Source organism: Xenopus laevis, chromosome 6S (assembly GCF_017654675.1).
Source record: "Xenopus laevis strain J_2021 chromosome 6S, Xenopus_laevis_v10.1, whole genome shotgun sequence".
Taxonomy (NCBI): domain Eukaryota; kingdom Metazoa; phylum Chordata; class Amphibia; order Anura; family Pipidae; genus Xenopus; species Xenopus laevis.
This window is the reverse complement of record NC_054382.1, coordinates 75739455-75811543: the sequence shown is the minus strand read 5'-3', so window position 1 is coordinate 75811543 and position 72089 is coordinate 75739455. Positions and strand designations below refer to the sequence as shown.

The 72089-nt window shown below is 36.5% G+C and overlaps 1 protein-coding gene across 2 annotated transcripts; it reads left to right on the top strand.

The window, feature by feature from the left end:
* Positions 1–35135: 35135 nt before the first annotated feature.
* On the top strand, positions 35136–54382 carry slc35b3.S (solute carrier family 35 member B3 L homolog). 2 transcript variants are annotated; one of them, XM_041567059.1, is made up of 10 exons: positions 35136–35283; positions 42318–42579; positions 44375–44496; positions 45441–45595; positions 47524–47631; positions 50257–50354; positions 50520–50612; positions 50766–50877; positions 51912–51981; positions 53502–54133. In XM_041567059.1, exons 1-10 carry the CDS (start codon positions 35192–35194, stop codon positions 53647–53649), a joined length of 1260 nt encoding a protein of 419 aa, XP_041422993.1. In that variant the 5' UTR covers positions 35136–35191; the 3' UTR covers positions 53650–54133.
* The last annotated feature ends 17707 nt before the right edge of the window (positions 54383–72089 follow it).

Sequence of the window (72089 nt, the reverse complement as noted above, 5' to 3'; positions counted from 1 at the left end):
CATTTTAGTGAATTAGCGTTGTCCTGGCGAATTTTCACATGCCAAAGTGTGGCGATGTGAGCGAAGCCGTCGCTGGCGAATTTCCAGAGGTTAGTGAATTCTGTTATTAGAAGGTTACAGTAGTCTAGTTGGGATAAGATGAGAGCATGCATGAGCGTCGTGGCCATAGCAGGTGAAAGAAAGGGAAGGATTTTTGCAATATTGTGTAAAAAAAAGTGACAAGTTTTGGCAGTGCTTTTAATATGATCAAAGAAAGAGAAGGAGTCAGAGATTATAAATAAATCCAAGCAAAGAGAACAACCTTTATAGATCGAATTAACAAAGTATCACATTAAAGAAACAAATTAACATTTTCAGTTTTTTACAGATGACAATAAATCTTGCTTATAAAATCTATTTCTTCAGTAACAGAATGATATAATACCATTCAATTGGACTGTTCTGAATAATCCAACACCGTATTAGCTTTTCTATATACAAACAATAACATGGCAATAAATATATTAAAGAAATTTAGTAAACCTTAACAAAATACCACTCTATACTTAATAAAGGGCACGCTTCATATTTTATGTTTTTCTTTTCATTCGATGGAGCTTTGGTGTTTGTAATTGTGTTTAGAAAGCTATCAGTCTTCTGGAGCCATCCTTAGCATCGGCTCAGATCTGATCAACATCTTTATAGTTTATCAGCCTTGGGGTTCAATTTTGTTCTGGATGCTTTTATAAATGAGCACAATCACTGGTGAATCTGTTCTTCCAGATTGCAAAGAGAAAAATCGAGTGAGGAACTATAGTAGATTACTCTGTCACTGAGGATAAACTACCGGCACAAATGTACCAAAAGGAGACTAATTGATAACTATCCCCTTTCTTTTTTTCTTTTGATTGAGGTTTGTGGTCTAATTGAGTTGTATTGGACAATATTAAAGAATATTAAACAACAGTCTATAATACTATTCTTATTCACATTGTCAATCATTCTGTGTTACATGCTGCAGAATAATTTGCCTTAATGTATCAATGTTACAAAACAAATTAAAATCAATGACAGATTCCATTAACCCTTTAAATGTTGAACAGTGTAACGTTTTAAATAGCATTTTATAGGGAACATTTTTTTACCCACCTATACCTTTAGACAATAACTACCTAGAGAGTATTCCAAAGGGGTAAAAGTGCAGTGCATCATAGAATTAAATCACTGAAATAATTTATAAGCTTTCAGTTATTTCACTATGCAAAGTACTTTATGTATTGCAATGATAATTACTAATTAAGCCTCAATATACAGTAGTTTATATTTTATACTGTATTATTTGTAATATTGTCGACATCATCATGAAGAACTTGCATAATCCAGCAAATAAAAATCAATACAAGTATCTATGATCTGGAATACCGTTATAAGCTCTGAAATAATAATTTCCCATAGTGTCCTATATAAACAACTCTTTATTTTTAACTAATTTGCTTACTAGCCACTAGTATTTTACATATAAAAAAACAAAGCAAAAATCACTGGAAGTGCCTATCTGTCAAAGTCTACTGTAAGATATGCATATAAATATTCATAATATGATATGGTAAGGTTATTTTGTTTTATTATTTAACACTGAAACGTTTAATTCAGGGAAAGGAAACAGTCTTATTCGTTCCATGGCTATTTTAGCTGTCCAGTGTAAGTACTGGGGGGGCTGACAAAGAGCTCACCCCCATCCCAGTTTTCCATTTATCCTTGCCCTTTAAAACAATTTCATACTAACAAGTTTGTATAATGTAAGTAGTGTTCAAAATAATATTCTTCTTCCCTTAAGTCCATCTTTCCTTTTTTCTCTTATTGAACAATGATTATTTTGTTTCATTGCATTTCCTTGTCAGAAAACCATAGCCCACAATGTCTTCATTAGAGAAGGCAGGAAGTGAAACAACAGAGTTCATTTGTAATTAGTCACGGTCACGCTATTTAAACCACAAAACATCTGTAAGACATTAGATGCTCTGATACAGACAGTTATTCTGGATGGTCACTTCTATTAATATTGAGCTACTCAGAAGCAAATAACCAAGTAGTTCAATGCCACTGATTTTTTAATTATATTAGGCAGATTTTATTGATTTAAAAATGATCAAACAATTTTCAAATGCAGTACAAGTATAGGATCCATTTTCTGGAAACACATTATCAGGGCAGCCATCAGGGGGGGACAGGGGAGAGTTGAAGGGGGCCCCAAGGGTAAGGGGGGACCGGCCACACTTACTTGATTACCCGGGCCCCCCATCTTTCTGAGAGCTGCTGACTTCGGGAAGGCATGGACGTTTAATGGGCCCTGGCCACTAATTTTCTTATAATGTGTATGGGGGGGGGCCTGGCCACCAATTTTGGCCACCAATTTTATTCCTCATGTGGGGTCCTAGCAACCAATATTTTTTAATGGGGGGGCCCTGGCCACAATGTTTTTTTATGGGGGGCCCGGACCACCCATATCTTTTAATTTTTTATTAACATGTGGGAACCCTAGCCACCAATATTTTTTTTGTTTTTTACTGTGTGGTGGGGAGGGCAGAACTGTAGGTGGGGCTTGCAGTGGGCACAGCCCAGGGGGCCCAGGAAATTTTGTCGTATTGGGGCCCTGCGATTTCTGATGGCGGTCCTGCCCATTATACAGAAAGCTCTGAATTACAGAAAGGCAGTCTCCCTTAGGGGCAGATTCCCTAAAGGGTGAAGTGACTAACGCAACAAAAATTCGCCCGTGTGACGTAATTTCATAACTACGCCGGTTCCCTAAAGGAGATAGACACTAGCATTGCTTCGCTCTCTAACTCCAGGCGAATTTTCACTCTGGCAAACAGACGTAACTCCACAAATGCAGTAAGATGCGGATTTTACTGAACGTTACCTCTTGCGCCAGACTTACCTTCGCCAGCTCAGACCAGACGAAGTGCAATGGAGAGGATACAAACTCCTCAATTTTTGGTTGAAAAATTTTCCAAAGTCCCAAAAAATGCTGGCGTCTTTTCCTTTCTTCAGAGTGATAGCCTGCAAAAGACCATATATTTTTTTTTGGGTTCCCGGGTTCCCCCCTACATTTTCTAAACTATGGAACATAAACACCACACCTTGGGCTCATGTGTAGAGCATTATAACAACAACTATTTTATTTTATCAAGGTTTCCTGGCCTTGTGTAATGTAATGTATTTGCTGCAACATATACGTCTATTCAACTTTTACTTCCCGCCGTAAGGTAAAATTACAGAAAGATCCATTATTCAGCAAACACCAGGTTCTGAGCATTCTGGATAACAGGTCCCATATCTGTACTTTATTTTACTTCATTTATTTCACTAATGATTTATTAAACACATCACACATGCACAATAGTAATTTGAATTGGAATATAACTGTGGTGATGTGTCCTAGAAGTGTAAATAAATTGTGGTATAAGGTATACTTAATTTTTAAAGAAGAAGGAGAAGATCATTTTAAACTCATTGTGACCCTACCACAGATCACCCTTTCCAACAGGATCACCCGAATTCCTAAAAGGGCCTCTATATCTCAGGGCTCAGTGTAAATCAGCAGCTGCCAGGTTTGACTGTCCTCAAATCCTTACAAAGTGTACTACTGTGCCGTTCTGCATTGGGTCTTGAGGTACAGTATGGAGGTCAATATTAGAGTTTGGTGATGCAGTTTATAAAGGAAGCCTGTGCTAGGGCCCTATGGGTGTAATGCATGCTGTACCTTATTCATAGCTGGAAGGTATCTAAAACAAGTTAAAATCAGTACCCTGTCTCCTATATATTTTACCTTGGCATAGCAATGCTTCTGTTTTATTTGCCATTCCATAAAATATAGTCCCTTGTTTTGTCATCCAGTAACTACCTCTAGATAAATACTTTGAAGAGTGTTAGGCTTAGGTTCTCACCGATGCAAACTGAAAATTATAATCAAACTGTCATTATATATCTATGAAATTAAACTTCAAACTACAAACACCTTATTCCACTGAAAAGATGAAGAATAAATCTAAAGGACTAGTCCAAAACAATGAGGCATTTTATGTAGTTAGCCAAGAATATCTGCCCTAGTAAACATAGCTAAACTAATTGCTAAACCTAAACATTGCTAATTCCAAACTGGAATGTTCATTTTATGTATACTAGAAACAAGCACTGCAACCTCAATGCTCCCTTAATGCACAATAGTGAAATCGGTAAAAGTGGAAGACGTGGACACTAGTAATGAGCAGATTTTTGTTGTGAGCCATGGATATGTGGCGAAACTTCGCACTTCACCATCTGCAAATTTTTTCGTGAAACTGCGGGGGAAAAAAAGTCGCCCAGACAGAATTGTCCTGAGACATAAAGTTGCCATAAGAAAAAACGCCCAGTTGGACAAAAAAGTCGCTGAGACAAAAAAGTTGCCACAAGAAAAATGCTCATTGACTTAAATGCATTCGGAGCGAGAAAAAATTGTCATGCACGTAACAATATTTTTACACCTTTTGACTTCCATGCCATTCAATCATTTTTGACCTTTGCGCAAATGTTTTGTAGTTTTTACAAAAACAGGAAAGATTTGCTCATCACTAGTGGGCACAGCAGGTTTCTCCTAAGAGTGCAATTAATTTAAGCTACTTTTTTGAGTTTCAGTTTTCCATCATATCAAATGCTAACCATATAGCCTGTGAAGCCTGAAACGTGTAAATGGGTGAAATTTTTTTTACTTTGCTTAATTCATTTTCAAAAGTGTTACAGTTTATGCATGCATATGCAAGTTAAATGCTTTTATTTATGCACACGTTTGATCTCTGCTTTGGTCACAACAGAAAGTGGATCCAAATGCCCTGTGACCCAAATGTTTGGCACCTGGTCTAAATGAAAGATGTCAACACATTTAAGAATGCTGCCCAGTGAAATTTGAAGATGATTTTGATGTGTCCTATGATTCTTCCTTAGACGGTCTACTGAAGCTCTGTTCACTATAAGAGATGAGTGATGTATATTAGTTTAGTGGCACAGGATTTTACTTGATAAACTGATCATATATTTTAAAAAATGGCCTGATTATTTTACATCACAATATCATATACAGTGAAAACATGTGGCTATTTCTGGCCAATGAATAATAAAAAAACCATATTTAATCAGGAAACAGTGGTAATTGCCAACTCCAAACCAACTAATATGAGTTTAATGCTGTTAATAATATTTGAAAATCATTTTATATTCATAACTCTTATTTTTAAAATAAATTGTTAAAACTGTACTTTATTTTTAAACTATAGGTACTTTATGTTTTAACTTACAGCATCCCACTGAAACTAGCAGCATATTTTTTATTTTTAAAAGTATTTTCTAAAGAATAAAAAAATGCTAACTAAATATTTTTTACAATAAATATATAAAGCTGTCCACTTGAATTTGCTGGCATTCTTCAAACATCAAATTAAATAGAAAATATCACTTCTGAAATGTATCTTATCATGGCAGTTGTGCTTATATAGGATACCTGAGTTAATGAGCCCTGTCTATATTTTGATTAAACTGAACTGAAAAACCATAATCACGCTTACATTTTATGCTCAAATATGAGACAACTAAACATTTCTTTAGAAAAAAAAAGAAGTAGGGCTGAAAGAAATAATATAGATGAGTATATATAATATAAATATGTTCCCAAAAGAAAAAAGATGTAAATAAAAGCATGTGAAAGTAGAATCGGTAGCATTTCCACTTGAAATCAATCAAATGTTTGTCAATAATAAAGCTTTTAGGGCTCTTACACATGGATGTTTCCCTGTGGTGGAATGCCGGAGAAATGCAACCCATTCTTCTGGATGACTCTAAGATGCAGTTCCACCTGCTGCTTCCACCTGTATTTGACACTTGTATACCGAATACAGAGAGATCCAGAAAAATTGGCTGCATTTTTTACTGTGTCCTCCTGCGTTGGAATGCAGAAGAGATCCACTGCAGAAGAACATGGGCTGAAACACCCATATCTAAGAGCCCTTAAAGATTGGACCTAATGTGTTTAATAAATTTGCTTCCAAGCACCAACTATAAGTAGTCCAAAGCCTTCAAATGGCAATATGATAGCAAGCGTGCACTAATCTTCAGCAAAGCTGGTATATAATAATACTAGTAGCAGTTTTTGTGTACTAAAAAAAAAAAGTATAAGAATAGTTGAAATTAAAAGAATGAGGTATTTAATTGCACATAGTAAACAATAAGAAAATTAATAAAATGAAGGGTACATTTTTAAATATATAACCAATAATTTCTGATATAAAATAGCTAAAAGTGTGACTGTAAATAAAAAGCAAAATAAAGATGTAAAATGTATAACATATCATCCATAGTTATATGCTTTAAGGCAGTGATCCCCAACCAGTAGCTCGTGAGCAACATGTTGCTCTCCAACTCCCTGGATGTTGCTCCCAGTGGCCTCAAAGCAGGTGCTTCTTTTTGAATTCCAGGCTTGGAGGCAAGTTTTGGTTGTATAAAAACCAGGTGTACTGCCAAACAGAGCATCAATGTAGGTTGACAATCCACACAGGGGCTACCAAATGGGCAATCACAGCACTTATTTGGCACCCCAAGAACATTTTTCCTGGCCACTCTTCATGTCAGCATTACTATGGGTTATCTGCCCTGCCCCCTACTAGACAAGTCCCTCCCCAATCAAATAAAAATCCCACAGCCTCCTTACCCCCTCGTCTTTTTCTTTTTGTTCTGTTTTTTCTCTTACGGACAGCAGGGCAGCTGGCAAAATTCCATATCCAATACGTGTAAAGATTGGGGGAAAGAAGCCTGAGGGTTATTCATTCAGTAAAACTGTTGCATGAAGCCCCCTCAGATATGGGTTTTAAAAATCCCATAGAAAGGCGATTCCTGGTTGATGGTTTGGCAGATCGTCACAGGGATCTGCAGAGTATACGGCTTGTTAGCTCCAGTTCGGTCGCCAGTTTCCAAAATGGCGCTTAGACGGAGGAGCAGAATGATGATGTCATCCAGCGCGACAAAACGCCGGTAATAGTCTTGCGAATTGGCGCGTGTATTCAGTGCTGGCGACTATTCTGTTAGCAGACAGGAGAAAAGGTATGGCGACTATTTTTGCTGATGTGCTTGAGGTTCTCAGGCTGCTGAGCAGGGTCTTTTTCAGTTATGGAGGATTTTGTTAGCTTAATGCCTTTTCTAATGTTTTTTATTGCCAGAGAAAAGGTTGTTCGTTATCTCTTGCCGTGTGCTCTGCAGCCTTATTCCTGCCAGTTGCCCTTTTTTGCTTGGTATGTAATATGTTGTTTTTCAATTTAAATCGCATATTGCTATTTTTTTTTTTTGCCGCTTGATTCTCTCTCTCTTTTTTTTTCTCTCTCTTCGTTGTTCTTTCTGTGTAGCTTGCCCTGTAGAAATGACGGAAGTACAAGGCAAGAAAAGAAAATCCTCTTCTTCACTGCAGACTTGTACAGGATGTTTTGAAACTCCACTTCCTGGAAAGAAATTCTGTCGATATTGTTTTCGTCTTCTTGGGGGGAGTTCCAGTCCCTGCAGGGAGACGCCACTCAGGTCAGAGTTTTCAGTGCCGAGAGAAGAGGAGCACTCCTTTTCATCGTCGGAGGATGAGAATGCATTAGAGGCTAATGTTTCAGACATATTTTCGGATGAGGATGAAGAAGAGGGAGAATCATCATCTTTTGATCTTTCATTAGTGCATCCATTGATTAAAGCAGTAAAGTTAGTTTTGGGAGTAGAAGACTCTGAGGAGTCTCAAAAAAAATCTAAAGTTCTTCCATCTGCATCAAAGCCAAAGGAGTTTTTTCCTCTTTTTTCAGAAGTATCAGAGTTAATAACTACAGAGTGGGGAAAGGCAGCAAAGAAGATATCATTCTCCTCTTTGGCTACGAGATTTGCAAAGCTTTATCCTTTCAAAGAACAAGATATTAAAAGCTGGGATTCGGCGCCAGCAGTTGATTCGCCAGTGATACATTTGGCAAAGAAGACAATGCTGCCAATAGATGATTTGTCAGTCCTAAAGGATCCTATGGATAGAAGGATTAAGTCCGAGTTACGAAAAGCGTATCAAGTAGCTGGAGCTTCCAGTAAGCCAGCAGTAGCGCTAGTGTGTGTAGCTAAGGCAGTGTCCCTCTGGATTGATAGTTTGGATAAAGCTGTGACAGAGGGATCCGATAATGTGGAGATAAGTACAGGCTTGGCAGAATTGAAGATGGCTGTGGCATTCATGTCAGAAGCAGCTGTGGACCTCACACGTCTAGCTTCCAGGTCGATGGCGGTGTCTGTTTCGGCGAGACGGGCGCTTTGGCTTAGGTCGTGGGGTGCGGATACGGCCTCAAAAATGAGTCTCTGTAATCTACCTTATGTAGGCGGAAGCCTGTTTGGTCCGAAATTGGAAGAAGTAATTGCCAAGGCGACAGGAGGAAAAAGCTGTTTTCTTCCGCAGCAATGGAAGAAACCAAAGCAGCCATTTAAAGGTTTTCTTATTCGAGGCTCAGGAAGAGCAAGAGCTTCCTTCGGGGGCTCTAGATATTTTTTCAAAGATACAGCCAGACAGTCATGGAGAGGAAGTCAGTCTTCGGCTAGACTAGATTTAAGCAGTTGCCCTCTGTTAAGAAACCTTCCTGACAATTATCCGACCGAGAATGTAACAGTCGGGGCAAGGCTTTCGAGATTTTTTCACATTTGGGAGAGTACAATTACAGACCAGTGGGTCTTGGCAGTCTTAAGAAGGGGGTACAGAATAGAATTTCTTTCAATCCCTTCCCAAGACAGATTTTTTGTTTCACCGATTCCTCGTTGTCAAGAAAAGAGAGGGGCATTGGAGGAATACGTGCAAATGCTTCTGGAACAAGAGGTTATTGTTCCAGTTCCCTGTTTAGAGAGAGAAAGAGGAATTTACTCTCTCCTTTTTTTAGTAAGAAAGGCCTCAGGAGGATGGAGGCCAGTACTCGATCTCAAGAAGCTGAATGCCTTGGTGCGAATACAAAAGTTCAAGATGGAGTCTATAAATACAATCATTGCCGCAGTGCAGCAGGGAGATTGGCTCATGTCCATCGATTTTAAAGATGCATATCTGCACATTCCTGTGGAAAGGAGTCATCAGCGTTTTCTACGCTTTGCGGTTGGTCACAGGCATTTTCAGTTTCGGGCGTTGCCGTTCGGCCTTTCCACGTCTCCCCGAACGTTTACCAAAGTATTGGTAACTTTAATTGCCGAACTGAGGAAGCAAGGTTTGGCTATTTGGCATTATCTCGACGATATTCTTATTGCCGCCAAGTCTCCAGAACTATTGATGTTACACAAACAGAGAGCAGTTTCTTTTCTACAGTCTCACAGTTGGCTAATAAACTGGGAAAAAAGTCAACTGCAACCATCCCAATCGTTACAGTATCTGGGAGCCCTTTTCGACACAAAGAAAAATCGAGTCAGTTTGCCTTCCCAAAAGGTGGAACGCTTAGTACAGTCGGTCAACAGTTTCTGCTTGCAGGAGGTGGTGTCAGCCAGACGGTTCATGTCACTTCTAGGTCTCATGGCAGCTTCTCTTCCGATGACCAGGTGGGCGCATTTCCATATGCGGGAAGCTCAGCATCATTTTCTGGCTCACTGGAATCGTTGGAACAAGGATTGGAATCAGCAGATTCAACTGTCTACAGAGCTCAAGAACAGTCTTCAGTGGTGGAGGAACCCCAAGAATTTGAAAAAGGGCTTTCCTCTTTCCGAGATAGAATGGAAAATTCTGTCAACAGATGCTTCCTCTCAAGGCTGGGGAGCTCTTCTGGGGGGCAAGTTAGCTCAAGGCTCCTGGAAACAGAAAGATTGCAAAAAGCATGCAAATGTTTTGGAAATCAGAGCGATATATCAGGCCTTATTGATATGTGCGTCACAAATCCAGGGAGAAGCAATAAAAGTGAAAGTAGACAATGCTACAGCAGTGGCTTATGTAAAAAGGCAAGGGGGGACGAAAAGTTCTCGTCTCATGAAGGAAGTGACTCCGATTTTGCTTTGGGCAGAGGAGAATTTGGAACATCTGACAGCAGTTCATGTTCCAGGCGTTCTCAATCAACAAGCGGATTATCTCAGCAGAACCATGTTGTCAAAGCACGAGTGGAGAATTCATCCACAAGTTTTTCAACTGCTGGTGAGAAAATGGGGTCTGCCGGATGTGGATCTTATGGCATCCCCAGAAAATGCTCATCTTCCAGTCTTCTTCACAAGGAGGTTTTGTCCGGCAGCCCTAGGGGTGGATGCTCTCCTACAATCATGGCAATATCACCTTGCTTACATTTTCCCTCCGATTCCTCTTCTCCTTCGAGTTCTAAAAAAGATTATCCAGGAGCAAGTGGAAGTAATCTTAATAGCTCTGCACTGGCCGCGGCGTCCATGGTTCCCATTGTTGAGGAGACTGGCGATAGAAGAACCATGGCCACTTCCACCAAGGAAGGATTTGCTGTTGCAGGGGCCGGTATTACATCCGGATCCTTTTTCCCTTTATTTGATGGCATGGAGGCTGAGCGCGAGAAATACTTAGCGCTAGGTTTTTCCGAATCAGTGGTGACTACGTTACTAAAGGCAAGAAAACATTCTACGTCGACCACCTATTACAAGATCTGGGAAAGATTTCTGCTTTGGCAGAAACAAAAGGGAATTCATTTTCTTCCACCACCATTGTCCCAGATTCTAGATTTCCTGCAGGAAGGGTTAACGAAGGGGCTGCAGTACAGAACTCTAAAAGTTCAAGTGGCAGCTTTATCAGCTATGACAGAGATTCAGTGGGCAAAAGATCCGTTGGTAAAACGTTTCTTTACAGCAACCTTAAAGATTTGCCCTCCAAAGAGGGTTTTTTCACCTCCCTGGGATCTTCCGTTGGTGCTTAAGGCCCTTTGCCATTCCCCGTTTGAGCCTTTGGAAGAGGCATCATTGTGGATGGTGACATTAAAAACTGTTTTTCTGATAGCTATTGTTTCGGCAGCCAGAGTAAGTCTGCTTCAAGCTTTTTCAATAAAGGATCAAGACATTGCATTTTGGCCAGACAAAGTTGTTTTAAGGCCTCATGATGCCTTTATTCCTAAAGTGGCTTCACTTTTTCATTTGACACGGGAAACAGTCTTACCTGTGCTTCAAAAGGATTCTGTTGATTCTGGGGTTTCCCGAAAATTGGATCCAGTAAGGATGTTAAATCATTATCTGGCATTGACACAGTCTGTGAGAAAGACTGATAGGCTGTTTGTAATCCCAGCAGGAGCCTGAAAAGGGGAGTCGCCAGCAAAGTCTACGATTGCTAGATGGATTGTGATCCTGATTCAGAAGGCAAGCAGGCACCAGTAGGGCTTAAAGCACATTCAACAAGGGCTGTAGCAGCTTCCTGGGCAGAAGAAGGGGATGTGTCAAGGTCAATGATCTGTGACACAGCAGCTTGGGCCTCTGTGCGGACCTTCTTCAAATTCTACCAGTTGGATGTTAGGGGGGCTTCCCAGCCTACTTTTGCATCCGCAGTTTTGTGAGCTAATTCTGTTGATTAAAACTCTTTGTTTGAATCCCTCCCTGTTTGTTTTATTGCTTTGGTATGTCCCATAGTAATGCTGACATGGAGTGGCCAGGAAAAAGAGAAATTTCCTATCATACTTACCGAAAATTTCTTTTCCTGGCCACTCTTCATGTCAGCAGACCCACCCATCAGAACTGAATTATAAAGACGAGGGGCTAAGGAGGCTGTGGGATTTTTATTTGATTGGGGAGGGACTTGTCTAGTAGGGGGCAGGGCAGATAACCCATAGTAATGCTGACATGAAGAGTGGCCAGGAAAAGAAATTTTCGGTAAGTATGATAGGAAATTTCTCTTTTTCATGCTTGTGTTGCTCCCCAACCCCTTTTTCTTCTGAATGTTGCTCAAGGGTTCAAAAGGTTGGGGATCCCTGAAGGGATTCATTTCACCAATATTACAAACGCACAAAAGGCTGTTGTCTATTTAAATATGCTTTGGCAAAAATACCAGAAACAAAGGGACAACTACCTAGCCTGAAATTAAAAACAGTGACATTATTTTTGCCACAAAACATGTTTCTATAGTACAATGATCAGGTACAGAACATGTATAAAAACCTGAATACTTGGGTAAATTAATTGAAAATGTTTAAAGAAATGTAATCTCTAGGAAAGGAGAATGTTCAGCTAAATGTAATCTTTACTGTAAAGGAATAATCAGGTGAATGGATGTTTAGGTAAATGGAATATTAACAGAATTGGAATGAACAGATTAAATATTTCAGTATTGTTATGAAACATCAAATAAATGGAATATTCAGGCAAATGGAATGTTTGCTGAAAGAGGATAATCAATAGAAAGACTGGTGAGATTTGGCACATCCTAACATGCACGTGCAAGTTAGGGAACATTCTGCTTCTGTAACATTCCTGAGGTTGGTGGTAATTCCAGGGTTCCCCATGTGGCATGCTTTATTATAAGCAGCACACTTGCACCTAAAGTATAATGTACAAATGTCAATTTAAAGGCAAGTGCTGGAAATGACTCCATGCCAATTTAGATAATATTGAGCAAACATGTTTATGCTTTAATGCCACAAGATATAGGAACTTTTATTAATTCTTTCACATGAAATTAATTTCCACAATGCATTACAAGTAACATTAAACTTGAAAAACCTTATGTATTGCTGAACATTTCAATAATAACAGGTAGATCTGAAACCTGGGGTTGGTATGTCGCAATAACCAAAATGGTACGAGGCCAACCCCATAGATCCACAGGGGATATTCACTCCCTGCTCCCTACAGTACAGCCATTTAATGACAAGAGACCCTTATCAGATATTGGACCAGATTCATTATGAGAAGAAAACCTTTTTTCCTAATACAATTCCATATTTTCCCATAGATTTCAATACACTTTTAAGTGATAAACAACAATGAATTTTTACCCATAAGGGGCCAGATTTTAACGGATTAGAAAACTTTTAACCAGGTTTTTTTTTTAACAAGAAAAACATATCTTGTGGTTTATCATGTGAAAGCTCCATTGAAGTCTATAGCAAAATATGGAACTAAATAAGAAGAAAAGACATATTGAATCTGGCCCTTTGTTTCAGGGTTCATCAGACGAAAACTCATTTAAGTCTATAAGAAACACTGGAATTAATTAGAGAGATAAGTCTTTCTCATTGAATTAAATATGTCCCAGTATAGGAAAGTGTGTTTATGGATGCATATAAAAAGTGTAGTTCTGAAGTTTGTTTTATTACAATGTTTTTTTTCATATTCCTTGTGTATTTTTTCACAACTCAGGAGACCTATAAAACAATGTAAATGTCATACTGTGTCAGGGAAAACACTAGAGGGAAGGTATATATCTTCCTAAAAACTATGAGACCCGCACTATGAGCAGAATAACAGACAATAACAGTGGAGCTCTCCCACAGGAAGTAGGAAGTGTGGGTGTAACTGCAAGACTACTGCGAAACCTTGCTAAACCTTAGAGGTATGGTCTAACCCTAAATGACGATATACTTTGCTGTAAAGAGCAAGTCCTCTGTGGGCTGACAGCCAGATGAATAGGTGGTTCTGGGTAATGAACAAGAACTGTAAGTTACTGCTACTTTTGTTACACACTTTTGTTACAAGTACTATTCTACTGAAAACTCAGTTGTTGGATGGCATTGCCTTTCTGCCGTGAGAAGTTATTGCAAAGGCTACTATTTAAGTAAATTCTCACAGTAACATACACTATTTTTATTGTATGAGGGTATAAAGTGATATAACCCTTATGTATTGAACTGCGATTTATATCATTTATTTATTATATATCTCCATGACAGAATGATATCCTATGGCACTTCTATAAACTATAAATACTTGATGATAATAATGATATTGTGGCAAAACAAAGCTATTTATGTAGGCCAAAAATGTATAAATATGAAAGAGTAAAAGATGAATATTAAATCAAACACACCAGGAGTGCCCAGATTTTCATTTCTTCATCCTCCGATACTTAATTAAAATCTACTATTATTAATAGCAAGGGATATAAAGAACACTCAACTGCTTTTATTCTAGCTTATTGAAATATTTTATTTCCAGTAATACCAAATGATTTCTCTGCAAGTTTCCCTTAGAATATATGATTAATTAAACAGATTGATAAAATGGTCTCTTAACTAGGACAGTTTTATTACATCTTGTTTTTATTACAGCTATTCTCAATTATTTAACACATATTTTAAAATTAGCACCAAGGCATATTTTGCTTATGTTTCCAAGCTCAAGTTTTCATCATGTTATGAGAATGTATAGTACAATGTTTTCTTCTTCATAAATAACAACTACAACTGAGCTTAACACCAAGAGGCTCTTTATTAAGAGATCTTATAGAAAAATATTCAATGATACCATACCTGTTATATGATAAAACGTAAGGAATAAAAATATAGCTGCTTACTTTTACGATGTTAACAAAGGAAAGTAGAAAATTGTGTTTTTTTGTGTAGGCTGATGCCTCCTAATCTCATTTCTTAAGCTAAATTGGCATTGTGATTTATGTTTTCGCAATCAAAATTACTTAAATAGATAAATACATATATAATCGAGAAGTGAATGTTTTTAATTTTGAGGTGTGGATCTTTTTTTTTTTGAAAACTAAAAAAAATGTAATGTCTCCTGACTCATCAAGTGGCTTCTAAATCAATGGAATGTTGTGATTTGGGTAAATTGGTGATCGAACTCAATTTGGTTCATTCAAACCAAATTCAATTTGAGGCTGGTATTGTTATGGTATTGTTATTGTATTGTTATTGTTATTGACAATAGCTCTTTATTATGTGTGATTTAATTATCCAGACTATGTAAATTTTAATAAATGCCTCCCTATGACTTTAAATCTACCTGAATATTTGAATAATTCCACTTTTTTAACAGGCTTAGCCCACAAGGCACAAAACGCGTAAGGCCACCCTCTGAGATGTTCCTTTTTGTATATTAACACATTTTTTATTAGCATCATATTTTGGAGTGAAGTCCAGTTTTTGTGCCAGCCCACAAGTTGAATCAAAATGAATGATATTACATCCCCTTCATTATCAATGGTCAGGACAGGCAGCAAACTAGACAAAGTCAAGAACAGGCAGGGTTAACAGCAGATCAAGAACATACAAGAAATGCATCCCTGAACTATGAAATAGACTTTACATTGGCCAGTGAGAATTGGCGCAAGGCCCTTTTAAAATTTTCAAATTTTTCGACAAAACGCGATGACGTCACATGCACCGGTGCACAAACCCAGAAGTGAGGATGTGTGGCAAGTCTACAGAACACGCATAGGCACGCAGGAGGAAGGGCGTGGCAGGCGAACCCCCACTAGACCACCAGGTAAACCTCTCACATTACCCCCCCCCCCCTCTAGAGGGGGCCACTGGGCCCCTAGGCTTGTCAGGAAACCTAGCATTATGAAATATTTGAAGTCCAGCACCACAAATGTTGAAAGATAAAAATGCCTTTATTAGGAACATTTGGCAGAACCTGGATAAGCGATGTTTCAGGCTACAATCAGCCTTTTATCAAGCTTACCAAACAATAAACAATCAAATCCTTTTATAGACACACATATTGTGCCATCTACTGGCATTATCTTTAAAAACTTGTTACAATTTCCACAAAGAATTGTTACAATGTCACAAGGTGTTTCATTGTGACCAATGAATTTAGGTCCTAACTTGGCGTAAGGAACTTTCAATGGGATGTTCCTAAAGGATAGCCAGAAACTATCACCCACCTGATGCTCAGGTGACTCTTTTCTATGTCTATAAGTAGTTCTTTTTTAAACAGCCACCGCAGATGATAAAGAATTTTGAACTCTTTGCCAAATCTAATCAAGGTGATCAACCAATGAGTTTACAGTAGGCACATCAGAGGACTGGTCTGAAAATAAAAAGAAGTAAAAATGGAGATTCTCCAGTGGAAGAGTGAGTGGCATTATTAAAAGCAAACTCTGCCCATGGAAGGAAATCTGCCCAGAGTAAAGGAGTACTTGGATACTGTTCCAAAGACTGATTCGTTCTTTATGTCTAGCCGTTGGTCTGAGGATGATATGCACACGGGAAGAGAAATCAGTCCCCACGAGAGAACAAAAAGACTGCCAAAACTTAGACCCAAACTCAAACTCAAATCAGAAACAATGTTCAATGGGGCCTCATGAAATTTAAATATATTATATAAAAAGAGTCCAGCAAGAGACTTGGCAGAGGGGAGGGTGGTAAGGGGAATAAAATGAGACGTTTTACTAAAACAATCCACTACCACCCAAATTACAGTATTCCCACTAGATGGAGGTAATTCTACATTGAAATCCATGGATATATGGGTCCACAGCTTTCCAGGAATAGGAAGTGACTGTAGCAGCCCTGACATAAAGACCTGGAAAGTTTAGAACGTTGGCAAACCGGGCATGACTCAATATATTTACAAACATCCTGTCTCAAAGTTGGCCACCACAATGAGCGTGACAGAAGGGAGTAGCTTTTACTGCAGCCTGGGTGTCTGGCTACCTTGTGAGTTTCCAACAAAACTGCCTCACGAAGATTTTCTGGAACAAAAAGTTTACCAGGAGGCACATTAGATGGCAAATTAATCTGGACTTTTGACAAGGAAGAACACAGATCTGGACTGCTACAATCACCTCCCAAGAAACAATAGGATCAGGTACAGATTCTTCCTTAGGACTGAAGACAAAACTTCTAGAAAGGGCATCTGCTTTAAAGGAACAGTAACATCAAAAATTTTTATTTAGGAAAAATGTAAAAATACCTACACTCCATTCAAATAAAAAATAAGGCCACGGGGAAACAGGATCTCCACAGCGTGCGCATCTCTGAACCTGAAGTCAAGAAACCAGAGCCAGCATCGAGGTAAGCTGTGCGGTAGGGGGTGAGGCAGTGAGCGCTGACCGACTGCTGCTCTGGAGAAAAGGTCCGCAGCTGGGAGACAAAGGAACTCTACAGCCTGGGGTAGGGAGGAATGCTACAGAGGAACGCTACTAGGGTTGCCACCTTTTCTGGAAACAAATACTGGCCTTCCAATATTTTTGTGTTTTTTTTCCTATTAATAACATTGGCATGAAGCATCATTTTTACAAGCCAGGCTGGTAAAAAAATGCTCTGTGTGGGGAAAGGCTGTGGGGGTGAATCATCTGTGGGCAAAGGCTGTGGGGGTGAAGGCGCTGTGGGGGTGAAGGCGCTGTGTGGGGAAAGGCTGTGGAGGTGAAGGCGCTGTGTGGGGAAAGGCTGTGGGGGTGAATGCTCTGTTTGGGGAGCGGCTGTGAGGGTGAATCATCTGTGGGGAAAGGCTGTGGGGTGAAGGCGCTGTGTGGCGACAGGCTGTGGGGGTGAATGCTCTGTGGGGGGTGAATGCTCTGTGGGGTGAATGCTCTGTTGGGTGAATGCGCTGTGGGGGTGAATGCTCTGTGGGGAAAGGCTGTGGGGGTGAATCATCTGTGGGGTAAGGCTGTGGGGTCGAAGGCGCTGTGTGGGGAAAGCCTGTGGGGGTGAAGACGCTATACTTGTTATATAACAATCCCACGGGCAAATTGACCCAACATGTTTTGGCAATGAGCCTGTGCGAGACAGACCCAGTGACCGTCGTCCTAATCAAAGAACTGAGTCTATGCATTGGGACAATTGTGTGGTGTAGATGCGGCAATTGCGGCAAAAGAAATATCTACAAGATGGCTGCATCTGCCATTGCAGAAAATTTTACCGAAAGTGTATCCGTAAATCACACCTAGAATATATACAGATATTTTGGAATATGCAACGCCCCACAGATGGATTTAGCAGTCACAACAGGCAAGTTCATCTCATTACCTATCGAAGGGACGGGGGGTCCCTTAGGTGTGATGGCTAGTGCAGAACAAATTTTTGTGCAGATCACTAATTTTCTTCTACAGAAAATTACGACAGACTGTGTATCGTTCGCTCATCGCCTGGGTTTTTGGCTACTTAGGGCGCAGGAATAGGAAGCCTATTCCATCATTTGTTGTTCAAAAAGTGCGCAGCTCTTACCCAGACCCCAAAGGCCATTACAGGGGATATCTACAGCCCTTCGATTTAAATGCCTTTGATATGGCTATGGATTGATACATTTGTGATTGTTTGTTTTGCATTTTTAATTATTTTTTTACTATTTATTTATTTTTTAAATAAACAAAACACATACAACCATTAGTTTGTTTTTTGATTGTAATCAAATACATTTCACAGTAGTCATATATACATACATACAATTTTCTGAAAACGCAGTGGAATACAGTAGCTCAGTAACCAAAAATGATATTTGTCAGAGGTGGGGTGAGGGAGGTCAACTGTTACTGTTGGCGCATAGACCTGTGGCCCCCCGCTATATGTACCAATAATAAAAACAGACCCCAGACCATGTGGCCCCCTGCATTATGTACCAATGATAAAAACAGAACCCCAAACCCTGTGGCCCCCGCTATATGTACCAATAATAAAAACAGACTCCAGACCATGTGGCCCCTACTATATGTACCAATAATAAAAACAGACCCCAGACCATGTGCCCCCCCCACATTAAGTACCAATAATAAAGCAGACCCCCAAAACCTGTGCCCCCCCCCAGCTATACAGCTATAGGTAAAAACAGACCCCAGACCTGTGGCCGAGTATATTAGAGAGGCATTAATGGTGGAGCTCACCCGCAAACAGAGCCTCACCTCGTCCATAGCAGCTATAGCAGGATGTCAGTTACTTCGTCCGATACTTTGTGTACACAAAAATGTTACCCGCTTGCAGCGCTGACAGACTTATCCACGTGAGGCCAAAGTGATGATTTCGAACAACTGCTTTAATGAAACAAAACACGGTGGTAAAGTTGTAGTGGGTGTGCAGCAAACTAACGCGTTTCGTGCCCCAAACACCGGGCACTTCCTCAGAGTTCAAATGTGAGTGACAGACAATTGCATTTAAATACACCTACAAATGTCCATCATTAATTAATTAACTTTACAGGTGTAGCATACAATAAATTAGTTAAAAGTGTAAATATATCAAATTGAAAATATATAAATATGTAAAGACTGTATATCTATTTAAAAGTGCAAAACATTTCTGTATACAGAAATTTTGTAAACTACTACAACCTAAGGAAATATCTTCTAATTCGTATGCATAGTGCTAAAAAATTAATTACAAAATATATATGTATATGTAAAAAATATTAGAAAAGTTACACAATCAGTGATCTAGTAATCAAAGTGGATATAAGTAGTGACTTAGTGCTAACATGTAAGATAAAATAAATATTAAAATCAATTTGTTTCTTTATATACACTATAGATAAGTTAAGAGGTCATCCCAGCACTATCATATTCAGAGTTATCCTTTCTTAAGCACGTAAATACTTCATTTTGAATATACAGTACATATGGTTTATTGATGGGGATATAAATATCTGTGTCCACTATCAAATTTATTTGAAGATTAATGATAGATGGTATATTAGATGGTATAATAATGGGGGCAGGAAGGACTAAGTCCACTATCAAATTTATTTAAAAATTAGAATTTAAAACCAAACATCAAATTTCACAATAATCAATTTAAATTAAATTAATTTAATTTAAGGATCCAAAGGGGGCACTCATATCTATGTGACAGCATAAATATATCACAATAATCTGTATTTTTTTATATTTAATTTTCAATCTGTAATCTTTAATTTTATATCTGTTGTTTTTTGTAAACTATGTGTGATCAGAGGGACTGGAAATGGCCAATTAGTCTATGTAAAACTTAGGGGCACATTTACTAAGCTCGAGTGAATTTTCGAAGTCCAAATGTTCAAGTAATTTTTTGGATACTTCGACCATCAAATAGGACACTACGACTTCAAATTTACTTCGACTTCGTTTCAACGTAAAAATCGTTTGAATATTCAACCATTCTATAGTCGAAGTACTGTCTCTTTAAAAATCCTTCAATTTCAATACTTCGCCAAATTAAAGCTACCGAATGGCTATATTAGCCTATGGGGACCTTCCCGTGCATTTTTTAAAGTTTTTGGCATCGAATAAAAATCCTTTGATTGATCGCTAAAAATCGGTCGAATTGTTTGATTCGGAGGATTTAATCGGTCCATCGAATGATTTTTATCCGATTCGATATTATAATTCAAAGGATTTCAATTCGATGATAAATCTGCCCCTAAATGTCATACTCCTTATTTAACCCCTGCGGTGTGACTGTTTCTAGTACAGACATCCACTTGATCTCTTTTTTAGACAACAGTTTATCAATGTCTCCTTTTCTTTTTCCCACTCTCACATTTTCAATAACCTGAAATGAGACAAAATGTTCATTAGCCCCATGTTCTTCAATTATATGTTCTGCAATAGCTGAAGATATATCCTTCCTTTTAATACATGCAAGGTGTTCCAAGACTGTCCTTAAGCTTTCTAGTAGTCTTCCCAACATATTGTTTGCCACACCTACAGGTGGCCAAATAGATAACAATAATTGTCCGGCAGTTAGCATAGGTCCAATTCTCATATACTTTCCCATTAGTGGTGCTTTGTATTTCTTGAGATGTTTTTATAAACTTGCAACATTTGCAAATGTTGGACCACATATGTATGTACCTACAGTATATAACCATTTTCTTCTTTCTTTTCTTTCAGGCAACATACTGGGTGATATCCTATATCTTAGGTTATACCCCCTCCTATAGATGAACTGTGGTTTTCCAAGATCAAGCTGTAAGAGAACTGGGTCCGACCTCAAAATCTGCCAATGTCTATTGATTATCTGTTTAATCTTTCTGGCTTCAAGATTATATGTCGAAATAAATCTCATTCTATTAGTTGTTTGAGTCTGGCGTCTATTTCTATGTTTATCGTACCACCGTGTATTGTTTCAAAATCATCACTTTGGCCTCCCGTGGATAAGTCTGTCAGCGTTGTGAGCGGGTAATAAAAACAGACCCCAGACCATGTGGCCCCCACTATATGTACCAATAATAAAAACAGACCCCAGACCATGTGGCCCCCGCATTATGTACCAATAATAAAAAACGAAACCCCCAAACCCTGTGCCCCCGCTATATGTACCAATAATAAAAACAGACCCCAGACCATGTGTCCCCCACTATATGTACCAATAATAAAAACAGACCCCAGACCATGTGGCCCCCCGCATTATGTACCAATAATAAAAACAGACCCCAGACCATGTGGCCCCCCGCTATATGTACCAATAATAAAAACAGACCCCAGACCATGTGGCCCCCCGCTATATGTACCAATAATAAAAACAGACCCCAGACCATGTGGCCCCCCACTATATGTACCAATAATAAAAACAAACCCCAGACCTGTGGCCCCCCACTATATGTGTCAATAATAAAAGCAGACCCCAGACCATGTGGCCCCCCGCTATATGTACCAATAATAAAAACAGACCCCAGATCCTGTGGCCCCTACTATATGTACCAATAATAAAAGCAGACCCCAGACCATGTGGCCCCTCCATTATGTACCAATAATAAAAACAGACCCCAGACCTGTGACCCCCCGCTTTTTGTGGAACCAAAACAACAGACCTCAGATCAGGAGTAACCAAAAGTAAAGCAGAGTTCCTGTTAGCATGAAGATTCATAGCAGAGCATCCAAAACAAGCATCCGTTCCCTTGGAGATGAAGCTAGAATCTCAAGCCACAGTGCTGATGCAGTCCTGATGAATCGGTTGCTATGTGACGTCACTTCCGGAAGTGACATCCCGAACCAGGAAGTCGGGTCCCAGAAGAGAGACACAGCAGCGCATATGTAGAGAAGAAGGATAACAAGCAAGAGGATGGCGGAGACCCATTGGACGCCGTGGGACAGTGCCGGTTTGAGTTTTCTCCGACATCTTACCCAAACAGCAGGAAAGATTAGCATATTGGAGGTCGGTAATGTATATGCATTTGTTTTTTTGAAGAATTAAAAATTGTGTTACTGTTCCTTTAACATTATTTTCCCCGGCCTGTATGTGATAACAAAATTTCAATGGGTAAAGAGCAATGCCCACCTGGCCTGTCTGGGGTTTAGGTGATCTTCTAGTGCTCCTCTAGAAGATGTCTCCATTTCTCGAAGGCCCATTTAATGGCCAATAATTCCCTGTTACCAATGTCATAGTTCATTTCGGAGGGGAAAAACTTTTTAGAGAAGAAAGCACAAGGATGGACCTTATCGGTAACAGGGACAAAACCGCCTCTGCACCAATCTCAGAAGCATCCACCTCCACCAAGAAAGGTAGTGTAGAGTCTGGATGCAAAGGCCCTCATTGCCTCTTCAGACAACATACTAGGATCAGTCTCCTTCTAAGTAAGGGCAGTGATGGGAGCCAGGTGAACCCTAAAAACCTTTGAATGGCACGTAAGGACAAGGATTGTGCCCAATCCAAGATGGCCTGGACTTTGGCTGGCTCCATCTCTAACCCCTTTTTAGACAAAATATACACCAAAAAGTGTACAGAGGGAACCTTGAATACACATTTCTCAAGTTTGGCATAAAGCTAGTTCTTCCTTAGCCTACGTGACACCTACCATGAGATAAGTTTTTCACAATTGAATTGCATGTCAAATTGAATCCCATCCATAAGTTTTAATGTGATAAAGCTTTTTCTCACTAAATTGAATCTGGCCCATTGTTGGAAAGTTGTCCTAAAGAAATTATGTCTAGTTTTCTAGGTAAACCAACAATGCCTCCATGCAAATGGCCCAACAGAGAAAGCAAAAAACTTATGGCAAATTAAATTCAAAATTCTGCTGGTACCTAAAGGTTAAACTTTGATGCCGTAAGTAAAATTTCAACAATAGACATTTTACCCCTTTTTTTAACATGTAGGTCTAAATCTACAGTAGTAATCTCTGTGTGTATTTGTGCCCTTTGGCTGTCCCCTAAAAGCCAAACATATATCAAATGTACACAATATTTGTTATGCAATTTGGCATAAGCAAAAACACTGGCCAGTAGGATAAAGTGCATTTTTAGGCACAAAACACATTTGACAGTTGATGTCCTAATAAAAGTTTTTACTTTTTACCTTACTGTCTGCCATCCTGTATGCTTTTTATGAAGTATCATCTATTTTTGCGATGGCTGAGGGCATGAGGTGATATACTTCCAGGTACTACCTTTTATTTTTTTTGATTTCTGTCAACATTTTTCCATATTTACTTGATAGGTTTAAGAACGCTGTATAAATCATCCTTATCCAATGGGATTCCAAATCAAGGTTAAAGATAGGTTTGATGTTATTGTGATCTTATATGGCTAACTACCGAATCCCTTTGGAGAAATCTATTGTTGTTAAGAATCAAGCAAGATGTAACCTATCAATAAACCTGTCTATCTGATAAACAGGGTAGGATGCAATACGAATTCTTGGACTTTGTTTGTTAAATGAAAGTAATGGCAGAATCACACTCACTACACAATTATTTTATTACCTATAAACAGTTGTGTTTTTAATAATTTTCTGCAATTACATTAAAATGATATGCTTGACAACAGTATTATAGCTGAAACATTCACTTTATGGCTTTCATAAATTCACTCCTTTATCCCATGTGATATATATCACAGCTTAGGTACTGTACATGTTGTTTCAGCACCAACATTTTGTTCTTTACTTGATTCCAGAAATGCAGACCTGACCTTGCGGCTTATTAAAATGGAGCAGGCCAAATCTGTAAAGGTTATTTATAAGCAGGAAGACAGTGTACAAAGAAGCAGTATAAATTTCTTGCACATCGCCTTCTGTCTTTTAAAAATTGTTGGAGGTAAGTAAATAACCTCTTAAGGTGGCCATACACGGGCCGATAAAAGCTGCTGACAGACCGTGTCGGCAGCTTATTAGCCCGTGTATGGGGCCCCCCGACAGGCTTCACCGATGGAGATCTGGCCGAAAGTCGGCCAGATCTCGATCGGATGGGACAGAAAATCCCGTCGGATCGGGGCCGCATCTATTCATTGATGCGTCCCGCGATCCGACCGCCCGTTTGGGCATCGTTAGGATCCGATCGTTGGGCCCTAGGGCATATCGGAGGGAGATCCACTCGTTTGGCGACATCGCCAAACGAGCGGATCTCTCCATGTATGGCCACCTTTATACAGGAAACACTTGTATACTATTGTGGACCCAATTAACACAACAAGCATTTACAATGCATATACTTTTTTACACTCATACACTAGCCTAATGTAAGGTAAGAAACACACATTCATACATAAGATAAGAAGGGAAATGTGTAGAGCTAAAAAATAAAAAGGGAGGAAATATAAAAATATAAGGATGGGCACAAAAAAAACCAAATATGTACATTCAGAAGCAACAAAAAAAATCATTAGTTCGCTTATCTGTAATGATTTTAAAAACAAAGAGTGATGTGTAACATCCATATAAAAGCTGTAGAAAAAGAAGGAAGATAAAAACACATATTAAAATACAATAACTTATCTTAAAATTGTGGACAGATCAAACTCATGTTGGGGAGAGATCATACAAATGTTTAAACCATTGGGACAAGACTGTCAAGTTTTCGGATCCACCATGCCTCTCTATACAAAAGTTTTTCTTTTTGTATAGATGGTCTGTCCTCAATTATATGATCAAACTTTATGTCAAGTTGACCACAAATCTGTTAAAACACCAAAGCCCAAAATCATATTGAACTTTTATGTAACAACCATTTTCCTTTATGGATATTCCACCTGTATGTGAAACTGCACATATGTGCCCCACACAAAATTAATTTGTTGCTTCGCTGCTTTGCATTCGCCCTCTAAACAACTCAAGTTGAATACGTTTTCAGATGTCAGATAAATGTTAGTATTCATCTGTTCCTATTATCTGAACAGCATATTTACTATTTTTGAGTGATATAACATTCATAGCAATCATTTTCAATGAGGTAGAAAAACTTGTATGTAATAAGAAACTGGGGAAATAAATAAAGTTCTTACAGACAATTCTCATTGACTTCTATAAAGTCTGTCAAAAACTGCTACAGACAGCAGCCAACATTGTCCTGTGTATGGCCAGCTTTAAATAAAGATTAATCTTGCACTAATCTTTTCTTTGTAAACCCTTAAAGGGAAACTCCAGCTTCCAAACCAAAATTTGATATAGAGGCCCACATAACACAGAAACCCCTAATATATCCATCACAGTTACCTCTCTTTCTGCATCATTGGAAATCCTGTCAGGGAAGGTGGGACTAAACACCAATGTTACAAATTGTAACAACTTCTCCACATCTTACAGACAGCATGCAGGAACTACATAGCCCACAATGCATTGTACTGTGATGTTCCGTTCCTGATTGAAATCAAGTGTGCAGGGAATTGTGGGGTCTGGAGGATGCAGGCTCAGGACAGATGGCTGCTGATACAGAGTAGGTAAGAGTAGTCGGCCAGCTCAGCAAAGTAGTCAGACAGATCAGCAGGAGAGCAGTGGGCTAGTGTTAGGGAACTGTTCCAAACCATTAAATATCATGAAAAGCATGCATATTGATTAATTGATGTATATTGCAAAGTTGTTTGAAAATATTTGTACTTTTCAAAAAGATTAAATTATGTTTTTGTGGAGTTCCACTTTAAACAGATTAAGAAGTGGAATGGTTAAAAAACACAACCTCAATCCTTTTGAAACTAAAGATACATAAACCTGTTTCAGCATTTTTTTCCAGCATGTGAAATGCGTTTTTATATGCATCATTCACTGCTTGACACAAACACCAGAGAAACTGGAATATTTTAACTTGCTTTTCCTTCTTTAGAATATGTATTACTTATCCTTCATGCTCTTAAATTTATAAAAGAAATCATATTTCTATTGTTTAGCCTGACTTTCTCTGTATTTTCCTATCTCTTGCTAGATTAATGTTTTCAGACAGCCCATACCAAAATCAATCTGGGAAAAAAAAAACATGCTGCCACCATTACTCACTAATAGCACAATTATAATCATTAGTTTTATTGATGATCACAGCAGCTACTGTATTAATCTACGACTATTCGGTAGCTTTGCTTGCCTGTGGTAATGTTTAATATTATTTCTCCATGTTGCTGCAGGGATTAGTATGCTAGGTTTTCTCTCTTTGTAATTTCTATCAAACATATTGATCTTCCTGTGATGATCATGTGAATCTACAACATGCTGTCTAGTAAAATCCCAAAAGGAATAACTAAAGATTTCAGTTTTCTTCACAAACAAATGTGAGTTTCTGTTGATATGAGGTCCTATATATTAAATAAAACACCTTTAAAAGGAAAGCCCTGGAATGTCAATTAGCTACTGCTTCTCCTAATTAAATTAGGAGTCAAAACAGCTTTTTTCCCAAAGTTTTCTGTGTGGATGCTCTATTGTTTTCTTTATGTTAAGGCCAGAGGCACAATCAACATGTGCTGATAAGGACCTTCTAATGCCATCATCATTCCTTGCTGGATATGGAACTGGAGGGAGAAAAAAAAGTTGATTTCACAGTAATTTGCATTCAACATCATCTCTTGCCAGGTGATAAATATGTTATTTTCAAATTAGTTTTGAATTGTGCTCTAGTGAAATGTATTAGATAATGATCTATAGCAGGAAAGTAATTTTCACAAGTGACACTAAACTATAACTTGAAAATTAAAATCTACCTCAGTGCATAACATTCGGTGTGTTTAGGATAATTCAAAGTACTGTAAGTTTCTGTTGCTATGAAAACGTATAAAACATTATTAAGGGTCAAATTGAAAATTCTAATTAGAATTTTCAGATTTTTTTTATGGTCAAAACTCTCAAATTCAAATTGTGAATTATATAAACTCAATTCGAGTTTTAATTCGAATTCGAATTTTCGAGATTTCTCACACTCTGGCCCTTTAAAAACTAGAATTTGACTATTCTCCACCTAAAACCTGCCGAGTTCATGTTTAACTCAATGGGAGAAGTCCAGGGACCAATTTGGCCGTTAGTAGCCTTCCTCACATTCAAGTTTTTTTTTTTTCGGATAAAAAACTTGAATCGTGTTTGGTCAAATTAGATTTGAGTTATCGAGTTGGTAAAATTTGTGCAAGTTTAAGATGTTCGATTTCTTTATTAAATAAACCCCCAATCGAATTTTGAGTATATTCAAATTTAATAGAGTTAGAATAAACTCACATGAATTCACATTCAACCTTTAATAAATGTGCCTCCCCAAGTATAAAATGAATTGCGGCATTACAGCACAAACTCATAGAGTCTGATGTAGTTAGTACTAATCAAAACAAGATATGATAAGGATAACATTTTTCAAGGTAAATGTCCACGGTTTTAGTAAACAGGAACACTCCAAGCCCTGATTTTGTATTTTTTTAAAACATTTTTACATTTCCAGTTTGAGGATTCCAGTAGCGACCATGCGGGATACAGTATATAGAGAATTTCGTAGGCAAAACTATGTGTTTTCTGCCTTTGGAAAGTGTTTAACATCTTTGAGGTTGCAAGTATCTGCTAATCTACATAGAAATACACTATTATTCTTTATAATTATTACAGGTTTGGACTACTCTAAGAAAATCATTCTTATTTGTACAGGAAATACATCCTCTGTAGATTAGTTGTTAAGCCTGGCAACTCAATATTCTCCGGAAAAAAAGACCATGTGCTTTTTACTGTATCTCAGATTCTACTGGTCATGAGATGAGCATGAGAGGATGTTGTTTGCAATGTTATCTCCGCAATACTAACAAAAGAGAACTCAGTCACATTTTACATTAACTGGCATGTAATTCATATATATTAACACATCAGTGAGTTTTATAATTATGCATATAATGAATCTAATGGATTTTTTATTTACAAAAAAAACAATGTATCTGAAATAATACACATGTAGAAAAATCTGGCCAGGTAAATTCTTTAAACAGTGATATACTTTTTAGAATAAACAATTCTCAAACATCCTTATAAACACATGAAATATACTGTATATTATCCAGTATAAGATGGAAATATGTACTGGAATGTTCTTGCTCCCTATTAAATTAGCTTATTCAAAATATAAACACTTGCACTGCAAAATGCATGGCTTGTTAATGACTCCACAGTGAAGTTACCTGCCTAGCCTAGTACAAAGGGCATTGATTCCAAACCAGAACTTCAGCAGTTCCGTGACTGTACAAATCCATGCCTCTGAAAATGTTCTCAGCGGCTTACCATATTTTAATTCTGGTAGTGCAATTCCTATAAATGCCATTACCTTTGGGCAGTGTACAAAGTGCAATTTTGGTTGCAATCGCCATGTTTTTCCCCCCAAAAATGCAGCATTTTTTCCCCAGAATTCTAGCGCCATTGCAGGAGCAACAGGACAATTCTCATCGCGCAAATCGTGTCGCATCTAAAGAAATTTCATGTGATTCACCAAAATAAGACAGACACTATCACAAATTGGGTTTGGTTGTGCCAAATGTTTTCAAAGTCTTCAAAAGTGAATTTGCATCCTTTAAAAAACTAGAGCTAGAGATTAGAGATTTAGAGTATAATCTTAGCTTGATTATTTAACATGAAAAATTAAAGACCAGAGGTGTCCTGTGAACTTCAACCATGGTCTGGATAGTTATAAAATGTAATTTCTTCATACAGTAGATCACTGGAAAATTAATTGTGACAACAACTTCAAAAGTAATTATCAGCTATTGCACTCAACAATCTTATTACCAAAGAATGGTCTTCTGATTATAACAGTACATTTTCTAATAAGCAAAATTGTTCATTGTACTTAAATATCTTTGCACAACAATATTAATCATAAGAATAATGCATTTTATTCAGTTTGCCTCGCTTTCTAAATTTATATATATTTCTTTATACTTGAGTCTCATTGAATTTTTGTGTGTTGGAACCTGCATAGCTGTAAATGACAACTTAATTCATTCAAGGAAGATCACTTCTTTTCTAGAAAAGTCCAGTCAACTTCACAGTTCATTGAATAAACTAAATGCATCCAAAAGACTCTCTGTTGTGCTAAATGTCTATCTAATGGAAGAGTGCTTATTAGAATTTAATGTCTTGTTATATTATCATAGATGAGTGAGAGTAGATCTATGCATGCAAAATTAATGTTCAGTAACTATTTCATGGATAGAAAAATGCACACATAAGGTAGAATAAGATCATGTAAATTCATTTTAAATAGTTTGTGAATATCAAATAATAATACAATTTCACAAAGAAATAAAGCCAGGGGATTTTTATGAAAATCTTTTCCTGATTTGTATACAGGCTCTTGTTTTTAGTACCAAACAAGTCATAAAACGTTTAAAATACTGTCTCTGCGAATGCAAAATTTATGAATTCACACTTCTCTGCTTGATTTATGTGAAATAATAATGCACTATTTAATGCTTAAACATGGCTAGGAGCAATGCTGGGCTATCAAGATGTACGATGGAATAATAGATTTATAAGATGGATAGCCTTCCTGTCTAGAAAAGCTTGTTTAAAGGTGTTGTACAGATATATTAAGCTATATGTAATTTTATACTAACTTAATGCTGTAGGCTTTCCCAGAAAACAATGAATTATTGTTGCTGCATTTTCAAGACCAATATTCAAGCCATTAATATGAAAGCAAGAACACAACAAAAAGTAATAATATAAATAGTTGGACTTTATTTTTCTTGTTGTGTATCACTATTTATTTTGCCCAACATTGACTTAGCATGCAATGTTGTAGATACCAATTAATTGTTATTTTCTGTTTGGCTTAAAGTAGACATGCCTAAGATCACAAGGATCTTGAAAAGTTTCACTTTTTATTCATACAATTACTCAAGTATAATTTCTTAAATAAGAAGTCTCACCAAAAATACATTGTAATACTTGCACTGTATATCCTGTCCCCACATTTTCAGGCTTATCTCAAAAGTTACCAAACTGAAAACACCAGTGCATTTACAATAATTTATTACTACAGGAATGGGACCTGCTATCTAGAATGCTTGGGGTTTTCCAGATAAGGGATCTTTCCGTAATATGGATCTTCATACATTAAGGGGCAGATTTATTAAGGGTCAAAGTGAAAATTTTAATTTTCAAATTTTTTTTTTGGGCAAAACTCTCAAATTCGAATTGTGACTTGAGGTTTGACAAAGGGCCACAGTAGCCTGAAACATTGCCTTAAGGCACTTTTAGTAACGTTTTTCACTTTTTCAATAATACCGGAGTGCTGCTTAAATTCGAATTGTGAATTATGCAAACTCGATTTGAGTTTTAATTAGAATTCCGAGATGTATAATACTCTGGCCTTTTAGAACTGGAATTAGACTATGCAACACCTAAAACCTGCTAAATTACTGTATAAGTCAATGGGAGAGGTCCAGGGATCAATTTGGTGATGTTTGCAGCCTTCCTGACATTCAAGTTTTTTTCAGAGAAAAAACCCTAATCACATTTTTTTAAATTCGAATCAGGTTTTTCTAATTAAATTCAATGCAAGTTTTACGATCGATTCAATTCGTCCTAGCTGAGAAAATTAAATTTTATTAATAAATTTCATTTGGTCTAATTTCATATTTATAGGAGTTTTAAAAAACTCAAATGAATTCAAAATCTGACCCTTGATAAATGTGCCTCTTAGTCTACAAAAAAATCATGTAAATATTAAATAAACCCAATAGGCTTATTTGCTTCCAATAAGGATTATTTATATATTAGTTGGGATCAAGTACAAGATACTGTTTTTATATCAATAAATTTTTATTGTTTTACAACATTGATATACAAGACAATTTGTGACAATAAACATCTTGAAAACAAAATCGTGTCTAGTTGCAATATTGAGTACATATCTGTTATTATACAAACAAACAGAATCCTTTGCAAACAGCTTATCATCACATAATATTTCAGTAGACAAAATTAAGCTAAGTTACAAGATACTGTTTTATTATCATGGAGCAAAAGGATTATATGATTTTAATGGTGTCTATGGGAGACAGCTTTCTGGATAACAGGTTTCTGGATAATGGATCCCATACCTGTATAAGCAATTGGTGAAAAGTTTTATTGTAATACACATCTAAAAAAAAGCTTTATAACATATTTCTGGCACCACAGTGGCTCAGATGAGCATCAACGGCCTGTATTCAATTTCAACCTGCATATCAATGAACTTAAACAAATGTGAATCTCAACCACCATCACTTTTTTTAATACATGTCACTGTGGGGGGGGGTTTAAATAATGGATAGTAGGCCAGAGTAGGCTACTAATGCATCTAAACTATCAATAAGCTGTTCTTATATTTAGAAATATGAAGCAATCTTAAATAAACAAGTTAAGAAATTTAAATGTGTATATTTTTTGAAAGGAGCATAACTATAGTTGTAATAATGCCTGGCTATCACTGATAATACATTCACTTTCAAACTGCCTGGGAATAATTGGAGGTTAAAGGCCAATTATAAACACAAAGTTGCTGTTCAGACAGTTTCTTGATGATATCTAAAATTGAAATCCCTGGTTTTTTTTCCAAGTGCTTTCCAAACATCAGCTTGGCAATTTATTAAATCCAGACCAATATTGGTCTCAAAAGTGTTATCTCAAAAGAGAAAAATAAATAAAAGCTTAATTCAGAAATCTGTATTGAATTTATCGGACTATGCAGGTCTACCATTATTCTGAAAAATATAGCACTGGTTTTTTTTTTTGAGGGCATGGAAATGTATCAACACCAAGGGGCCCATTTACTAAGGGTCGAAGTGAATTTTCGAATCAAAAATCTTCGAATTTCAAAGTAATTTTTGGGTACTTCGAAGATCGAATAGGCCAAATTCGATTTCGACTTAGATTCTAATTGAAAATACTTCACAAATTCGACCAAGTACTGTCTCTTTAAAAAACTTCGACTTCGACACTTCACCACCTTAAACCTGCCGAATTGCTATGTTAGCCTATGGGGACCTCCTAGAACCTATAGCCAGTATTTGGCTACGTTTTGAGAAGTCGAAAGGATTTTTTTGAATCGTATGATTCGAAGTACGATCGTACTTCGAATGTCAGACTACCCTATTCGATGGTCAAATTTGAAGTTTTGTTTCACTTCGAAATTCGACCCTTGATAAATCTGCCCCCAGGAAAAGACACTGAAGTTTATTTGTTTACTCTGCAGTGTACATTCAAATCAGATATTTTTTCTGTTATAAATCATGTATTTTGAAAATAAAGGATATTCGGTTGTAAGAATATCAAGTTAAACAAATAAACAAATACGAATTATTGGTTTAAACTTCATAGGGCAATGTAGCTGCAGAATGACACTTTTTAAAGAAAAACCTCTGGTTTAAAGCTGCTTGAAAACACCAGACTGCTTACAGGGCACTTCATATAAAACGAGTCTCTAATTTTAGTATCTTTGATTTGTTGTTCTAGTCCAGAGATCCTGAGTCCAGAAACACATGACAATTCAGTAAAGTCAGAGCTCAAGCTTTTGTATTCTGCCTTCCACTTTGTAAATAACCCCCAGTATTTTTATACATTATAGGTAAATTAACCACATGAAAAAAATGGTTCTGCAAAAAGACAATTATCTTTCAGCCCAAGGTGCATTTAATGATAAAGCCAATGTAAGAACCCTGGATCTGTCTCCACCATTGCTGTAGCTTCTGGATTCCCCATTGTCAATAGTCACATTAGTTATCAAACGTGGCAGGTTGGGGGCAATGGCACTCAGTGCAACTGTGCAGATATGTAAGGAGCTTGTTTGGATGCAAGTATCTTAAATGAATTGCGTCAATATGTGCAACATTTGTTACCTATGTGACTGCCCTGCAGAAATGCAAGCAGCCCTGCTTAATGCAGGCAGCACTGTATTCATCTTGTGTACGTGGATCTCGGTAATCATTAGTATAACATTACAATGCGCTAAAGAAAAATAAATCACACAAAGGATTATTTTTCCATAATACAGGTAGCATGGGGCAAGAATCAATGTGATGTAAAAAAAAACTTATCTCATGTCATGTTGTATGAAAATTCAGTTGAAGTCTATAGAAAAATCAATTAGGAAATACGTTTTTCTCAAATTACATTACCCTTGTTGCCCAGTTGCATTACATGTAGTACATTACAATGCATGTCTTCAGCAAAATATTTGTCTCTAATCTTACAGGGCTTTGTAATGCTTATTATCTGGAAGTGAGTATGTAATATTAATAACAAAGAATAATGCTGCTGCACCAATATTAATAACGGCTACTATGGCACACGTTTTTTTTTAGTGATGGGCAGATTTGTATTCTCTACCTGCCATTGGTAGAGCTTTTCCCATGCTTTACTATTAGTAATGTAACATCTGTTATAGAACTTTGTATCCTGTAACTTAGGTAAGGTGTTAATATGGAAAACCCAAAATACTAAATGCCAGTTTATGCAGATCCTAGTACATAAGCCCTGGGTCTAAATTATGCATATTAGCAAAAGTCACTACAGCACAATTATGTTTTCTGCAAATTGTTCACAGATGATAACTGGTTAAATTTTTTTTAAAAAAATATCTATATAAAGGATATTTTCAAATTAATAGCGGTACCCCCAAAAAATTTTGAATTTGATGAATCCCTTTTATATTGCATTCACAGAAGTCAACTACTGCTCTCTTCTGGTTAAAGGTGTATGTGTATTGTAGGCTAGTTATACCAATACTAGCTAGCCAACCACAATTTAATATTTTTATAGAGTTTTATGTACAGTGTGTATACAGTGAAATCCAATTTTTACATACCCCCACAGTACCTCTACACGAAAATGTACATAATCTTCGTTGCATGTAAGTTCTATTAATTCCATCTCGCATTTTCCATTTTTCACAGATACATAGAAGTGTGGTTCCACTGTATTTATTATTTATATAAAGAACTGGGGGATGGATGAAGCAAATCCCTGATCCTTAGGTTTACAATCGGAAAAGGGGGGATAATTTACAGGAAAATAGGCGGGCAATTGTGATACAATTCACAAAGTGCCAAGACTGATTTAGAATGTGAAAGCCAGATTTGCTGCTGTTATTTTACACTGCTTCAGATCTTTGGAAGTAAATTTTGGTGCTCAAAGAAAAAGTGTGTAAAAAATTACACCACTTTTATGCCACTTTTTACACCAGTTTTTACACCACATAATAAATCTGCCCCTTAGTGTTGCGCAAATGTTAATAGATGGGTTTTGTCAATTTTGCTTTGCTAAATGGGGAGCCAAAATAAAGATTTTAACACTAATAGAGCATTATGGGAAATATAGTAGTTTTGGTTAGAAGTTTGAGAGACCAGTAAGTTATAGGTTGTGATACCCTATAGCATAAGGGCATGAAGTGGCATAAGTGTTTTAGTACTTGCTTCTGAATGTTAGGGACCTGGGGTTTTCATTATACGAGATATTTCACTATACCTTAAGTCTACTAAAAACCATTGAAATATGAAATATGTTTTGCCACCAATATGGATACATGCACCTTAATTACGATCAAGTAAAAAAAAAAAGGAAATATTTTTAAAAATTTAGAAATAATTGCTTAAAATAGAGTCTATAGGAGATGACCTTCCTGTAATTTGTAGTTTTCTGTATTACAGGTTTTCCGATAAGGGATCCCATACCTGTATTCAAATGTTGGGTGGTATTGTCAAGGTTGATCTGTCAACACTCTACTTACCAGGAAATGATACTGGAACACACTATATGTTAAAATTCCTGCTAGCAATTACTCTGAATGAAGGAAAATGCAGCTTGAATATATAGACTCACAAAATTACACAAGCCTGTGTTTGTTCAGTTCCACAAGGAAAATGCTATTGAGAAGTGACATTTGTGATCTTTATCAGAACAGATATGCATAAGACGTATTCTTTGTCAAACCTGGATCACTGCCTCTCTCTCTCACAATCGCAGATTCCTGTACCTGCAGGTTTAGTGCTCTGAGAGTCTGGCTTTTGAAACACCGGGAAACAGGATGTATATCAGATTATTTTAGGTAAACATTTCCTTGTCAGCTGATCTGTACAGTGTCAAGAAGAGAACAAGGAAGTACAAATAAATTCCAAGCTTCGGATAGCCTCTGTTTGGTTACTTCTTACGGGCTTTTTCAGGAAATGTCTTCTAGCAATACAAAACAATCTTCTGAAAGGAATCAGCAAATCTGTAATTACCAGAACACTGGCCAGGCCACCATCACACCTATAAGGTACATATGAATTCCACAACAAGCAACATACGCAATCTGCACATTACATAGCATATTCCCTGCTTGGATTTTAAATGTAAAAATTCACATTATCAAACAAGTATAAAAACAGCATTTTCTGAGGGTGCTTAATTTTATTTATACTGTATACTGGTCTTACAGGCCCCCATAGCATCACCCATGTCATAATGTTGGCATAAAACATATATTAATAAATGTACAACTTATAACAATGGATTTACTGATCTTTCCTTTCTGCTAACCTTACTATTTAGTTACCCATATTTTCACATCACACCTGCTATTCAGATTGTGGACAGAATACTCACACTGTTGTTAACTGAAACAATAGCATGAAAAGTGTGATATTGTGTTGCAGTATTTGTTTTTCCTCTCTTCTAGATGTAGAAAACATTGGATGTTTTGTTGTCCTCACATTTTATTGAAACACAACAATTGTGTTCTTTAAGATATTTTTATTTCAAAGCCCTGAAACTCGAATTTAGTTTTATGTTAGAAAAAGAAATAATAACAAAAAAAATAAAATATACTGTTTGCAAAAAGCCATCTTTTATTGTAATAACAACTTTAGGTACTTAGTACAGTGCAGGATACAAATGGCAAAAAAAAACAGCCTTTATGTTTTATGGCAGATAGTCCCTATAACAAATGGGATATGTTTTGTGCCTTCATGATTCTTGAGAGTTTCAGGCTACTTGATGCAGGTTTTCATTCAATAATTAGATACATTTGAGTTGTCCAGACGACAATTCGATAAAGTTGAGTTTTCCAGGCGACAATTGTCGCAACTTTATTGGCAAATAAAAGTTGGTCGAATATTCAAACTATTTTTAATTTGAATCGAATTCTAAGTAAATTCGAAGTCATAGTATCCTATTCAATGGTCGAAGTATCCAAAAATTACTTCGAATTTCTAATTTTTGTACTTCGAAAATTCCCTCGAATTCACTTCGACCCTTGATAAATCTGCCCCTAGGTACTAGACTATGTCGCATGAGAAAATGGCATGGAATAAAGCAACTGAATTTATTTTAAAGGTTTTAATATGCCTTTGTATATCTATCAGCAAAATATAGGATGTAGAGGCTTGCTAACGAGGATTTGATTGTGTGAATAAGCTGTTTACATTTAGGGGCATATTTATAAAGGGTTGAATTTCGAATAGAAAAAACTTCAAAATTTGAATTTTAAAAAGACCAACCAAAATTAAGTTGAAGGTTTTTTTTGGTCGAATAGGTCAATTTTCAATCAAATAGGTCCGTATTTGGCCAAATTCTAATCGAAAGGAATATCGCAATCAATCTAATTCGATTCCATGTTTTTCCCAAAAAAACTTTGATTTTTCAAAGTCCACCAATTGACTCCAAATAGGTTCTAGGAGGTCCCCCATAGGATAAAACAGCAATTCGGCAGGTTTTAGATGGCGAATAGTCAAAGTTGAATTTTTAAAAAGACTTTACATGATAAATTTCGATATTTGAATTTCTGAATTTTTTTCAAATGTGAATCGAATTTGGACTATTCTCTAGTTGTACACAAAAGTGCACAAAACCATACAAAAAATTCACCTCGACCTCTGATAAATCTGCCCCTTAGCATGAGCAAGCTTTTTTGCCAAGTTTTGCCGTGAAAATGACACCCATAGACTCCAATGGGTGAAAAAAATTGTCATGCGCCCCTTAGACTTTAATGCATTCTGCCAAATTTTCGCATTTCACAATTCATGGGTGAATCAAAACAGGTCAGATTCGCCCATCACTATATCATGTTTTTTAGTGTTTCTTTTCATTTTGCATCACCGTAAATAGACTAATCCTGCTCTGTCTTGGAGACTTATAACAACAAGGCTGGCTGTGCCGCAGCCAAATGTTTATCTGTTAAGCGAGTAGATTACCTTTATAGATGTACTGTATAGGATCTGTATCCAGAAACCCAGTATCTAGAAAGCTCAGAATTACAGGAAGGCTATCTCTATTACACTCTATTTTAATCTAATAATTCAACATTTTGTACATGATTTCCTTTTTCTCTGTAATAATATAATAGTACCATATCTTGTACTTGAGTCAAACTAAGAAAGAATTCATCCTTTTTGGAAGCGAAACAATCCTATTTGATTTGTTTGATTAATTTTTTTAGTAGACTGGTAAGGAGATCCAAATTACTCAAATATCCCTGGATAACAGGTCCCATACCTCTAATAACTTTGAGTACTGTGCGGACAATTTCCAAGAAAAACTTTTTTTATTCTTGTTTTTGTGGCTGTTTTTGGATTATCTACAATTGTATCTGTTGCACCATTTATGGCTTGGAATTTACAGTAAACTCCATTTCTTTGCACATCACTCCTGCCTTTATCTTCCTACCATTTTTCTTTATAGCCTTGCGCTTTTTTAATTTACTCATATAGAACTATATATCCCTATGTGGAGGATCAAAATAGAAGTTTGTGAACTTGAAGCCTTAGACCAGTTAAACCAGTCTAGGATAGGTGGGTTGGGTGTTGTCACTAGAATGGAACAACAGTTAACAATGTATATAACATGAAAATGTAGAGCAGCTTCAGTGAGAAGGGTTCACTTTCTATGTGAAATAAGGAGAAAAAGGCTGTCGTTGGTTATATTTCAATACAATTGCAAAGCCTTGGATATTTTTTATGTCTGATTGCGGTTTACCCTAAAAGGACCCAAAGTCATACAATAGTTTTTACTGTTGAATAAAAAAACAGTAATTACCAACTTATGCTCACTTCAATGTCCCTTAGCAAAAAAAGTGTCTGTTGTTAGAAAAAAAGCATTAATTAAATATTTCCTTAAATTTGACACGTTCTTTCATCACCTGGATACAAACCACATACAAAGTAGTAACAGATTAATTGCTTTGGGTATGCAATTATATACACAAACCTTACTCTTTACCTGTACCCCTAGAGTATTTGTTTTCTCTAATTAGACGCTCATTAGAGAAAGGGGAGCACTTCTGAAATAAGTCAGTTTAAAGCACTTGGTGATACCCCTCATTTTGAGTTAACGTATTGCACTATGTTGGTTCCTAATTTCTGTTGCCACAGGGGCTGATCCCTTTGCATATATTTCCCTGGAAATATATATATTCGTTTGGATTTTTTCACATACAAAGTACTCCAAAATGGCTTCTAAAAAGGAGTTGTTGATCAGGCTGGAACCCTAAGTATGACACAGCATCGGTCTGTAAATTAGGTGTTATTGTTTTGAAGTTTTATTGAATATGCAGATAAAATGGGGCTGATGTGTTCCTCATGTAACGTGCCTCCATTTAAAGGAAGGTGTCCTCTTTGCAGCAGGGATAAATTGTGTGCAGGACAGATGCCTCTTTGTCTGTATTGGCCTTGGATTCTCAGTCTCCACCATGAATTAAAAATGTCTGTGAACAGGTGAAACAGATGTGCGTTCAGTGATGGATTAATGACATGTGGGTCCCCTAGGCAACATCCACACAGGCCCCCCCATCTGGGCTACTCACGGGTGTTTCAGGGGGTCCTTGGAGGCTCACATGCACCAGAGCTCTCTAATCTGGGTCACTGTCACTGGATCAGTACGCAGCTAGGCTAATGCATGTACCAGGCCTGTCTTCTTCTCCCAGCAGGTGTGCCTAGGGTTGCCACCTGTTCGGTTTTGACCCAAACAGTTCGGTTTTTGTAAGGCCTGTTCGGGTCTAAACTTTCTGTTTGGTTTTCAGCCTTATGAAACCCAAACAATGATCAGGCCAATACTGTACATGAAAATAATTTAAATACTAAGATGCTCACATCAACATGGCTTAGTTACTATCAAGTACAATCATTTCTTATTATTACAGATACAAAAAACAACAAATCAATCAAAAATAAGAATGTTTTTTTTCTAAATTAGCATTGCTGTATTTCAGAGCTTTCTAGATAACTGATTTCTGTATAATAGATCCCATACCTGTAATTAAACGATTGGGCTTACACGTCAAGCAGACTATAGCAAGAGATAAGGTTGCCACCTGTGTGGTTTTGAACTGGGCATAAACAGTGAATACAAATCCAGCCAGTTGCATGTAAGTGATGCAATAACCTTGCCCTTGGTGTCATAATTCCACCAACATCATTGTGCCCTCCTCTGATGTCATCATGTCTGTTCCTACATCAATACCCCACCCCCAATGTTATCTGCCTGCCCCAGTGTTCGGGTTTAGCCATCAGCAAAGGTGGCACCCCTAGGGGGCACATTTACTATTGGTCAAATATCGAGGGTTAACTCGATATTCGACCCTCAAAGTAAAATCCTTCGACTTCGTAAATCGAAGTCGAAGGATTTACCGCATATGCTTCGTGCGAACGATCGAAGGAGAAATCGTTCGATTAAATCCTTCAAATCGAACAATTCGAAGGATTTTAATCCATCAATCGAAGGATTTTCCTTCGATCAAAAAAACCTTAGAAAGCTTATGGGGACCTTTCCCATAGGCTAACATTGGTGCTCGGTAGGTTTTAGGTGGCGAAGTAGGTGGTCGCAGTTTTTTTTAAAGAGACAGTACTTCGACTATCGAATGGTCGAACGATTTTTAGTTCGAATCGTTCGATTCGAAGTCGTAGTCGAAGTAGCCAATTCGATGGTCGAAGTAGCCAAAAAAATAATTCGAAATTCAAAGTATTTTTCATTCTAATCCTTCACTCGAGCTTCACTCTAAGTTTCACTCTAAGTAAATGTGCCCCCTTGTGTGCCCAACAGTGCAAATAAGAATAAATAAAATAGAATAGATTGAATAAAAAAGCTCCATGAGCCCCTGATCACATTGGGCCCCAACAGGCTATAGACTAGGGAAGCAATAATCAGTGCACAACCAGAGTGATGGCAATGAGAGAGCTGATCACCGTGTATGATTGCAGAACACTTTCTTTCGGGGACACTGATTTTTTGGTGGGCTTTCTGATAATCACACATTCTGGGGACACAATATGGTTTTTGAAGTAGATTCATATCAGCTTCCGGAAACAAGAACCGGCACAGGTGAGACGTGTAACCAGCCCTGAAGTCCTGCATAGCAACTTGTCCAGCCTCATGAGTCTGACCGCTCACATTACACACTCCTAAAACTCATACATAATAAACCACACGCTTTTTTCAAACAAATCTTAATTTGAAAGCGACTAATCGCGGTTATTCTGTAAAACACACACTAACAAAACGTAACATAAGTAGCTGCCAACCCAGCGGCGCGGCCACGCCCCCTTCCCCCTCCAGCCCTGTGACGCAAACACGTCTACGCAGCCTAAAGTCACCAACGCGGAAATGGTTGTCAGCCTTAGTGTTCCATAGGTAGAATCAGCACTGTGTCTTCCCTTTGCGCTGCATAGTGGCCGGGCTGTTACTGCTCCTGCTTTCCCGAGGCCCCGGAACAGCTGCACCCATGGGTGGCACTGACAGCGGCGGGCTGGTTTAGAGATGCGCTTCCAATGCTGAAAGATAAACAGAGAGTGTGAGTGAGGGATGGGATCCAGCCAACCGGCTTCTTACTCTGTGCAACATCATCAACTGTGTGCTACCATTTTTGTTTTGTAATGCTTTAGGGGTATCCTAATGGTGAACCCTATATTTGTTAGACTCTGGAATTTCCAGTATACACACCTGTTCTTGTTCATTGATCATATCCATTGGCACAATCTCATACCTCATGATTCCTATTGACACATGCAGCACTTCTCATGTAGGCTGTGAATGGCAAGCTCTTGTGCCAGCTCCCCAACTCAGCTCTAAGGAGGCAACAAATCTGTTGTCACAATACATGATAATGTATGCACTTGCCAATTTATGCATGCGCTTGCCAATTTGTGCATGCAAATGCCAACTATCAATTCTAGCATTGAATACAGGGCTACAACCAGAAGTTATGGCTTTTTGGATCCCCCCCAAATAACAGGGGCCTCCCTAGCTACATATTTTATTTATTTATTATGTAGCAACCCAAATGCATCTTCTGTTATATAGCTTCTGTTATACAGCATATATATTTTTGTGAAGGCATGATTGTTCCCTGCAAATTATTATAATCAAGTTTATCTTTCTATTTACAATTTTTTTTGTAGAGTCCATATAAATATCACAAATGAGATTGCATGCAAAGGGACCTGTGAATAAGAATGTTGTTGGGACAATGCAAATTGCTCCACATATAGATGGCCCTTTTGGTGCATGGTACAGTTGGTTATGTATAAATGTGGATATTGGTTCTTGTTTTGAGAGTTGCATTTTGCACAGAGCTGATGTCAGTGAATGTGGCATAAGTCTTGAATGCATCGTTATACCTAAATTATCTTTCTGTTTGAAGGCTATGTTGACAAAAATGTTTCACTAATATAAATCTAATCATTTGCTCTACAGCATCTGAATTTTTTGGCCTTGTGTTTGTGAGGGCCTTAAATTTATCAGCTGCTGTGTATCAGTACACTGTTGTACATACAGCTGTCATAGACCTACCTAGCAGTGAGAGCTTTCCGCCTACTTCTTAATTAAAATGACTGGATATAATAAAACCTTTCTTGCTGTTTTAATTGGGTAAGAGTTAGGGCCAGTTACAATCCCATGATTACTGCATTTTTCCCCTAAGACAGAATAGTTTCTTTAATTGCAAACATTTTCTAATGTTACCATCTTGTGGGTCACCTGACTGATGTTTAAATAATAATGTTTCCCAAGAATCACTGATAAAAACAAAAACAAAAAAAAACAACTGGCTAAAGTTTAGTGATTTTACACAGATCATATCCTAATTAATCTACAAAAGTGCTACATTATTTATTATACTACTCAGGTTTCAGTCCATTATCTCATACACCTGACAACATATGGCACTGATTTTAACTAATAACATCACCAAGAACTGTTCTATTTTTAATATACTTTTTTTAATACTGTTTTATAGATCTTGATGAGAAATCATTGCAACTATAAAGCTTTACTAGATCTGTAATACTGGTTCCACTAATATATTTTACCTTTTTTTCCCAGAGCCTCAGAGGGGCAGGAGGCAATAGATCTGAAAGGATCTGATACCACCCAATCTGAAACCATGGACCTGAAATTCAGCAACTCAAGAAAATATATATCCATCAGCATCCCTTCAAAATCTGACACAATGTCACCGCATATTAAATCTGTAGATGATATCCGGGTGCTTGGAATCAATCTCAGCCAGTTTCAAAAGACTGTGCAATTTTTTATTTGTGTTTCCGGAGTTTTTGTTTTTTATTTAATATATGGATATTTACAGGTAAGGCATTATTTCTCTCTTTCTCTGGATTTGTGTTTGACATAAATGTATTGTAAACTGGCTGTAGTGTTTGACTACGCAATGTGATGCATTTTTTAATCAGGTTATTCATGACCTTGTTTTTTGTTGTTTTGCACAAGAAGAGTATAACATTTTTAAATACAAAAAAGGATGACAATTTTAAACATAGTTATTGTTGGGTATTGTGTATTTACCCAGGCAAAAAAATTGCCTTTCCAGAAACCCTTAGTATTTGTATGTTATTCTAGGAACACTAGGTTGCAGGTGTTAATACATATTCCATTACGTTTCAACAGCAACTGTAAGTATTCTGTAATAAAATAGAGAAAATAGCAATAATCGACGTAGGCAAATGCACATTTCCCTTAAGCATCCCTTCATGTCTTTCTGATAAGTTCTGTCACACTGTGTCTCACAAGCTGGAAACTGATCAGATAAGTGTTAAGAGATGCTTCCTTTTTTGGGGATTGGCGTATTTGCCATTATGCCCATTAGTTGCCAATGCAGGTTGTGCTCCGGTTATGTTTCATGATATTATGAGTGCAAGAACTACTTATATAAAATCGAAAAAAAAAAAACTTATAAAAGAGCAATATTACATTAATTTATGTTTGATATATGTCCCCTTTTGCTAAATAAAAGTATACATACTGTGTATATTAATTTGAAGCATAATACCTTTAAAAATGACGGTAGCAGTGATTGAATCTTCGCTACCTTCCATATATCACTTCCCATTACAGATATGTGGGTTTCCCAAAAGTGTCACTGGAAAATATGCTGCTATTGAATGCTAAACTGGGAAACCAAAGCATCACATTTTCTTGTCCAAATCCCATATGATATTTAGGTCATATGGCTATAATACACTAGTAAGATCTAATAAGATTATTACGGATCTGATGAGATTTTTACCTAGAATAGAATATATGCCTCCATCTTTAAACTTGTTTTTGCTTAGTTCTCCTGCTTTTTGGTGAGTTGTGTTTTCTGTTCAGTATGTCAAAAGTTTGAAGTGCCTAATCCCACCCCTCATCCTGCAGATATAAAATAAAAATGCCTTGTTCATCAAAATACACTTTACTCACTTTACTGTGTGCTATTGCAATACTTTTATTATAGAAATATAGTCATTGTTTTCTGTTTATAAAGTATGAAAAAATGTGTGTTATGCATAATGAAAGAAACGTAAATCTAAGAATCTTTTTAATATACACCTATCAACAATTTTTTGTGTTTTTTAAGTTGTAGGTTGATATTCTTTAAAGTACTGGTTCTAATTCCTGAAACAGTGTAACAGAAGCCAAATTATTAAAAAACCTAGAGGAAAATTGAAATAACCAGAATATGGTATTTTTTTTTCAATAACAATTACATTTACAAATAGCATTACATTCTTTAATGTATATTGGACAGTTATTATTATTATTCATAAAAAGAACAGGGTAATGTTTATTCAGTAAGGGGTAGGCAATCCACATTGAATTAAGTTGTTTTTTTTTTCCCTGGGCCTGTCCACTTCTTCAAGAATAGAATATAACAGTGTCACACCATTATCCTTTTGCCATCACATTTTAAGCATGGCACAATTCTGGCGGGCACTTGAAAGTGATGTATGTGCAACTGGGCACATGGCTAACAATTCATATGAGAGTTACAAACATGTAATGTAGCTTTGGTTTCAGTGTACTGTATATAATACTTAGTAAAGGGAAGTCTTTGCTCCAGGCTTTTAGTTCTAACATGTCTTATAATGCTCATGTTTCTTATTTAGGAGCTGATCTTTTCAGTGGAAGGATTTAAACCCTTTGGATGGTACTTGACATTAGTGCAATTTGGATATTACTCCGCCTTTGGCTTAGTAGAACTTCAACTGACGCAGGATAAACGAAGAAGGTATCTCAATCAACAATGTCACGTCTATCAGTTATATTTAAAGGGATGGTTCACCTTTAAGTTAACTTTTAATGTGTTATAGAATAGCTAATTCTAAGTAACTTTTCATTTGGTCGTCATTTTTTCTTTTGTATAGTTCTTGAATTATTTGCCTTCTCTTTTTCTCTTTACAGCTTTCAAATGAGGGTCACTGACCTCATCTAAAGAACAAATGCTCTGTAAGGCTACAAATGTATTGTTATTGCTACTTATTACTACTCATCTCTGTATTCAGGCCCTCTCCTATTAATATTGCAGTCTTTTATTCAAATCCATGCATAGTTGCTAGGGTAATTTGGACCCTTGCGAGCAGATTGCTGGAATTGCAAACTGGAGAGCTGCTGTATAAAAAGCTAAATTTGCAAAATGTCTCAGAATATCACGCTCTACCTCATACTAAAAGTTCATGTAAAGGTGAACAATCCCTTTAAGTTCCTGTTTACAGAGAGTGTTGGCTGCAATTCTCTCCACCTGTGTTTTTTAGGCAGGCGAAGAGGAGCAGATCTGCTCTCTTTCACAGCTCTGTATAGCTGCAGTGTCAGGCACAGCTTCCGTCTGTGATCATATATGTGCAAAGTAGATTGTGCACAAAATTTGAAAGGCATTTTCAAGTCAATTTTTGCTAGTGTATTTGCACTCAGGTGGATGCTGTGCCTGTCAGTGCAGCTATATGGAGCTGTGTAAGTGAGTGGATCTGCTTCTCTCCACCTGTCTATATGTAAATATAAGCAGAGAAAAGTGGAGCCAATGCTCTGTGCAACCAGGGCCTAATTACCAATATAATTAGCTGACATTACATACCTTTAGTATAAGACTATCTTTTCTGATAATATATATTGCTTAGAACAAATGTTGAAGTGCATTTGTCATCTTTTTTGAGATTTTATTTCTTTCCATTTTTACAGAATACCTGCAAAAACCTACATGATTATAGCTTTCCTAACTGTGGCTACAATGGGTCTGTCAAACACTTCCCTGGGATATCTCAATTATCCTACTCAGGTTATTTTCAAATGCTGTAAACTGATCCCTGTCATGATTGGAGGGATATTTATTCAAGGTAGGTATATTTCTTGAATTTAAAGGAGAACTAACCCCTGCTAGTAACAACAGCCCCCATTAACTGCCTGCCATTGTCCCCCTCCGCTCTCACACTGTGCATTAGTCAAAAAGAAGCCCCTGGAAAAAAACCTGACCCTAAAATGCAGAGAAGTGCAGGGGAGTTCATCTTCTGCCCATTCACATTCTCTTGTGGTCTCAACACTGGAGTATGCGCATTTGAATCCAATTCCTGACTAGGCCCCATTGTGCATGCTCCCGCAGGCTTTCGGTCATGTCGGCACATTTCATTGGCAAAATGAAAATGTGTTAACGTAGATACATATTTTTACATACTTTTATTATGTTGTCAATAAACAGTAATTCATATTGCTGCATACAGTTGTATCTAATGAATATACAGTTGTGTTCAGAATAATAGCAGTGTGTTTAAAATAGTAAATAAAGCTCAAAATCCATATAATAGCTTTTATTTCTACACACGCAAATGCATTGTGAACACTGCACATTCTATTCCAAATCAAAGGGAATATTAGGCTGTTCTAAAAAATTGCAGTATCTGCATTCTTCTTTACAAACTCAAACATTTTTCAGTTTATGCAGTGAATGTTTGAGATTTTGCTTTCCTTTCCATGATGGTTGTGCCACCACGCTTCCCTGTCTTCACTGTGTACTGTGGCTTGAATTCAGGGCCCAAAAAGTACAATCCTGCTTTCATCAGTCCACAAAATATTGTACCATTTCTCCTTAGGCCAGCCAATGGTTTTTTTTTTGGCAAATTGTAACCTCTTCAGCACATGTCTTTGCGGGGCTTCTTTCCAATACATTGGCTTCACATAGGCATCTTCTAATTGTAACAGTACTTACAGGTAACTTAAATCTTCCTGGAGCTGATCATTGGCCAAGTCAATCATTTGGCTGTTCTTCTATACATTCGCGATTGGTAGTTTTCTTCCACATCTTTCAGGTTTTGTTTGCCATTTTAAACCATTTGAGATCATTTTAGCTGAGCAGCCTATAATTTTTTGCACTTCTTTATATGTTTTCCCCTCTCCAATCAAAGTTTTAATCAAAGGACGCTGTTCTTCTGAACAATGTTTGGAACAACCCATTTTTACTTTCCGAGATAAATGCACTATAACCAGCATGCACAACATTTGCTACCTTCCTTCTTAAAATAAGGGCCGTCATTTTCTGATTCTGTTTTTTCACAGAATGATGACCTCACTGCTATTATTTGCACATGGTACATAACTGTTCAGTGAGTTTGCAATTGATCCCCAGCATGCAGCTCAAATTAAAAAGCAATCAGTGGAAAACATGAGAGCTGCAAAGTGGGAAGTAGACTTCTGACTGTTATGTTAGACATCCGCTCACTCCAGCCTTAATCGATTACATAAACATTTTTTATTTTGCACCGCCTATCTATTTGCCCAGTTTTTATTTTTATACTGAACAATTCCTTTAATTATTCAATTTCACAGAATCAGCAGCATGACTGTTCGGTCTTTTGGTTTTCTATTACTCTACTATACCTACTATAGTAAATTATTTGCCATGTAGCAATATAATTTCTACCAAAAACAGCGATTGATCCAGTTATTGATTTCAGACTGCTATTATTCTGAACACACCTGTATTGGTGGTGCAGTGTTTGGTTATAGCATAAAATTTGAAAGGCTTAAGATACAGATCTATTTGCCTTAGTTCCTGAGGACCACAGACACTTAAACACTTATACTTCAATGTTATTACCTTAGCAACCAGGAAGCAGTTTGAAATTTAGAATGTCAGGGGGACAATAGAGCATCTAAATAGAAATACTTAATAAAAAAAGATTAAATTTAAAAAAAATATTACAGTCTCTTTGATTTGAATCTTCAGTGTTCTACCATCTACTAATGTGTCCTTTCTTTGTATCTTAAACAGGAAAGCGCTATAATGTAGCAGATGTGGCTGCAGCTGTCTGTATGAGTGCTGGACTTATATGGTTTACACTAGCTGATAGCACAGTTGCACCCAATTTCAACTTAACAGGTATGTAGGTACATTTACATGTACAAACAAGTATGAATCTGAATAACAAAGTACTGTACAGAATACAAAATGTGCAAAAAAAAACAATTTTCCTAACTAGAATGGCTTCATGAGAGGTATGAGATATTTTATCCGGAAACCCTTTATCCAGAAAGTCCTGAATTATGGAAAGGCCATCTCCCATAGATTCCATTTTTTCAAAGTAACCCAAATTTTAAAAATTATTTCCTTTTTCTCTGTAATAATAAAACAGTACCTTGTACTTGATCCCAACTAAGATATAATTAATCCTTATTGGAAGCAAAACCAGCCTATTGGGTTTATTTAATGTTTACATGATTTTCTAGTAGACTTAAGGTATGAAAATCCAAAATAGGGAAAGATCCGTCATCCGGAAAACCCCAGGTTCCAAGCAATCTGGATAACAGGTCCCATACCTGAACTTATATCTGCAGCATTAAGGGGGAGATTCGTAACCTTTAAATATGTTTGTGGCACACATAATATTTTGTCTCGTCGGGTGGGGGGAGAGCAACACAACTCCAACAAATGTCTTAAATCACTTCCCTATATACATTTCGGAATCATGGTGCTTATGTATTTCTCCTTAAAATATGGACCACTTTGTATTTGAATGGTAGCTGCTCGTCTGTGCCATAAGGCTAATAGATAACCATAATGAATAAGTGAATTGGGCTAGTGTGTGGCATTTTGGCCACAAAAAGTGGTCTATTGCTTATAGTTTCACATGTAAAACTGATTTCCTTGGTTGATTAACTCAAATATTTATAAGCCTTGCTGTAGAGAAGCTGTAATTCTATGCTCATGTTAGCATAGCAAATATGTAATTGGCCATGTAGAATAGTTATCGTTTGCATAGGAGAACACAAGGGAAAATATGCTTAGCTATTTCCATATCATTGTCTGAAAAAAGCCATGGCATTATTATACCGTAATACACTAAAATATTATTATTATTGTACTAATGTGATGCATAGGGATGGCCATATTCTGCCCCGCAGCTTTTGTATAACTATAATTCACATTATTCCTTTGCAACATTGGAAATACTGGCAGTTATAGGTCAGTTACCTCCATAATACTGTATCCAAGCCTTTGTTTATTACTGCACCAGGACAATCCTTCCTTTTGGATAATTACATGTTCTATAATATACAGGGGTGCCTGAAAGTTTTTGAACCCTTTCAAATTGAATATTTTGTTTTAGATCACGTAAAAATGATCTAAAACAAATTGTGTTTTTCAAATAAGTTCTAAAACTAAATAATGAGAACCCAGTTAAACAAATGAGTCAAAAACATAATTCTTATTCATTTATTTTTTGGAGGGATTCAAAAGTGATCACAAACGTTCAAGCTCCCCTATATATAGAAGGTGTAATAGAATAAATTAATATGATTCCTTTATGTTTTTCCACCATTTCTGATGGTTTCATTGATGTACTATGGAAAGTAATGAATGGAAATTGCAGTTTGACCCTGTATAAGACATTTGTCAGAATACATATCACTATATAGATAGATAGATAGATAGACAGACAGACAGACAGATATAGATATATACATTGTGTAATGTTTAACCATATTAACTCTATTCCTATTAATTAATATGGAACGTGACAATGACATTAAGCCAAAGCAGCCCAAATTCTGTCTTTATTGCCACATTTTTCTTTTCCGAGGCGGCATGTAAGGTAACATATGCTAAATGAATATTGACACTAGCATATGCATGGGTAAATGCATAAACCAGCGAAAAGTCTTCCAGGCACTGAGGCTTTCAGAATACATGGGACTTTCTCTGTTTTATATTAACTTTCAAATGAAAAATTCTTAAGGATTCTGTTGCCTACGGGTAGCAGTTTGGATGCTAGTTACTAAATGCCAAATTGACTTCACTTGACTTTTACTCATAAATTTCTCAGAAACATTGATACATAAACTAGTCTGATTTCAGCTGAAGCGCTACTTACATAATTTAATCAGATTCCTTTGAACAATGTGAGGGACAAATCTATTCAGATGACATTTTTGCCTAAAGGAAGCAGAAGTATTCAGCAAGTATAAACAAAACATAATCTTATGTTGTCTCAGCCAAGTATTCTTATCATAAAAATCAAGTTGAATTGTTTTTTATTCACAGAGCATATTCCTTATTCTGCACTTGGGCAAGTGCTCCCATCTTAAAGAGGAATGGTCATTTTATATATATATATATATATATATATATATATATATATATATATATATATATATATATATATATATATATATATATATATATATATATATATATATATATATATATATATATATATATGTACCCCTTCGTCAGGTGATCCGTACTACCTACCATTTTGGATTTCTGCTGAATCCCAAATCTGAACCCTAATTTTCATATAAAAATTAGTGTGCAAAAGGGGAAAAAAAGTGATTTAGCCAAGTCCAAGAGCCTTGCCGAACCAAATCCAAAACCTTAATCAAGTACATAAATTCAAGTGGTCTTAAGGGGATCGAAAAATGTTTTGTCCAATTCAGTAATACAGTAAATATAGCCATAATAATAAATTATGCAGATCATGTGACACCATTTTTTTTTCTGAAGGTGTATTGCTAATATCACTGGCGCTTTGTGCTGATGCTGTTATTGGAAATGTTCAAGAAAAGGCAATGAAACTGCACAATGGATCCAATTCAGAAATGGTAAACGAATATGATGTTTTTTTACTCCTATATAAAATTAAATGCTTATATGTTACTTCTACACAGCCACATATCTGCTAAAATGTGAGCAGATATTATCCTTATTATAACAGGGTCCATTTTCCATATTCAATGTAACATGATCTGTATTACTATTGGTTTCAGGTCCTGTACTCCTATTCTATAGGATTTGTTTACATTTTGCTAGGATTGAGCATTACTAGTGGACTTGGTTCTGCAACAGCATTCTGCTCTATGGTATGTATAAAAATGCACATACTGTACATTTATACAAGTTTAGGAAAACTCTAACCATCATATTATTGGTTATTTATTTCTTGTTTGTTAAAAGAAGGATTAGGCAAAAGATTGCATTTAGTACTCCAGTAATCCTACCTTCCTGTTTTTCAGCATCCATTCCAAACCTACGGATATGCATTCTTTTTCTCTTTAACTGGCTATTTTGGAATCTCCTTTGTACTTGCTTTGATTAAGATTTTTGGTGCTCTCGTTGCAGTCACAGGTATGGGTCTTGGACAAATTATATCAACCACATAATTACTGTAACATAATGTGACATATAAAGTAAGCTCACCAATTTACCCTGGGGATTATTTTGTTGTCCCTGCTTCTTATGTGATTTCAGGCACAAATATTAAACCAAATAGTGTGGGCCAAAGTTGTCATTTCTACAGTAGGTCTTTACATCAAAATGTTGTGAACGATGCTGAGTAAAACTAGTAGGTAGTGTTACAGGGAAATACCAGTTTTTTTTTTTAATGCACTAAAGTTGAAGTGCAAACAATCAATTTGGCATGCTTTTTAGCCTTTTGCAACATTTTCTCGCAGAAATACAGCCTAAATGCAATGGTTTCACTAGTTCAGTTATTTGTACACAGATGAGCACCTTTGGAGGAAGAGTCAACAGACAGGTGGCAAATGGACATGTACTTGCACACCCTTTGATTAAGTACAGTGCAACTAATGCAACACTGAGCACCTACAAGTGCATCATTTGGAGAGCCCTGTACTTACTGCCTGATAAATTTAGTAAGGTGTTAAGAACATGACTCTCTTAATCTGGCCATACACCAGCCAATAAAAGCTGCAGACAGACCGAGCCAGCAGCTTATTGGCCCGTATATGGGGCCCTCCGATGGGCTGCCCCAATCGATATCTGGACGAAAGTCGGCAGATGTTAATCGGGCAGGGGTAAAAATCTCGTTGGATCTGTTCGTTGATGCAGTTTTGCGATCTGACCGCCCATATACCTGTCGTTATGATCCGATTGTTGGGTGTATCAGGGAGAGATGGTCACCTTAAGAGTGCCTCATGGCACAACTGGCAAATGCATGCTAATACAGAGTAGTTCAAGTTGGTGCAAGCACATTATAAGAGTTGCAGCTCTGAGCCCATTTTTGTGCTTCTTGATACTAAATGAGCCAAGTAATGAGTAATGGTATTGTCAACTGAAAATTTCTGTAACTTAAAATGTTTATTTTATTATTGTTTCTCATAGCTCCCATTTTTAATTTGCTATTTGTTGTTTTCCTACAGTAACCACTGGAAGAAAAGCTATGACAATTGTTCTCTCCTTCATGTTTTTTGCTAAACCATTTACTTTTCAGTAAGTTATTTCTCTTTGGTTTCAAATGCCTCAGATTTGAAATGTATTTATGTGTGTATATGTGTTATCTGTGAATGTATTTTTGTATAGATCTCATCAGCACAATATCCAGCCAAATAAATAGCCTCCCCACCTATTATAAAATATAATGATATTATGTCACCTTGGAGTTCCATGACCCTATAAGGTAATGGAACCTACAGTTCATGGATCTCTAAGGTGACATGTCATTTATGTATATTTTAATCATTTGTAATGTAAAAATGTAATTTGTAATAAGATGTCAAAATCACACAAGTTTTGAGACCTTTATAAAAAAACTTACCCTCACTGTTTATGCTTTTATATAGTCATAGACCTTCTTGGTGATTTCTTATATCTTTTTAAAATGCAGTTGGATTTACAATATCCATTTTGCATGAGAGAGTGACATACAGTATCTAAGCTGCAGATCCTCAGTGTCTTCATCTCACCAGTCAACCTTCCTTGCTGAGCTGCCACCTTTGCAAAAATCCTGCAATAAGCAGTGCATCATAAGCTCCTACTGCTCACAATTGGTGTGGTTCAACCTAACTGTAATAAAACTTAACCACATTGTCAACCAACAGTCATTTTGCAGCTTAAATTCAAATGACAAAACCGAATAATTACGGTGCAAGTATGGGATCCGTTATCCGGAAACCCGTTATCCCGAAAGTTCACATAGACTCCATTATCATCAAATAATTAAGTTTTTGTTTTTTAAATAATTTCCTTTTCTCTGTAAAAATAAAACAGTAGCTTGTACTTGATCCTAACTAGAATATAATTAATCCTTACCGGAGGCAAAACAAGCCTTTTGGGTTTAATTCATGTTGATATTATCATTGGTAGACTTAAGGTCTAAATTACGGAAAGACTCCTTATCCGGAAAACCCCAGGTCCCGAGCATTATGGATGACAAGTCCCATACCTCTCAGACTGGTAGTTGATTCATGTTCTCCTACAAAATCGATGTACCACCTTCCTCCCTCCTCCCACACAAGATCTTGAGCCAGCTTTCCCTCTCACCCAGAGTTCATGTGCCAGCTCTCCCTTTATATTCTCTACCTCCATATTCAAATGCTAGCTTTCCCTTCTTTATAAATTCCATGTGCCAGCTACTTCTTTAAAGAATAATGTCCCAGGGTCCCACCAAAACTACACGTCTTCTCTCCCCAAAATTACATATGCCATTTCTCTCCTCAAGGATAATGTCCCAGGGTCCCACCACCTTTTTATTTACTAGCTGTGATAAATCTGAAAGCATCTTGACCAGGAGTATCTGACATCCGCCTGGGCACTATCAGTGTTTTTTAGCCAGTCCAATGTGCAGTGAGGCCTTCATAGAAGTTTACCCATTACTCTTTCCATCTTCCCTCTTTTTTATCAGTGAAGTATTTGCTGGCTGTGTTTTATACTACAAACTGTGCTTGTGAACTGCTTTTGAACAAGATTATAACACAGACTAATGTTTGCTATACTACACTTTGCTTTTTCAGGTATGTGTGGTCTGGCTTGTTGGTTGTGCTTGGAATATTTTTAAATGTCTACAGCAAGAACATGGATAAGATGAAACTTCCCCAAATTCTCGCCCTTTTGAAGAAAGGTCCTGAAGGAAAAACAAGGACGTTCTCACAAACTGTATAAATATTTTGGGTTTTATATATTTTTTTTAAAGCTTCTTTTTAATATTATTACAAAAATCATTAAATGATTATATTTTTCCAAGGGGAATATGGATAATCTATAGAGATGTTGAAGGCACATTGCCTGACTGTTACTGCTAATGAGTACAAACTGTTCTTTCAGGGCAAAAGGAGCCATTCTACCCCTCCTCTGACTTTGGACAGTTTGCTTATTGTGATATCTTGTGGACTTCTTTACTGCAGGCATCTGTACTCTCTCTATGTAGAGGTACACACAGAAGGGACCATTACATTTTATTACATTTTTTAAATGATTTTAATATTTCACCCAAAGTCTAAAATCATTGTTTCAAGGCTGTATATTTTGAATGGAGAAATTGCATATAGATATATTAAAATGTGGACCTTCAAGTACATTCAACAGGCACTGTATGTAAGTTTGCATCATATTTGTTTTACAAAGAAAAGTTTCTCAGCCAACTGCATTCAAATTGTGCATTACTTTTTATTACACTGAGTGTTGCCATTTTTTACATAACACGTAGGAAGTTTGTTAATACAGGTATTGGATTTGTTATCCAGAAACCCTATTTCCAGAAGGCTCCAAATTACAGGAAGGCCAGCTCCCACAGACTCCATGTTAATAAAATCACATTTTTAAAAATGATTTCCTTTTTTTCTATAATATTAAAACAGTACCTTGTACTTGATCAAAACTAAGATATAATTAGTCCTTATTGGGGGCAAAATAAATCTATTAGGTTATTTAATGTTTAAAATATTTTTAGACTTAAGGCATGGAGATCTAAATTACAGAAAGATCCCTTTTCTGGGAAAACACCAGGTCCCGAGCATTCTGGATAAAGGTCCCATACCTGTAGAGTACAGTAAAAATATATCAAATGAAATCTATGATGTCTTAAAGGAATTTGTGGTTAATTTAAAGTCCTTTCAAACCAGCCATGAGCAGATCTCTTAGTGGTTGTATGGATTGGCTGAATGTATAATACAGAGGCAATAGCTTCTATTGGAGCAAGGGTTTTTTGGTAGTCCTACTACACTGATGTTTCTCTATCTGTGAATCTGATTTGGCTGATGGCTATTTATAAACACTGGGAAAGTTTGATTTTCATAATTTGACCTACAGCTGGCTAAAAAATTAAATTACTGGTTACTGGGGGTTCCTGCCCATGTGCAAATATGCTCATTGTTTATTAAATGAGCCTGGTAGTTTGCAATACGGTGGGATGTTTAATGATTTAGTCTTTTTGCCGAATGGCCAAACTACAGAAATGTAATGTATAATTATTTGTTTAAGATTGTGTGTGTCTGTGTGCATTGTTTTAGATTCATTTTTGTAAGGCAGAATTTATACCATTGTTGCTTTTTTATGTGTACATCATCTCTAAAATGGCAAACTGTAACTATGCTGTGAATGGTCTGATATTATTTTATTAGATTTTATTAGGCATTGTATTTTCATTTCACTGCATATGCTATGATTTGATCACAAGCTCAAATGCATTTGTTAAGTCTGTAGTCTTTCTCATATGCAACTTTCTGGCCTAAATATTCTTGTGACCAGTACTGATTCTTGTGGGAAGTCGTCTAATAAGGTGAGGCTTGAGAAGTGTCTTCCAAAATATGGGACTCTAGTGGGATGGCAAATCAGCAGCAAGGGTTCCCACCCTGAAGGCTGTTAAGGAAGAGGACAGATATTTATAATGGCCCAGTTGAAGTGAGATTTAGGGTAATGGCAGAATCATTGGAAGTGTGTGCTAAAATAACAGTGTTTTAATATGTCTGTAATTGTATCAGCTAAGGGGGTCCCTGATAAAATGCAACATAGTAGCCTAATTATATAAAATAGTCTGAGAGCTTTTGACACTGCATGGTTAAAAGCGCATTTGGGTACATGTATTAAGTGTGACTTTCACAAATCTAGTAACCCATAGCAACCAATAAATTGTTTGTTTTCAAACAACTAAGCACTTACTGATTGGCTGCTATGGGTTACTAGAAAGGGAACAAAATTAAAGGGGATGTAAAATCTTCCTCTTAAGTTAAGAGATTCTGATACAATCCCTAAAAACAAACAACTTTGCAACATACATTTACTTTAACCTTACTGTTGTGAAGATAAAGGACCAGCCCTACTTCAGCTGTTCTAGAAATGTAGGCAGTCGCCGGCCATCCCTTTATCTCACTGCAGCCAGAGCCAGTTGGAACAGAGAATACACATGCTTGCTTGGCTTCGATTGGCTCCTGCTACGCACATGGGACCGAGCAGTCGGAGAGTGATCGAGTTACAGCAGAAACGAAGCAAGGCACTGACTGAGGAAAATGGACTGATTTCAACAAACGTAAGAATAAAATAAATGTATAATTCATCTAATTCATCTACTAGGAACGGAAGCCCCCCTATTAGATATATTGGATCTAACTGTCAATAACTATCTGATACCCAACTGCTGCATGAAGAGATAATGAAGAGAAACAGATGCTGAGAGAGGGCTAGTGAACATAAACTTATTTCAGAAATGATGCAGAATATTTAATTGTATTTACAAAGTTTTCTTATTTCAGTATGCTGAATTAATTTTCACGATAGTTCCCCTTTAACTTATTAGGAAGACTTTACATTCACTTTAAGACATTTAAATTGGCAAGCGCCAATGTGAAATTGACAGAACCCACATTAACTGTTCTTTCTTTGTATCATCCGATGCCACAATCAGTACCATCAATGTATGCCTAAAAGATAGTCTATTACTTGAATGGAACTCAGTCAGGAAGAAACTCCTCTACCCACTGATAATTAATTGAATTTAGATGCTTAGGTGTCTATATTTGAAGTTTATTCCTTGTACTACTTTATGTTCTCTGTTTGTATGAAACTACTGTAAAGAAAGGATATCTTACTAAGCATTATGCAAGAGAACCAGTCAAATAATTGTCCATGAATTTAGATGACCTAATTGCAATGAGCAGATGTTGGCCAATCAAACAGATCACTCAGCAGAAATGTGGGGTTCATGTCAGGGGTTTCCACTGATCTAATACATACAACACATTGGGTGTCCAACAGTTCAAACATCTAATATCTTTGCTGCTGGTACTTGTATTAACCAAAACTGATTCCTATTTTCAGTTATCCCTATAGATACAAGACATGTCCATTAGTTTAATTCATGATACGTGAATACCTTTATACATATATTTTTGCTTAAAAAAATCTGACAGTTTTTAGTATACAGGCTTGGAAGCTGAGCATTCTATTCCACATCTGGCATATTAACATCTCTTTGCAACTATCTCCTCAGCCTTCATAGATATAATGATTTGCTCTACTAACAATCTATCTAGATTTTCATCTTGCCCTGGGGCATATAGATTGTGCCTGTTTGAAAAATATCCTTCTCCCCAGTTTCAACAGTTAACCAGATGCTCTCAGTCTCATCCTCCATGCCTGGATTAATGTAGTTTTATTTGATTTTAACTACTAGAGCAAATCTACCTGCTTTCTTTTCTGCATTTTTTGTGTTCAACAACATAACCAGTTTATGGGGGGGTTTTTTCCCACTAAAACCATGACCTAAACCTTCCTTAGACTCATCTTGAATATAAGGATCTTATTATCTAAACAATGGACATTTGACCACTATACAGTTAGAGGAAGACCCATGTCCAATAAAGGATAAACTGTATGTCAGGAAAACATGGTGCATTGTTTGTAGGAAATGCCTACACACCTTGTGTGAGACAACTTTAAATACATATATAATCATCATGAATACCATCAGTCACCACAATCCAGGGTGTTTTCCATTAAAGTCAATAGTCAGAAATACTAGAGGCACTCACGAGCTTAAAGAGAAGTGATTTTATTAGAGCTTCATATAATCCCCCACATCAAAGGGTTTCGATTTATCTTGACGACGGTTCCAATAAATTCACTTCTCTTTACAAACTCAAACATTCACTGTATAACTGAAAAATGTTTCAAGATTTTGCTTTCCTTTGAATCACCGAACTAATATTAAGTATCCACTATCTTGGATTCGGTCAAACCCTCGAATCCTTTGTGAACGATTTGGCCGAATCCGAGGGAGGGGGAAAAAAGAAACTTGTGTGGCAAAAAAAATTTTTACTTCCTTGTTTTGTGACAAAAAGTCACGTGATCTTAAGGATTCGGTTGGCCAGGCTCAAAGATTTGGCCAAATCCTGCTGAAAAAGGCAGAATACCGAAAGAGCTGGCCACTCCATAACGTCAATCTTGTTAGTGTGGAACCAAAATGTTGCTCATTTAATTGTGTGTTTGGGGTCATTGTCTTGTTGAAACACTTATTTCAAGGGCATTTCCTCTGGCATAAGGCAACATGAGGCAACTCTTCAAGTATTTTGATGTATTGAAACTGATCCATGATCCCTGTATGTGATAAACAGGCCCAACAGCATAGTGTGAGACACACCCCCATATCATGGTACTTGCTCCACTATGCTTCACTGTCTTCACAGTGTACTGTAGCTTTATTTTGTTTTTGTGGATCATCTGACATATTTTCTGCCTCCCCAAGACCCAAAAAGAACAATCTTGCTTTCATCGGTCAACAAAATTTTTCACCATTTTTCTGTAGGCCAGTCAGTGTGTTCTTTGGCAAATTGTAACCTCAACAATGGGACTTTGCGGGGGCTTCTTGCCGATAGCTTGGTTTCACTTTGGCGGCTCTTAATTGTAACAGTACTCACAGGTAACTTTAGATCTTCTTTGATCTTCCTGGAACTGATCATTGGCTGAGTCTTTGCTTTTTTAGCTATTCTTCTATCCATTCAAATGGTAGTTAATGTTTTCTTTTATGTCGGTTTTGGTTGCCATTTTTAAGCTTATGAGATCCTTTTAGCTGTACAGCCTATCATTTTCTGCACTGCTTTATATGTTTTCCCCTCTCCAATTGACTTTTTAATCAAAAGTATGCTGTTTTTCTAAAAAAATGTCAGGAACAACCTATTGTACTTTTGAGAGGGAAATGCACTATAACCAGTATGCACAACATTTGCTGCCTTCCTTATACAGTTGTGTTCAGAATAATAGTAGTTCGACATCACTAACCTGATCAATCACTGTTTTTCTTAGAAATTATATTTCTGCATGGTAAATAATTTACTAGAAGTTGTAGTAGAGTAATAGAAAACCAACAGACCCAATAATCATGACATGCATGCTGCAGTTTCTCTGTAATTGAATCATTAATTGAGGCTTGTTCAAAATAATAATAGCTTGTTCCAAATAATAGCAGTGTGGAGTTTAATTAGAGAGGTCATTCATTCTGTGAGAAAACAGGTGTCATTTACAGCCCTTATTTAAGGAAAGAAGGCAGCAAATGTTGGTTATAGTGCATTTTGCTCTGAATAAAATGGGTTGTTCCAGACCACAGCATACTTTGATTAAAAAGTTGATTGGAGAGGGTAAAACATATAAAGAAATGCAGAAAATGATAGGCTGCTCGGCTAAAATGATCTCAAATGTGTTAAAATGGCAAAAAACCTGAAAGAAAACTGAAAACTACCATTCGAATGGTAGTACAGAAGAACAGCAACCACCCGTGATTGTGACTTACACCTTCAATTGTTCTGCTGTAGCTTAACTTTTAATGAAAATAAATTAAGCACCTTTATCACAAATGAGCAGATGCAAACACCTGTATCCCCAAGTTTATTTTAGTTTTATTTTTTGAGAAGTATACACACCACTCTATGGAGCTTAGAAAAGTGACAAAAGGCAGGAGTTATTGTGCATTGCTGATTTATAAGTGTGATCTAATTTGTCAGATTTTATGTTGGCCTGTCCAAACTGTAACACACTTACATATAAATACAGTATTACAGTACATCTATAGAAAATAAAGCTATCTAAGGGGTTTAAACAGATGGTTCAGTATGTAATTTATCATTGTACTGCAGATAGGAACATGTGTGTACATGAAATAGAAGTGAATATAAAAGGGGACTTTGAGGTCTTTGTTACACTGCTATGATCTCATTTAGCAGGAATGGTGACCTTTGCTACTCATCCTCTAACTTGTATAATAAATAATCTGAAATGTCTGAAGCTCATCTGAACAGCAAATAGTGCTGTATATAAAATATCAACCTCTAAAAATTGGCACAGCAGGAAGTTCTGGAAGCCAATATATTACCTTATTCAGGCTAAATCACATTTGTCCTTGGCCTAGCTTAAATTGCAAACAATAAATGACAATTTACAGATATGACTGCGTGAAGTGTCTGGTTTGCTAAACCAAGAAACCAATCAGCAAATTAGCTGCTTTATCTAAAGGTAGAGAAGGGTATTTTTCTAAGCAAAGAATTCAAGGTAGATTTCTATGTCATTACTGAAATGGGTGCGTTTCGTGTTTTTGGGGTCCTTGTATGTAATCTTTGCTTACATGTTTTTCTCCATTTCAGATCACTAATTTTTAACACAAAACTGATATTGAATGTCAAAGCCTCCTGCGAAGAAAAGAAATGAGTGAAAAAAAAATAGCCAGCAATTTAGACCCCGAACTGACTAATCCTGTGTACCAAGAAGATTAGGAACACAAAGTAAGCAATATAAAACAGCATATTCACTCCAAGTGCCTCAAAGGTATTACCATGCCATAGAAATATAAAGGTGCCAAACATTCTCTGAAACCTTGCATGAGTTCCTTAACTCATGTTGGGTTTCCTTCATGATTGCTGGCACTTTATATTCAATAACTGACACTTTACAGGAGAATTATATTTGTTGTCACACCTGCAGAACTGATCTGAAACAGGACTACTACTGTATGTTTGTTTTGAATATTATACATCCAGAACAGACTTTATAAGGAAAGTTCCCTAAATGCATAAGGTGATATTATTGAGATCAACTACTATTTACATCTTGTACCAAGAGATTAATGGGACGTATACATATGATATACATATTATATGTTAATATATATGGGATAAACGTTATCCAGAAAGCTTCAAATTACAGAAAGTCTTCCTTAAACTCAATTTTATCCAATTTTATCCAGATAAAACAAATTTTTAAAAAGTATTTGCTTTTTCTCTTTAATAATAAAGCATTACCTTGTACTTGATCCCTACTAAAATGTTATTAATCCTTACTGGAAGCAAAACCAGCCTATTGGGTTTATTTAATGTTTACATGATTTTCTAGTAGTCTTAAGGTATAAAGATCCAAATTACAGAAAGATCCATTATCCAGAAAACACCAGGTCCCGAGCATTCTGAATAACAGGTCCCATACCTGAATTCTAATTTACAAGCATTACATGCGACTGAATACATTTTGTCTTGTAATTATGTATGGGGGACACATATTAAAGGGCGGTCTGGGGCCTATTTAATAACACCTATTTTTTTCACTAATCAAATTGTTGCTCTAAAAATCTGGGTTTTTTTTCTCCAAATTCTCCAAAAAAGTTTAAAAACTATAAAAAACCTCAAATACAAAATCTAAGCAATACCTCGCCCCCCTCCCCCGGCAGCCACAGTTTTGGTCTTTAATGTGAATAAACATGAGTTAGCCTATTGTAAAATGTCTTTTTTTTTTTTTTCTCTCTATAAGTCTATAAAAGTTCTTGTTGCACTCAAATTACTTTCTCTTTTTAAAGTGTTTTACTTCTAATTATCTATTTAATCCTGTAATGCACATTAAATGGCATTAAAATGTTTATTTTTATCAACTTATGACCAACCTGTTGCTTTCCATGTGTTTCAGAAACTCCTTGCTGCTGAGGGATTTTGCGAGTTTTGCTTTATTGACAGTTGGAGGCAGCATGTTTGATGTCCCCAGGCAAACATGTAGCCACCACTCACTGTTACACACACACGTGTTCATACACGCATACATACACACGCACACTACTGCATGTGCTTCTTTCATGTCAGAACTCAACAGCTTGAGCAGTGGAAATATTCTGCAGTTACTCATGTAAAGAAATTTTTAATAATAAATATCTAATAATTAATGGGCTGGTAGCTGCAGTTTTCCTGAGGGCATAATATCTAATTTCCTACCAATGTCTCATATCTGTACTTTTCACGCTGCAACAGTCTATCATTAAAACCAAATGCAGGTTTCTATCACTTTTATTTATTTTTCAAATCAACTTATAAATCAGTGCCAGGCCTTGTTACAGATGAATTCCAATAAATTATTTCTGTGAACAAATTCTGAATGCTAAACAATCCTACTTTCCCTGTACTCTATATAGCCCCCTGGCCACAGCTGTTGCTTTGTGCATAGGGGAGGGAAGCTGTTGCCGTTAGAGGTGTGACTGCAAGCTGTACAAAGAAACTGCACAAAACGTAGCCAATTTATAAAGGCAATAGGTAATTTGCTTAAAATATTGTTTTTTTTTTTTTTCCTGTGTTGGAAGGTTTCCATTTCTTTCCATTACTTTATTATTTTATTTTCTTATTTATTTTTAATAATAATGTTATTAGAGAGCTATATAGTGGAAAGGGCATTTCTTCCACTTTGCCTGTATATGTAGCTGTTTGAAACAGGTTGCTATTCTATAGTGACAGTTTGCTGTTATGCCCCAACAGGACTCAATTCAATTAAGGCATCCCCAAACTCTCAAAATCCTCTTCTGTACCACATAACACATGTAGCCTCACATTCTTTATCTTTCATGTCTGACATTTTTTTTTTTTTTTTTTTTTGCTTTGAGAAAGGATAAAAAAACATGATGAAATATATGAAACAACCCTGACGATTGATCTGCCTTTTTCCCCATACTATGTTATGTTTCATTTCATTCATGTTTTAGTGCTACACACATTTGCGAGGTATATGATTATGAGCAATGTTTTTTTTTAGGTGGGGGGACCTAAATGAAGCAGTCGAATCAGCAGTAGTATAGTTGGGCTTGGGTTCCTGTCATGTTGTGTGACAATTTGTTGACTTTGTTAATGAATCTGTTTATAGCTGAAGTTAGGGTCCCAGCCCCAAACAGTCCTAGAGGAATAATGCATCTATTTAGTTACAGTATACTGTATTGGTAGAGCCATAGATAGCCGTTGCCTATTATTTTTGCCACTTACTGTACATCTCAATTAATAAGCTAGTAATACACAGTTTCAGAAGATTTTAGTGATGTTGGAGAGGATTGAATTGTATTTATGTTAAAACATGAATCCCTACTGCACGTCATCTTCACAAGAGAACCTTTAATATTGCTATTCTCCAAGGCAAAATCACAGCTACCTTGGTAGCATTTGATTTGACCAAGATGCAAATTTCAACCATAGAGTCAGTTGCATAATTACCAAGTGGACTGTTCAAGATGAATTTAGACATGACAATGAGGAGTTCTGATGTACTTCCTGAGCAAATTGTAATGGGGTAGATGAATGTCCCTTTCTCTCTTTATCTATGGACTCAGTCTGAAAGGAATATTCACGGTAAGATATCAATGGAGGTTGAGATCATTATAGAAAATGATATAAATTGTCACTGCTTTCCAATCTACAGAAAAGGTAGTCATTCCTATAAGCCTTCCACGAGGCTATCTATGCCTAAATACACAATACATGTCCCATGGTCTTCATAAAATGATAAATGAATAATGACAACTAGGAGAGAAACACAATATGGAATCTTGAATATATTAAACTTAATTGTGTTTCTAAGCATGCATTCCTACCGCATACATGAGTACAAGGTTAATGGGTTTGTGTAGGGGGATATACTTCTGAACGGCTGTATTATATACAGTATATATTAAGGGGGCTTGGTAAATCTACTGTAGTGTGTTAATGGTTGGAAGACTTTACGCTAATCTATTCTGAAATGTAAAGTATTAAAATATATATTGCTTTACTGGTAAAACCAGGGTACTCACACCTCTAAGAAGTTAGCACCCCCCCTAGAGGGAACAAAATGCATTCAGAAGATCAGTTAGGATGGATTTAAGCTTATCTGCTGTTGTGGATATCACAGGAACTATAGGAGAGTCAATGTTACTACCATGTTTTCATTTATACAGTATGTGGATAAGGGCACTAAACAATAATTTGACAGTAAATGGGGCCTCCGAAGCCAAAACCTTGGCTGCTTTTTGTAATTTACCACCACAGGCCACATGTTTCAATTATGGAACATTGTGATTAAATGTAACAGTTTGCTCTAATGAGGAACATATCCCAGTCATACAAATAAACCAATTAGATGAATAAGGTGGTATGGACAAAAAACCCTTATATGTTCCTCCTTAAACTGAATTGAATAAATATCTGATGAGATTTTTAGCATATCTTCAATCTCTTCTGGCCAACGGGGTGTAGATGTTTTGTTTTTAATGGACCCACACTAAGCCTAGGTTTGTTGATTCTCCTTTTTCCATAATACGCCTTGTGAGCGAATGGCAAAAATCACTAGCACGGAGCAGTTATATTAATCTGATCTGATTTTCATTTTTTTACAAATACATTACTGTATTCTGAAATGGTATCTTTTTTTTTTTCTTTGTATGCAGTAGAAATAAGCATTGTTTCTTCACAGCTCGTCGAGCAAGGTTCTTAAAGCACCAGTTATCATATACAGGCATCAAAAAAATAAAGCAGAAAGCAATTTAACGCACCAGTGGAAGTTGCCTATTAATCGGGCTCAGGAAAAGGTAGCCTGGGAGATGGTGGGCAAGCAAGGGAAACGTAGTGCAGTAATGTATGACAAGCAAAGAAAACACACAACAGCAGTGTAGTTATTTTCTAATTACACAGCTATTTCATAATCTGTAAATGCTTACATGGGAGAATTAAATCACAGCAATTTAATTAATAAAACGGTTTAGACACTTAAGCCCAAATGTTCATGTCCTGAGGGCTCCATATCAATAAATGCAGCTACTAGGCATATTTCAGAATTTGTAAGCATTTACTTGGAGCGCTTGTAGCAATAAAATCACTACACACAGTAAGTTTACACTTGAATTCTAAAAAAAAGAAAGGAAAACAAAATCATCTACTGCAGAATATATTGTGGCATGCAGTACTGTTTGCTTTGTGCACACTGAGTAAAGTCAGATATAGGAAAGGAATAAACACATTTCCATAAAAGAAAACATACTGTGCCCACACATCAGCTCAGTAGCTCAGTTTAGCGAAACAGTTTACCACCTGATTCTTAACCCCTCCCACATTGCCCCATATAGAGTATATGAGTGATTTACACTGCTTTTTTCCCTCTTGCTAGTAAAAGATCTCATTTTTGTAGTGGCCATTGGGTCAACTTAAGGTCCCAAGAGCAGTCACAGCAAGTATAGTCTTTCTTCCCCCCCCCCCCAGAGAGAATACTCTCTTTTTTTTTTTTACTTAGTTATGACTGACAGATGGACACTGCTTTGACGGGACTCATCAGCTTATGCATACTTTGTACAAATCATGTAACTAAAAGTGTATCTTTTTACAAAATGCATTTTCACTTCAATATGTGCAAAATTAGGTTCTGGCTTTCTCTTAAGGCTATATAATGAAGTGCTGGGGTAATGTGATACAAGCCATACGTACGTGCACCGGCTTGTTTTAAATTGAAATTTTTGTTTTTGTATTTTATATATGATGAGGTGGCTCTTTCCTGGATGCTTGCTCTCCCAACCCCCACCCCTTTAAGGTTAGTCCTCACTCCTGCAGTTAACAGGGTAAAATGTGAATGGCTTCTTTGGAAGAGGTCATGGCAAATATAGAGAAAAGCAGATATGGTCTTTCTCCCCCCCCCCCCAAAAGATAAAATACTCTCTTTTTTCACGTAGGACTGACGCAACGACACTGCAGAGACGAGGCACGCCAGCTTACGCATACTTTGTGCAAATCTTATAACTAAAAGTGTCTCTTTTTACTAAATGTAGGCATTTTCCCTTCAATGTTTGCAAAATTAGGTTCTGGTTTTCTCTTAGGGCTATATAATGGAGTAAGTGGAGTATATATATATATATATATATATATATATAGATATATAGATATATATATATACACACATATACATACACTACCAGGAAGGCCAGCACTCTCGTATAAAGTGTTCATATGCCTGAAGCCGAAAAACGTTAGTCTTATGCTGTTCTACAAATAAACTTACTTGACATTTTTAAGTTCTGTGATCCTTTTGGAATGGATATATATATATATATATATAGGTGGGTGGGTGTGTGTGTGTGTGTTAGGTCCATAAATTATTTGGACAGAGACAACTTTTTTTCTAATTTTGGTTCTGTACATTACCACAATGAATTTTAAATAAAACAACTCAGATGCAGTTGAACTGCAGTCTTTCAGCTTTAATTCAGTGGGCTGAACAAAAAGATTGCATAAAAACGTGAGGAACTAAAGCCTTTTTGTTTTTTAACACAATCACTATATTTGAGGGGCTCAAAAGTAATTGAACAAATTAAAAAACTGAAAATAAAATGTTCATTTCTAATACTTGGTTGAAAACCCTTTGCTGGCAATGACAGCCTGAAGTCTTGAACTCATGGACATCACCAGATTCTGGGTTTCCTCCTTTTTAATGCTCTGCCAGGCCTTTACTGTAGTGGCTTTCAGTGGCTGTTTGTTTGTGGGCCTTTCTGTACGAAGTTTAGTCTTCAACAAGTGAAATGCATGCTCAATTGGGTTCAGATCAGGTGACTGACTTGGCCATTCAAGAATATTTCACTTCTTTGCTTTAATAATCTCCTGTGTTGCTTTGGCTGTATGTTTTGGGTCATTGACCATCTGTATTATGAAACACCTCCCAATCAATTTGACTTCATTTAGCTGGAGCAGAACTTGGCTCTGAATACATCAGAATTCATTCGTCTGCTTCTGTCCTGTGTCACATCATGGATAAACACTAGTGTCTCAGTGCCACTGGCAGCCATGCAAGCCCAAGCCATCACACTGCCTCCGCCATGTTTTATAGATGACGTGGTATGCTTTGGATCATGAGCTGTTCCATGCCTTCTCCATACTTTTTTCTTGCCATCATTCTGGTAGAGGTTGATCTATATTTCATCTGTCCAAAGAATGTTTTTTTCCAGAACTGAGCTGGCTTAATTAGATATTTTTTTTTAGCAAAGTCTAATCTAGCCTTTCTACATGCTTATGAGTGGCTTGCAGCTTTCAGTGCACCCTCTGTATTTACTTTCATGCAGTCTTCTCTTTATGGTAGACTTAGATATGGATACACCTACCTCCTGGAGAGTGTTGTTCACTTGTTTGGCTGTTGTGAAGCGGTGTCTCTTCACCATGGAAATGATTCTGCGATCATACAACACTGTTGTCTTCCGTGGACGTCCAGGTCTTTTTGCGTTGCTGAGTTCACCATTACTTTCTTTCTTTTTCAGGATGTACCAACTATAGTTTCTGCCACTTCTAATATTGTTGCAATTTCTCTGTTTTTTTTCTGTTTTTGCAGCTTAAGGATGGCTTGTTTCACCTGCATGGAGAGCTCCTTTGACCTCATGTCTGATCACAGCAAAATCTTCCACACACAAGCACCCCCCTCAAATCAACTCCAGGGCTTTTATCTGCTTCATTGATAATGACATAACAAAGGCATTACCCACACCTGCCCATGAAATAGCCTTTGAGTCAATTGTGCAATTACTTTTGAGCCCCTGAAATGTGTTAAAAAAGCCTTTAGTTCCTCACTTTTTATGCAGTGTTTTTGTTCAACACACTGAATTAAAGCTGAAAGTCTGCAGTTCAACTGCATCTGAGTTGTTTCATTTAAAATTTGTTGTGGTAATGTCCAGAACCAAAATTAGAAAAAAAGTTGTCACTGTCCAAATATTAATGGACCTAACTATATATGTGGCATATATATCATATATAATCAGCCTATTTCAAATATCAGAATATTATTCACGAAAATTCAATTTAATTAAATCTAATTTAGCATAGCCTAAAATTATTTTTTAACAAGGCACTGGCCATGCATTCTGGATGTTGTACAATTCATTGCACCTTCATTTGTTCTGATGGGATTAAAGGAGTCATATCTGTTAATTAGCTATTTTCAAGTTCTCCCTGTGAATAAATTAGCATGAAAAATGAAGAATGAATGGAAATATATTGTGTTAAATATTCCGAAATTCTCACCATTTGCCTAGAAGCACATTCCCTGAGCTCAGTCCTGCAGCCCATTGAAATTCACCATTTCCAGTTGTTTAACTAGACAAGACTACATAAGGGAGGTTTGGACATTGAGATCATTAAAGAACAATTTGGTTATTAGCATACACCCTTTCCGCAATATGATTTTGAGTCTCATTATATTTTAACTATTCCCTTGATAATGGAACAAGTCAGCTTCTCATTTCATAGACTAAAGTTCAGACGTTGAAAAAAGACAAAAGCCACCAAAATGAGTGCTACATTTATTTCTGGTTCATTGTCATCTTTCAGATTAGAGTGGAATACATGTGTCTGTACACAATTATATTTGTTAAATCCCTAGAAACAGAACACATTTTTATAAACTACAAAGTAATAGCATGTTACATTGCCAGTGATTGCAGCAAATTTAAAACATTGCATACTGGATGAATGAGAAAATATGCCAACCGCAGGTGGTAAATTGATCAGCATGAGTCAGCTACCAAGGCTGGACAGTTGCCTAAGATTGTTCCAACTTTGACTTCAAGCATAGTCGTTCTTCTCAGGGCCATATTCTGGAACATAAACCTTCTCATACTTTTCATTATTTTAAACGTTCCCTGGTCATTTCATCTTGTCAAGCCGAAACTGGATCTAAATGTCATTATTTTACCTCAATCCAATTACTTTGATCACTTTTCATTTGCATCTGACACCCCTGGAAATGAGAAAATGTGTTATTCTATGAGGCAATCCATCGATCCAATGGGATTTTAAAACCTGCCCGATCAATATCTGGCCTATTTTCAGCCAAATATCAGTTGTGTAATCTAGTCAGATAGCACCATACACTAACCAATAAGCTGCTGACTGTTGGCAGCTTTTATCGACCCATGTTTGACCACCTTTACATTAGTTTATGAGCCACCTCTCAATTGAAGTCTACCGATCAGTAACTAGTTTATTTTAATCATATTCATTATTCCATATAGGCACCTAAAGTACTTGTATTACTAAAAGTAGAACTACCAGTCAATCCAGTCTGTAGTCTGTCTCTGAAGCATGAAAAAATTCTTACAGACTCAAAAATCAGACAACCAACAGGACCAATTGTAACCTTTACTAACTAAGCCTGCTGAAAACAAGAAAAACCTATTGTACTGTAGCTAGCTCACTATCCTAGATCCTTGTCCATAAATAATTAAAATTGCTTTATCTAATAATGTTAAAATTACTGTGCAAGTTTTACGCATATACCCCTGCAAAGATGCCATATATTATTTGGATTCTCTTGCTTTTCAATTTTATATTCTCTTGCTTTTTCTTCTTTTCTTTTTTTTTGAATGGGGGAGAAATATTAGCGTACCCAAAGGAAATATACAAAGTCCATGCAGCTACTGCATGGATCAGAACTGGATTTCACAAGCTCAATATAGACATTTTCTAACAGTAATTCCAGGGATGAAAATATACCAGGCTGTAACCAGTACTAAAGATAATTATAGAAAGATTGATTATGATTTTTCATTTGAAAATATCTCATTGATCAAATTTGAATTCTAATTCTGATGTATCACCAACGAAATGTTGTCTATGATGCATATTGGTCAATATCGATGTTGATGAAATGAGCAAGGTTGGATTGTTCAGAAAAATATCAGATTTGGGGTTTTGATGTTAAATACCTGTAGACTTTAAAATGTTAAATAATTATTTTGATTGAATTGGTGGAATTTGATTATAGAGTTGCTTGCATCAACAGGTTAAGTGGAGAAAACAATTCAAGCAAACATTGACTGGCAGAAATTCATTCAGTTCTGCTGGATTCCCCATTTGTTCATTTATGCAGACAAGCTCAGTGCATGGGACTTACAGAAACATGAGGATAATTAACAATTTGATTATTATTTTACTTTTTATTTACTTTGCAGATTATGATCACATTTAGAGGGTTATTTATCAAAATCCGAATTTTCAGTTTTTTTAATAAAAAATGTCCAACCAAACTAGAATCCACGATTTACCTTTATATTATTAATAAAAAAAAAAACACAAAAGAATTGGATAAAAAAACCTCGACTTTTTTGAATTGTCGCACAAAAACCGTGACTTTTTGGATTGTTGTGTGAAGAATCAGAATTTTTCAGATTTGACACCAGAAAAGTTATCATTTTTTGTGAAGTCAGCAGAAAAGCCCGAAATGGTCAGATTATCATACGAAACCCACCGCAGACAATAATAACTTCAAATTGCAAATAGGACCTCTGGAATTGACTTCTATAGGACCTCCACAGGTTGAAGATGGAGTATTTCGGATTTGGACCTGTTGCAACCTTGGGGTATAATGAATCTCAAAAAATTTGAGAGTTTTTTTTCCACAAAAAAATCGGATTTTATAGTAAAAAAAAAAAAAAAACCTTGCATTTTTCGAGTTTTTAGCATTCAGACTTAAATAAATAATCCCCATAATGGAAAACAAAGAATAGAAACAAGACTCACATTTACCTATTTTCTCAAATTCTGCAGTGAATAACTACACATATGTTAGTACAGGTATGGGATCTGTTATCTGGAAACCCATTGTCCAGAAAGCTCCAAATTACAGAAAAGCCATCTCCCATAGACTTTAAAAATGATTCCTTTTTCTCTGTAATAATACTACAGTACCTTGCATGTGATACAAACTAAGATGTAACTAAACCTTATTGGAAGCAAAACCAGCTTATTGGGTTAATTAAATGTTTACATGATTTTCTAGTAGACTTAAGGTATGGAGATCCAAATTAGTGAAAGATCTGTTATCTGGAAAACCCCAGGTCCAGAGCATTCTCGATAACAGGTGCCATATCTGTATATGATGGCCAGAATGTTTCACACATGGGTTTTCTATATCAAATGTTTATGTTGATGCCCCTTCGTTAAACACATTTTTTAAATTACTGTTACGTCTAGAATTGTAAAAATGTATTTGGTTTATTCTGTTTAGTAATTTGAGTACACATAGGCCATTTCAAATATTTACAGTATTGTAAAAAAAAAATATATATATATGTTTTTTCAAAGTCTAATATTTTTTATACTGAAAGAATGTAAAAATTGCAGATATAATATGTAAAAACTAAAGTCAGATTAATATCTTGGTGTATTCATATTCTGTATCCAATATTAATTTGCAATCCTCATGGAATTATTTCAGTGTTTTATATTTTAACTGGAGCTCATTTCCTCACCTGCTGCATAGCTGCTGGATATAATGTGTTCAATTCATAACAACGAAGGCTTCATCCTTACCCACATTCTTTATAATTATGTTATCATTATAGTTTAATTTCTTTTTAAGGCAGATTATAGATTTTTTCCATTACTAATGTAACATCTTCCTAGGTGGTTATTATTAGTGGATGAATTGATGAAATACCATTTAATTCATTAACTTAGTATTTTAACTGACAATTTGTTAAAGCCTGTTAGGGAATTTAGAATTAAAAACTGTACTTGTATTTTGTAAAAAAAAAAAAAAAAAGAAAGTCAAAAAAGGTTCAATAAAAATGAGGTTCAATGCTTTTTTCTGGACATATACAAAAATGAATATAGATAGATAGACAGATAATGATGGTACCTGTAAATGTAGTCTGATTTTCTAATACCAAGAATAATGGTGGCACACGATAAGCACTAGTCACTTGACTACAACGTGGGCTTGCATGCAATTCCTATTCAAAGTGAATGGGGGCAATTTTAAGCATCTTCATTGAGAAGGAGACAAATGCTTGAAATTTCCTCCATTCACTTTGTATACCCTGTATGATATCACCTGGGGAGGCAGATTAATCAAAACCTTAGTGTGGTTGTTTTTTTCTGAATTCGAATTGAAAATATCATTTGCACTTATGTATGAAAAAAATTGTAATCTTGAATACGTGATTGCTTAAAAAACGCGGAAAACAACTCAAACATAAAAAGATCAAGAGTCCAACATTTACAAAAATTCAAATTTTAAAATGACTCGAGTTTGTAAAATATACCTCCCATTAATTTCTACATATACTCGCCAGTTTTTACATGCAAATTTTATTAATAATTTTATTAACCAACCTCAAGTGTCATTACCCTAAGGTTACCTCCCAAATTAAAGGGACACTGTCATGGGAAAAAAATATTTTTTCAAAATGAATCAGTTAATAGTTCTGCTCCAGCATAATTCTGCACTGAAATCCATTTCTCAAAAGAGCAAACAGATTTTTTTATATTCAATTTTGAAATCTGATATGGGTCTAGACATATTGTCAATTTCCCAGCTGCTCC

Coding starts and splice junctions, on each gene's coding strand:
- slc35b3.S (XM_041567059.1), top strand. CDS start 35,192: ATGTCTTCTAGCAATACAAAACAATCTTCTGAAAGGAATCAGCAAATC. Junction 44,497..45,440: donor ACGCAGGATAAACGAAGAAG/GTATCTCAATCA, acceptor CCATTTTTACAG/AATACCTGCAAAAACCTACA. Junction 50,355..50,519: donor ATGGATCCAATTCAGAAATG/GTAAACGAATAT, acceptor TATTGGTTTCAG/GTCCTGTACTCCTATTCTAT.